Here is a 72,089-nt window from a genome sequence, read left to right as displayed (position 1 = left end):
AAATGGCCCCATTAACACTGTGGTGACATATGGAGAAATGGACAATATTGGCAACTGCAACTACACTCACATATTTTCCCTAGCAGAGAGATGGAGCATCTGGGCTCCTGGAGAAGTGGTAAAACTTCTTCCCAATTCAACTGGCATTTTCACAAATGCCTGAACAATTGTCTCATTGTGTGCAAAACCAGATACCCTTAGGAAAACACTAGATTAATCACTATTCAAATATGATTCTAAATCATAGTAGAGTTGCAGCTGCTCACTTGCACCTATAAGGAAGAACAGGATGTTGGTGGCATAAAATACCCAAGAAAAAAACAAGACACAAAGGTCTCTGCCAGAGAAATGCATTTCTCAGCCAGAGGTCCAAAATCTATACCTGCTCTCATACTGCAATTTCTGCATTATCTACTTCTGTTGAAGTTTTACAGGTTTACCAGATTATGTAGATAAGGAGACAGCTTTCTGGGGATGATTCCTTAGAAAATGGGGTTCTTTAGTTCCTCCTTGCATCTCTTATCTCAAAGCTCAACAAAGCTCTCTGCAAGCTTTCACTTTGTTGAATTTTTTTTGAGTGCTGTCTTTGCAGAGTTTGTTTAGGAATGCAGAGGGAATTGTTCTATGCAGATTTCTAAAACTGGATGTCCTGAACCAGTAAATCTTACCCCAGTTCCACGTACATTAAGTTCATTAGTTGGCTAACACAGTTTTCTAGACTTACCTCTTTCCCTCAAATATCTTAAGATTCTTTCCCTTTACCAACATCTTCAATCTTTATTCTGTCTGCACAGGGGACAATAACAAGACCAGAAGTCATGGAAGCCAAACTCATTATCACAGAGGATTCATTGTTTTCTTTCTTTATATTCTCTGTTTTTATAGTTTTATAAATAGCTCATTGTCTTTTATGTGAGTCTGTATTTAAATGCTCCCTTCAGTAGTGCCTGTTTCAATAATATGAGTTTTTAGTGAGAGCTCTGAATGCAAACTACAACAACACAGCAAAAGAAACATTTATAATAACTCCAAGGATTCAATAGCCTTGATTTCCTGGGTGTAAAAAGTAATCATAAAACACCTGTTGCCAGATACCATTATGAATAACTGCAATATTCCTTGTACTGCCATTTTATTACTAGATTGTTTCTTGGAATAGCCCTTCAGCAACTTTCTATCAGCATCAGCACAGACTTGATTAATTTCAAGGCTGCCTGTCACAGAGTAGTTGATGGTTGAGGACACAGCTGGGCAATTGTATCTTTCTAACATTTTAATAACCAGACTTGCCATTAGATTGCATTTGGCCTTCAGTAACATTCAGTGAGAAATGTCTTTGGGGTATCTGTTTTACAGACTTATTGGAAAAAAGTTACCTTTTTATGCTTACCAGGTTGTGTAGGTTGTGCAGCACTGCTTTTGAGAGACCATTAAGATGTGACAGGATGTTCTGCAAACCATGGAGAATAAATCAACTAAAAAGTGCAAATCTATGAGAGAGAAATGTTCCTGATGAGTTTTGTGTCACATACTCTCTTACATTTTATTTTTACTAATTATTGCCTATACCTGTCAGAATAAACAGCAGGGGCAGCCAAATAGGACAGGTTTAAATGATAAAAGACCACACAGAAACTGAAAGATGCATGTATCCTGGTTTTCTTAGCTTTTATCAGAAAAAAAACTGCTTTAAGATGTAGTCACAGTTCTTCAGAAAATGAACTACATGATGAAATCTTTCATTCTGCATTGAAATTCATGCAACAGAACAACATTTCTGCACAGAAAACTAGCAAAGTATGCTCTGATTGAATATTTTTTCCACATCTTGAGACAAAAACAGTTGAAGAATGAAGATGAAGTCTAATCATATCTATAGTTCTTTGTGAGGATTGATTTCACATTGATTAGAATTTTTTTAGGTGTTAAACTATATGCAGAGAACTAAAAATTCTAAAACTCTCATAATAGGGTTGAGGAGTAGATAACCAAAGAGCTGCAGTGGGAAGAAATGGCTGGAAACATAATGAAGTTTATAACAAATTAAACTTTTTCATGACAATCATTCAAGTTGTCTTCATCCAACCTTTGTAAAAGGACATTCTTTAAAAAAATTCCCAATAACTTTTAGCCTGCAGCCTTACAAGGTGTTGCTAAACAGAACAACTGGAAATTATCTTTGACAGAGCACTGTAACTGAGATTTATTGCCTTGTCTTTATTGTATTCATGACCATCCTCATTTTTTTAGGCATTGAAAGAACACCAAAAAATAAACCTATGCAATGGAAAAAGACCTTTCCCAGAAGTGCAAGATTTTTAATTGGAAGATAAGGTGTATTGGATGGATGTACCATCCCGGTGAAAGACAAAGAGATAGCAAAGCAATAATCTTTCATCACACCCATGGCTATGACTTTTTCCCCTCTCTGGTCTGCTCATGCATTGGCTACTGATGCAGATCACGACATGAGGTTTGACACAGCACTCCTCAGAGAGTTTGTCAAGAAGTTTCTGCAATGTGAGCTGTCTATTTGTCAGCCTTTCCCCCTCTTCTCCTCATCAAGTATTCATTTTTCAGAGTAGTTATGACAGATGTAAAGAGGGAGAATATATAGGGAATATCATGTTGCTGTCACTAACGCTGGGCATCATGTCATGCCTGAGAGGATTGTACTATGCTATGTTATGAGCAAAATGCGCACCCAGGTTTTTGCTTGTAAGCTTGGTTTTTTAATAAAAATCATCAATCCTGTTTAAAAAAAATAATTATGTGAAATAGGACAGTATGCAAAATTTCTGACTTACATTAGTATTCCAGATATGGATCAGATGAGGAGTATTAACTGAAATGAAATAAAAAATTATGATATACATTTTCTCATAATGCATGAAATACTAGAGTAGAAAAGGAATTTATTGACTAGGAGTTATAGAACAAGCATAGGAAAATATTTTTCATGGCATGCACGCCTTAATTGTCTAATTCATTGCTCCAGAATCTTGCAGCTCAAAAGCACTGGACTAAATTAATTGAAGAAAAAAATATGCATCAAACACACTCCTACACAGATTAAGGATAGCCAGGAGATTGAAGAGAAAAAAAAATTAAGAGGGACAGTGTCTGAGGGATGGACTTTTATTTTTGGTTTAGAATATTGTCTCCAAGTTTCTACAGAGCAAGAGCTAAGAAGACAAGCACACACTGTTCAAGCGTATAGTGATTAAATAGACGTCACACATATGTTTGCTGTCAATAATATTTCTAGTATATTAAATTGCATATGGAAGCCACAGAAATATATTTCCAAATATTATAGTTTGGTTATTTTTTATTCATTAAAGTTATTAATAGTTATCATCTTGATTCCAACAGAATAAAACAAGAACTTTAACTTCGGTTTGGGTATCAGTATATGTTGCTGTCATAATATACAGCAGTGTAAAACAAAGTATCAAGCTAAAATATTTTTAATTATTCTACAGATATCAGTGATAATTAAAATAATGATAAAAATAATGAATATTAAAATTGGAAGTGCTCTTTTGCTTTCTCAGTTGTCTTGCTGCTGCTTAGAAGCAGATTTTTTTCAAGTGTGAATGGAGGCTAACTTCTCCTGATTGCCTGGGCATCCAAGTGCTACGGATGCTCTGGGATATTTTTTCTTTCATATCAGTTGTTGTATGATGAGGACTTCACCAAGAGCTGCATTCCCCTTTTGGAGAGCTGCATAAATTTTGGAAATACTAATCTGGCTGTATCAAGTTTAAAAGATACTTGTTAAAGCATGGAGCTCTTTAAAGTTACATATATAATGGTTTTTCCATTTGTAGCTGTGGTTTAAAAGGATGAAATAATCTTGTTATTTTCTTTGTTAAACTATTGTAGATTTTAATAATCTAATTGGTTGGATTGCTAAAAGAAAGTAGGAAACATTTTAAGTATTTCCTAGTTGCAACATGAGGTTACATTATAGAGAAAGCTATAGGGAAAACTACCAAGAACAGCATAATTTCCCCATAGGAGCATCAGTCATGTGTTCAGTTCCTCTCATGGAAGTTGTCAAAAATCATAGCAATATGAAATCTGATGTGCTATCCAGAAATTTCTGGATGATTCCTTTTTGTTTGTTCATTGCTGTATTTCTGAACAGTAAAAGACTGCACAAATGTTATTTATGTAATTTTCTTCTTCTTTCATTTTATCAGAATAGTCCCTGTAACCTAAAACTGAATGCAAAGATTATCAGTGGGCTGCTAAATACTAATTAAAATATATTGCTGTTTATCTCATCCTCCAACATTTCTTCTGCCTGTTCCGTAGTTTTAGGTTAAAGCCTTCCCAATCCTTCCATAGAAGATACAACATGGACCAATCTTAGAGATTTATTCCTGGCACTTAGGAAGAGTTTGCATAAGAAGTAGCCAGCAAAAAGAAGATATTTCCACTTTTATCCACAATTTAAAGTAAGGACACTGCAGCATCAGCCACTATACAAAATTTGTTAATTAAATTATTAAAAGAAACACATTTTTATTTACAAAGAGAATCCTTATCCTGATGGTACTTCAGGTTCTGAATTTAATTTTAAACACAGGTAAAAGAGACAGAAACAGAATACTGAAACAACACTAATTCTCAGCACTACATGTGTAGATCACGAGCTATCTGCACACATGATCTGTTTTTAATCCAGCCCTGCAACACCTACTGATGTTATTCTCTGTAAGAAAGCCAGTCAAGCCAGCCACTGAAGCAGAAAATTGTATACTTTTTTGTAAGACTAATGCCTGCAAGTGTTTACTACAAACAAACAGATGCAATCATACCTCAGGTGTTAATCAGCAGTTCTGTCATCAATGCAAGAATTCTTCACATTTGTTGTATTCACTTTTCTGCACTTTTAAATGCTATTGCCTTGGATTACTGTAAATTACAGAGATTGTTAGTAACACGCTTTGCTTTTTTCTATTCCTCTACCTGACTGATCACAACCAGTAAGAATATTAATTTTTTTGTATGTCTGAAGTTATTGCCAGAAGTCATAATGAAAGCAAGTGCCAGCATTGTGCTAGTGCTTTCTGTACTGCTTGATGCAGAAAACTTGATTAAATTGGCCTTTCCATACAATTACATTTTATATAAGTACATACTCCACTTATGTATTTGAATATATACGCTTTTTTTTTTTTCATAGCTCTTTAAGCAAACTTGCCATTGAAATAAGCCATTTCCAAAGGGTATGAAGTAGACTATCTTATTTCCCAGCAATTGCTTATTTAGTTTATTTCCTAAGGCAGATTCCTGAGGCAATAAAGGCAATCATGATTTACTTTCAACCCAGATATTGGATATTTGACATATACAATATTCTAGCTACTACCAAGCTATTTATCAAAGACATAATACTTTAGTATTACTTGCTCTGGATTGCTTTTTCCCAATAAAATTCTGTTTAATTATTATAAATAGCTAATCTAAAAGTCAACAAATAACTGGAAAGGGTGCACTGACATATGCATTATTCACACAGCATAGGCAGTAAATCTGCAACAACTATGTTAACTCTAATAATTAATTGCTTTTATTCTTAGAAAGTACTATTTTTCAAATAGGAAACTTTTACACAATACTATTGTGTAAAGTTTCCTATTTGAAATATGCACTTGTAAGAATCATCTTTATGCCAGAAATTCCTTCCTTTATAGGTTTCAGCTAATAGCTAGATAGACAAATGTTCCCATGTATTTCTGTGTGGTTACAGCTGAGGATTTCTGAAATTAAATCACTAATGTGAGGCTTAAAATAGATATGTTCTCCCATAAAAGACACCAAGAATTTTTAATATTTCTGCATTTGATATTTTCTGTTTGAAATGTTTATAAAATGATGACACAGAATTGAACGCTGCGTCTAAGGGAAAAATGGCAGCAGCTCAAAAGGTATCTACAAAAAGGTATGAATAAGCTGTGTGTTTTTCACTATATATATTTGCAGATAGAATTGGCCTTATATATTTATCTTTATATCATTTGCATTAGCCTGATCTCAAGATAATTAAGATGAGAACGGGACTTTCATTCTTAGCCAGTTGTATGGAAACAGTAAAGCCTGACACTGCAGAAAATTCCTGGGAAGCACGGAAGAACCTAGATTACACACTATCTGAGAACAGGAAAGGCATCCATTGAAAGCCTGTAAACCTTGAGGAAACTAACAAACTGATGTATTTATTACAGGCCTGCAACCAGGCTGTGTGGAAAGGACAGAACAGAGATTCTGAGTTACTGTCTTAACTCTGCAATAAACAGATTCATTTTGCTCTCAGCTTGTGAGTATCATTTTCATACTCTACAGCCAGTGTGAGAAAAAAGACTAAAGCCTGGCACATTACGGTACACTGAATTTAGCCTCTTTAATTTACATCACTCCCCTCCTTCACATTAAGGAAGGTGCCAGATAAGGTTTTTGGGTAATGCTTTGCCACTGACTCTATTTGCTTATTGTGTGGCTTTAAGAACATTTGTTTTGTTTTATGAATGCTCCAACACACACAAAATTTTAAGAATTCCTGTGGGGAAAAAATCCCTGGAGCTCCCAATCATGCCATAAAGGCCAAGAAGTATGGTGTTTGAAAACCTCTTTGTTAGGTGCTTTCCATTTAATCTGTTTGTTCTGGACTCCTTCATGCCCTTGAAACTGAATCAACAGCAACTTCTCTGGCATGGGTGACTTTACTGCTGTTTTGTTCTCCTAGCACAGCTCCAGGAGACAACTGCCCTGATGCTCTTCTCCTGGGCAGATCAAAGTTTGTACACTTTCTTTGAGACAACCTTGTCCCTCTTGCCCTCACAGAATGTATTTTTAAGGGTTCAATGACACTGTACTCTAAAATACCTTCTACTCCTGGTACAGTGTCATTGAACTGTACTCTAAGTCTCCAAATCTTACTGTAACTTTTATGGAGATTTTAAATTGGAACAAAGTGTTGACATCTATGTGTCTGCAGGATTTTAGCTGTTCAAGTACTGATATATCCTTTGGTACACAGATTTTTATTTCCATTTTACAAGTCAACCACATAAGAGCCATTGACTAAATGTTGGAGTTTTTTATTTATGTTCCATATGTACTACAGCATTTGCGGATCATATGGTTGCATTATTTCTAAACACTTTATTTCTTACAGGACATAGTTCAAGTCTTTTTAGAGGAAAAGAGAGAGATACGTACTTTGAAGAATGGGATGGCAAAAGATCTTGATTTTTTAAACTGTAATTTTTCAGTTCAAATATGATGAAGATAACAAGGGAAAAACTTAATGTGGAAATTGTGCCAGCAGTCTGGGGGAGGAATTGATGAGAATTGGGACTGTTGTCTCCTGTAAAATTTGCATGAATAAAGCTTTTTTAATTCTACAACTATTTGGCTCCAGTTAGTGATGGGATGAATGCCTAACAACAGTCAAGAAAAAGATGAAAATACTTAGACTGAGTTCACTGCTATGTCTTCAGCTAAGAAGGGATATAAGTAATACCTAAAAAAATTCATTGCTTGCCATTGTGCAGGACTAGAAAAACTGAAGAACTGCCACTTAGAATTTTTTCCTAAAACATTTTTTACAATTTTTGAATCCTGCTGTTCTATGTACTTTGTTCAATTGTGGTATAGGAAAGCCTGTATAAATTAGACTGTGAATACTGAATCTAGATGCAACTACAGCCTGTGGTCCCTAGTTATTGGATAGAAGCAAAATTCCTTGCTTATGGGGAAAATATTGCATTTATGCCTATGTTTCTACATCAAAAAGATGGACACAGCTGTGCAGCTGGAGCAGAAGTGAAACTAGAGGGCTGTTCTGGAGGGTATTCTTGGATACACATTTTGCATGTTACTTCTCATTTGCTCAAATGGAGAATGATTATGTGCCAATTTGGCACATGCTTCTTCCTCTTCCCTTTTAGCTTGAGGGTTTTGGCCATTCCGGTACATAAACATAGCCAAGATATTATCCACTCTCCACCTCTGCTGGAACACTGTTTCCTTCAAATGGAATATTTACATCTACTACTCTTCATTGGCATTTTGAATAATATGCCAGTTTACCTTTGTACCTACACACATGAAAAAATATCAGAAGGCATTTTTTTTTTCTTTTTGCAAACTCAAGAAACTAAAATTTTCTAGCAGAAGTGCCTATACTGCCTTTCCTATCTTCTGAGTAAAACAAAGGCACAATAAAAGGAAAGAAGGATTATCATGTAGTGTATTGCTGGAAAATTCTGTGTGATGATAGGATGGAATGCCATGGCATTAGGATTGACATAGCCTCCTAATGACACATATTCTGATAGTTATGGTTTCCAAATTTTTTTTTAGCTTTTTAGGTGGTGATAGAAGCATTTAATAAGCTTTTTCAATTACTATAATTTAGCACAATCAGGAAGGAAATTAAAAGCACAGGTGCCCCATCCCTGGAAATGTTCAAGACCAGGCTGGATGGAGCTTTGAGCACTCTGGTCTAGTGGAAGATGTCACTGTCCATGGCAGGGGTGTTGGAATTCAATGATCTTTAAGGTCCCTTCCAACCAGGCCGTTCCAGGATTCTATAATGTGTTGGGTACTAAAGAATGACAATTATTGTTGCCCAAGATTTTCTAATTGTTATAGATAAATTGCATCATAATCTGTACTAATAACAGACATGTATAAAGAACATAGCAGTGACCAAGTCACATATTGTCACAATGTTCTTAGTGAATATTTGAGTTGTTTATTTCCATGGCACTTCAGCTATTTTTTAAAACTAATTGAATAATTTCTCTTGATGTTAAATATCCTATAGCCTCAAGCTTTAGACTTTGTTGTGCATTTATTAAAACTCTAAGACAAAAGAAGTTCACCATTAACTACAAGCTAAAGTTAAAAGTACAAGCCCCAGTTTCAACTTACAACCATGGACAGCAGAAAGTTATTGACTCCAGGATACTGAAGGTCATTGCTCTAGAACCTGGAAAAAACTAGACCAAAATTAGCATGACTTTTTATGGATTATTTCCTTGGGATTCATTTTACATCACTTCCCATTTTTTTCTGCATGATTTAAATCAGAAATGTAATCACAGTTTATATTTTGTTGCTTGACTTCTCCAGTATGTAAAAAAATATACATTTATTATATTCTTCCTTGTACCTTATATTGATATTTCAAAAAAGATGTGAAATATGGACCCTGAATAGCAGAAATTCATCCAGCCTAAGGAAAAAGAAGTTAATGAAATTTTCCTATAGACCTGCCTATAAAACCCTACCAATATCAAGTGTTTTTCCATATAGTTAACAAATATATGCTATTTGACTGAAAAACCTGGTCCAGAAGGGATGAAAGAGATAAAATACTTAGAGCTGTATTCTGTATTAATACTTATTCTTTAAACACTAAAAAATCTCTAAGAGATAGATTCATGGCTTGAAAATAGACTTACTAATGGCTTTCCAAATATTTTCCTTCACATATCCAGTCAAATGTGATAACTTGGTTACATTTCTATGATATACACCTCCATATTAATACATTTACTCTATATTATTACTGCACCTTGGAAAAGCATAAAAGCGTTACAGGAAAGCAAAAAGTACAATTTTTCTAGTAAGTAGAAAGGAACAATATTTTCAGAATGAAGATCCTGTCAAATGTCATGCTTGTTCCATGCAGCCTTTGAAGGATCTGGCCCATTAAGTTTTAAAAAATGTGGCTCAGTATGGATTTAGTAACCAAATTACCCAGGTTTAGAAATTTTCTTTCATTTCAAAACATTTTTTGTTTGAAGAAGAAAATTACTTTGCAAAATAGATCTTTGTTGGTAACTTTAAGGGAGTTTCATGTTGATAACTTTAAGGGACTGTCATGTCACTGAGCTCTGTATCACTTATATCTCTAACATCTTTGGAAGAATGATCTTGCGTACAAAAAGATTAGAAAAGCTTTATAATAAAAAAACAAAACTAAAAGAAACCCATAGCAAAGTGGCAGTGGAAGGGGACAGTAGTCAGATATTATGACATGGTAAACTCAGACTGGGCATCAGAAGAGATTTGTAATAGTGGAACTGATTGTGCAGAAGTGAGGAACCTCCATCCATGGATGCTGTCAAGGCTCACTAGACAAAGCTACTGTTGACCTAATCCAGGTTTGGATAGATCACCTCCACAGCACTCAGTCAACTTTTGTGTAACTCTACTGCTACTACATTTATAATAATTTTAGGTCTTTCCTTCATAGCTGCGTACTGCTTGTTGTATTTAATTTCCTTTTAGAGTCAATGGCAATAAATGGCTCTACAAAATAAGATCACAGAATACTCTGAGTTGGATGGGACCCACAAGGCTCATTAAGTCCAAACCTAAAGTGAAAGGCTCATTTGTGGATTGAACCCATAACCTTGGCATGATTAACACTACACTCTGACTCTCACATATAGCTAATTTCTTTCAGCTATGTAATTTAACAAGGTTTGAACTGTACACTAGACTATACTGACTGCAAATATATCTTAGAGTGAGAACTTAGGAGCTGATGGTATGTTTATGAAACTTATTCAGTGATTGCTTCAGGTAAATTCCACAAGCAGTCTGGAAGGGGATGGAGCTTTAATTCCATCCTGTTGAGAGTTCTTCATAATGAGCTTCACTCTAATTTTTGGTGTAAGGTTAATAATATCAGCAAGATAATGCAGAAATAATACATCTCTCAAAAAAAAAGAACATTTTCTTTCTTTCTCTTTTCTTTCTACTGTTTGTAGGAAACAGTTGAGTTTCCTACAGACTTTTGAGAAGTTCCAGCCTGAGAGATGAAATAAGAAATATTCCTTAGCCCATTGTCTTTGTCTCTAGTATCCAAAAATATATGCATACCTTGATGTGGGTTTCATCTCCATTTCTGTACACCCAAATTGACAAAACTAACCTGCTAGATTTGAAAAGTAAGAAATCAAAAAACCTTACTTGGTCATCTGCAGAGGGAATAGAACAACATTAGCAACTTTTATTTTTTAGCTAGTAGAAGTATTAAAGAGACTCAACAAAGAACTTGAAAATAATAAATCCCCCAACCTTTACCTGAAATTTGTTTACCTGTTCTATCATCTTACTGACATTCATTTAATTTAGCTTTGCTCCAAAGTTCTTATTCTAGGTCAGGTTGAATTGCCTTGGTTTATTGTTTAGTTTTTCAAAAGCCTGTTGTATGTGTAGAAGCTTTAAAGGCCCTTTGATGACAATGTGCAAGTTAGGCAATTGAATGAGCTAACAGCTTGCACTTCAGAGGCAGGTTTTCTAGAATAAGCATACACAACTGTGGAATTGAAAGAAACAATTATGGATACAGCTGGTTACCAGAAAGCACAGTAGGTCATTATGTCTGCAAATGAAGGGCATTCAATTGAAAATATATGACCGAAAAATAAAGAACAATTAAGAAGCTATGCTTTTCTATAACAACTTAGTTAAAGATGATGAATCTGAAGCTGATGGGACTCTGCTGCTTAAGAGGACAGATTCTGCACTGATACAGCTTAGTTGTGCCTGTCAATATTTAGTTGATTATTTTTACTATTGCTAATAGCAAAGGATTGCTGAATTCTTCATGTTCGTGTCTTCAGAACATGATAGTCATCTGCAAATACTATCACAATTGGTTGAGATACATGCTGGTGTTTTCAATTGTATTCTGCTTTACAGTGAGCTTGTTATCGTAAACTTTAATGATCAGGTTGTGCTGAATTATTTAATCAATAGTAACTTTAGTTGCCATGGTGCATTCAGTATACTACTGATATTTACTTTATTTTGCTTGGAATGCTATTCTTGTACTTCAGTCTCTCTGTGTTCACCTTCTCTTGTCTCCCTTTGCATAAAAAAGAGCTAAATAATTACAGAAATGGGTAATTTATATGTGAAAGATAACATCTCTATTGTCTTCTCATTGGGATTTGAGGCAGACTGAGTTAAGGAGACATGCACTTCAATCTTGTTTTTCTCCACCATATTAAAATGGTAGCTATTATAGACCTGTTTCCTTCCTTTTTTAGCAGTCACTGATCTTTGACATATCTTTTAAATTTCACCACTTGTCTAGAATTCTCCGAATTGCTGTCCTTTTGGAAGCTTCCTTAATTTTTAAAGTCCTATTTTAACAAGTTTTTTGTTTTTAAAATAATTCAATCTGCATGAGTAATTGATCCGTCTAAAATTCATTCCTGCATTCTCTGACATGCTTCTGTTACTGACAGGATACATTGTATAGCTGTATTTTTTTACTTCATGTTTTCTTCATCTATTTAAAACTATACCTTCTCTAGTCTTTATAGTGCTCACTCTGATCTGAGAAAATTTGATACAATTTCTTATTTTAAATGATCAGGTAAGAGACTGGTATCTCACACAGAGAAGATGAATTTCTTAGTGAACTAGTCTGGATTGAAATACATTTAGTGTCTTTCTTCACTAATCTCCATTTTCTACCAAAAATGTATTAACCAAAGAATGAGAAACAAAATCTCTAGGAACTTCATGGGAAGATTGGATTGAGTCCTGAAAAAAACCCTCTCAGAATATGAGTACATTTTATAGCTGCAGTAGGTGTTAACAAGATATCTTTCAAAACTCCTAAAATGCACATCTTTTAGATTTCTTTGTACTTGCTAACATTGATTTTAACCACCCATTGAAAGTTGCACTCCTTATGGGAAAAAAAAAAAAAAAGAAAGAACTGTCTAAATAACTGTACAGTTCCTGATTATCCAAGATTTAGGTACAACTAATTAGGATAATGGGAGTGCTATGAGGTTGGAATCCCACAAAACTGTGAAGACTCAGTCAGCAAACAGCTGGATAAAAATTAACATTTAAATTGCTGCTGGATAAAAATCACATTTAAAAAAATCAGGTTTGCTGTGACAATGGTCACAGGGGTCTTATGTTGAAGGAAGAGACGAGGATTTGAGTCCATATTTCAGAAGGCTTGATTTACTATTTTATGATATATATTACATTAAAACTACACTAAATAAAAGAAAAGGTTGAGATACATGCTGGTGTTATATACAGAATAGGAGAAAAGGTTCTCAGAAGGCTTGCTAAGCTAAGAACAGAAAGGAAAGAATGATAACAAAGGTTTGTGGCTCAGACTCTCTGTCCAAGCCAGCTGTGCTGTGATTGGCCATTAATTTCAAACATCCACATGAGACCAATCCCAGACGCACCTGTTGCATTCCACAGCAGCTGATAATCATTGTTTACACATTGTCCCTGAGGCCTCTCAGATTCTCAGGAGGAAAAAAACCCAAGGAAAGGATTTTCATTAAAATATGTCTGTGACAGTTTGCTTATTTTATTATGTTTCAGCTTTGTGCCTCTTCATAATTCCTGATGGTACCATCAACAAAAGGACTGAAGGCAAAACTGAAGGTCAGTTTGTTTTTACAAATACAACTATCTAAAATTAATGCAAAAATTCTCACAAGGAAATCTAATCCCCATTCCACTACAAAGCTAATCTCAAATGTACATACCTGCATAGATCTTTGAGCTACTTTACTCATGTCAGCTGTATTTAAACATATAGAGACAACTGTCATGAACATGGCCCATGTATAAATGATTCAAAAGGCTTGTAGAATTAGATTTTATGCACATCTTTAAGAATTTTTTCCATTGAAATCTTACAGTTTAGTACTCTTTATTTTGAGGAAATCTATTAATTCTCCTGTGTTGAAAGGCTGTGGTGGAAAACCTGTGCTCTAAACAGAATATATTGACAGTAACTAGAAGAACATTGCAACATGTACACAACAGGAAAAAAAGTCCTTTTTCTTTTCCTCTTATTTTATATGGAGCCTGTATGACTAACATTACTCAGACTACCCACGGTTACCCAAAACAGGGATCAAGAAATAAACAATTAGATCTTTTTCCACTGACAGAATCAATTTCCCATTTACTTTCTGGAAAACTAATTTTCTTCTGCAAATAGCCTTTCAACAACTACCTTGGCCAACAAGGATTTCTTCTGAGGCCTGCTATTACATGGTTTTAACTTTGTTCCCTCTGTTCTCTGCTTGGGATTTCTGGCAGACATCACAAGCTAACAGCCAAGTAGATCAGAATTTCATAAATATGGAAAGCAAATACTTTGTGCAAGCACAGATATGTGGCTTTAACACACTGAGATATTTTTTAATCTCTTTTTGCTAGAGATTACTCCACTGGTCTTCTGGGAAGTCTGGCAGCTCATTTGAGAATGCTCACATGTGCTGTAGTTAAAAGAGGTTTCTGGAGGCTGAAGTACCAAGATCCATTTCACTGCACAATTAAAACACTCCAAAGGTGAGGATTTCAGGAGACAATTGTTCTGATACAGAACTAAGGACTGACAAGACAATTATGAATGACTACCCTCATTTTCTGCAGTCTGCCGGATGTTGGGTTTCATCCATGCTGTAAGAAGTTTGTGCTAGGTTGTAGGAGTGTTTTATGCCTTGATCTGAGGATATCAGGATATCAAACATATATAGGCATTTCCCATGGTTAACTGGTTAATGTCTTCAAGCCTCTGGATTTTTTTTGGTTTGGTTGCTTGCTTTGTTTTGGTTTGATTTCCTTCTAATAATTAAATGTGTCTCACTTTAACTTCTGAAAAATGACTCAATGTTTTTACTCTGGAAGATATTTTGGTACTTAGAACATGTCACTTTTTAATCCTTTTTAAGTTTTTTTTTTTTGTTCCAAGCAAGTTGAAAACTGTCTAGAGATTTTTTTCAGCTTTCAAATAACTAGTGTAGTTTTTCTTTTCACATCCATCAGGATTTCTTCTCTCTTCAAATTTAGAGACACAAATTCTACACATTTTGTTAATATCTCAGGCAAATACCTTAATGAAGTAACCTGATTGGTCTTGTCTAGTTAATTTCACTCTTCTGTTGTATATACAAGTGCAGTTAAAAAAACTTTATGGCAACATCACAATAAGAACTTATATAATTTAAATCATTCTTTTCAGAAGTAATTTTTAGAAATATTCATTTCTATAATGTTCTCTTATTTTATAAGGATAGTCCTCATATGTTTACAGTGTATTAACTTTCATTTCATGTAAAATCCTACATAATCTGATTATATTTTCACATTGAAAATTGTTTTATGAAAGCTGTCACTTATTAGTACTTGATTTAGTAAATATGACTTCTACTTACTGACACTCTTTTTTTAACACATCAGCTCAGGAATATTTATCAATCAGGGAATGTGATTCTTTGATTCTTTCCAACTAGGCAAATAGATCATTACTAATGCCTAAAATGCAAGGAATCGCTGGAACAGCATTCTGGTTTGATAGCCCATTAGAATTCATCACTATGACATATTCCAGGTGTCTGATTATTTTAAAAAACAGCTCCTACTTTAGTAAGCTATGCTTTTTAAGAGATTTTAGATTCCTAATGGTGAAAACATGAATTTACTTGTTTTTTCAAGGATCTTTGGCATATTTAGTTCCTCATGTTTTAATGTTTTACCAATCTAAATTTGAGTAACATAAGCTTGCTTAAATGCTATCTATTCACACAGTTTAACAGGGATCTCTTTATCTTCACTTGGCTTGAGTCCATCATTCTGATTTCTATATTTCTAATAACTCAGTGGATAGTATGGAAACACCCCCTCAGAAGGAAATGTCATCTTCCTATCATTCTAATTTTGGATGTGCTTTCATATATACAACTTTATGTGAAAAAATAACAAAACTATTTGGAAAATTTACACACTATAACATCTAAAATTGACAATATTTTTCAGCACTCTTTAATCTGCAAAAAATACAGAAAAAAATATTGCTCGTCTTGAGACAAGTGAGGTGTTAATATCCTGCTGTGAACTGTTGTGAATCTCTGTGATGCCTCTGTGCATAGACTGCTAAAATATGTGAAATTATTGTTTTTTCAAGGTTTTAAGTGCTTCTATCAAACTTTGTGATTGCAGTTACTCAAAAACTCAGAAGCCCTCCTACTTGCATATCATAAAGCATCTATTCTACATCTTGTCTGATGTGCTTTTTGTGTTATACAGGGAGCATGAAGATACATTTGCTCAAGGCCTGTGGAGTTATCCCAGTTGTAATAGTCTATATTGCTACCCTAGTATTTTGCCATCGTTTTCAAACTTTGTAACAATATTTGGAAAGAAAGAAGAGTACATTTTCCATGACAAGTTTGTTGGAGAAATCATCTACCATGTTTTTGAATCTTATTAAGTCAAAAAAGTTTTGAAAAGTGAGATGTTGCTGATAAAATTTATACCTTTGTTTCCTGGTGCTGCCATGGGTAACCAATAACCAGTCATGGGTTGGAGGATGAGGGCAGTGAGCCCCTGGCACCTGGGCTGTCCCAGATTCTGGCTCCCACCTTGGAGCAGACCCCACCTCTCCTCTTCCCTGCTAGTTTGTGTTCAGTGACATGCTTCTGCTGTCACCTGTATTAATGAAGCTGAACACAAAAACAAGTGCAAAATGCTTTGTGCTTCAATCAAATGTATTTCAGTGCACAGAATAGGATTTCTTCATCTATTAAAATAAAAGTACCTAAAAATACAGAGAATATTCTATCATTTTGCAATCATAAACATTTTGAAACAAACTGAACAAGGTCAAACACAATATTTTACATTCTTTTTAGTTAATATTTTTCTTTGAAATGATCAGTTTTCTCATTAAATTAATTGAAAAATATAATATTTCTTTTGTAGAAAAGTGCATACTTCTAAAAGGCTGTGCATTAGACCTTACTTAACTAAAAATAATTTTAATGCCCACAGCATTAGAACCCACTGCAGTGAAGAGCAGTGATTTTCTGAGGTAGTAAAGACAGTCAAAAGAACAGTCAAAGCAATCAGAGAAAATGATACATATTGTAGACTGATAGCAACCAAGAACAATGTGGATCGTCTTCATTACAAAACAATGTAGGGAGACTTAATTCTGAATAGTTTTATTTGTTGAGATTTGCAAGAGAATGAGTAGGTTGCAAGGTTTTTTCTCACTCATCTACAACTATCACCTTTTGAAAACAAATAATGATAAATATGTCTTGTTTAAATGGTTCTACTATCTCTGTTTAAATTGAAAACATATATGGGAAATAACCCAATGTTCCCTAAATTCTGTTTTAAAAGACGGCTTGCTTGCTAGTTCAAGATGGTGCTTTTCTTGTAACACTTCTGAAAAACAGATTTAGTAACTCTTTTAATCTGCTATTTCTATGTTCTCTCTTCCATATGGTCTCATGCATCCATTGCTTTTGTCCTGCTCAGAACTCCCATGCATTTCACTTCTGATCTCAGGCTCAAAAACATTTTTAAATATCATACCCAGAACAATACTGTCCCTACAGAGTGTCTTCCTCTACAGCTAGCAAATAACAGTATATCATTTTTATCTCCGAATAAATCAGATTTATACTCTGCATTCTGGAATTTAAATTCAAAACAGGGAGAGTTATTTTTGGCGAGCTGGAAAAAAATAGAAGCACTCTGGAGGGATCCAGTTTACATTAGCCACTGAACTATTTTGGAAATACTCCAGATTTAGGGGAGCTCTAAGATACAGAAATGAATCTTCATCTCCATTGCTTGTGTTCTCTCAAGAAAAGCAGCAAAAAAATCCCTCAGTCAAGAGCACACATCTTCTCTGAACAGAATAGAAAGTGCTATGGATAAAAAACATGTTTGTGACAGAGATGGACTTGAAGCCTAAAGCATGGAAGGAATATTTGATCCATACATTTTATAACACAAAAGCAAGGACTGAAATCCTGCCCTACTGATAGCAATGTCAAAACTCTCATTTTCCTTTAATATCCAGGTTTTTACATGAAAGGCTTTTAAGAAGGAAAAATATATGTGTTTAGGTTCTCTTTTGGGGGCACTGGAACAACATTGCCAGTAATTTCCCAGCAACATTTTTAACTTAAGTCCTTGCTGCAAGGTTAACATTTGAATCCGAGAAGGTAGGGGTTTGTTCAGTTTGCATTTGAATTTGTCTATTTTGCATTTTGTCTTTTAAAGACAGATCTGCATGCTGCAGAGCTTTACACACACTTAGCATTTTGAGAAAAAAACTGTGGTTCTGACTCATTTCTCACAACGGAGTGGCCCTCTCCCTTCAGCATCAAGCTCTTCTGGGGTCCTTGCCTTCAGCTTCATTCCATGCCTTCTGCATTCATGGAAGAAGCTGGTGAGCATTTCAATGAGTCATTTTCAGTTTTAGGAACAGGATAGAGGCAGAAGCAGCTCTTGAAATATTTTCCTTTCCTAAGCTCTCACAGCTCCATGGTGGGCATTACCTGTTGCTGTCACAGATGCACAAGAACATGAATGTCAAGGTGCTGGGAGCAGGACACCTGTAGAAAAAACATAATTGATCAAAAAGTTATCTCAGTTATCCAGCCACATTAGACCATGAAGCCATTTTCTCTAATCTCTTTTCTTATTCTTAGTACACAAACTGAAGAATAAAGCCAAGACATTTATTAGTATGTGTGCTAACATGCTAATAACATTCTCTGAACAGAGAGAGAGACATAATTCTTTCTCCAAGGATTTTCCTGGGGAAGGCAGTAAGAAGCTCAGAGAAGAAGAGAAAACAATTCTTATCTCTACTTGCTGCTCCTGTTGTTTGGCACATGTAGAATGTGTTATGGAGATTGTTTACCAAAAGTGATTTGGTTATTGGACACCAGTGAAGGTTGTTTTGTTTCCTTAGCCAATTGGGACAAAGCTGCGTCATGGCTGTCTCCAGACAGTCACAGGTTTTTCTTTAGTATTCTTTAGTATAGTATCTCTTTAGTAAGTAATTTAGTACAGTATTAGTGTAATATAATATAACTTAATAAAGCAATTGTTCAGCCTCCTGAATCATGGAGTCAGAGCACATTATTCCCTACGCTGGGGTTGCCTGTTTCTACTATAAGCATGCTGTCATTTTATACTCTATATTCTTAAATCCATTCAAATTGAAATATTATAAGAAGAGTAATATAACTACGCTGGAATTCTGTCCTATGAAAGAGACATCAGGCAATGGCTTCACTCAATGAGGCACACCAGCACACATTGAGTGGGATGCATGAGAACTGGCATCCTCTATAAACAACATTTCTCCCTTTATGTTTCAAAAGAATTTTCTCCAAGTCTACAACATGCACAGAGACTGTTTTCACCCCTTTATCATGTGGTTTTATTTCTCATTATGTTCTCTATGTAGAACTTAATCTTCTATACCTCATGCATTGTCTTTTTAATACTTTTCTTTGAATGATGTAAGACTCTGACAGATTTCCTTCAAAATGTTTGTTTATATGCTTGGTTGAACCTTGTCATCTACTTACCAGCCAGTAAAAGTTTTCTTTTGTTTCTTCTGTTGTTCATTTTATGAACAGAGATGACAAACATAATTTTAAATTGCTGTGCTGTTCATTGTATCTTGAGAAGTACAAAATTAAGACTTGAGCATAAGAGAAAAGCTTGACAAAAGAATAAACAATCCATGATTTTGCCATTTTTGCTATAATTATTCAAATGATTTGACTTGGTCTTTCAATTGAATTAATTCAGGGCTGTTATTTTCCTTTCACAGAGAACAAATTCCATGGTTATTTACTAATGCAATACACTATACATACACAAAGGGGAAAATGCCATTGAAATAGCACTGTGTACTACTTTATAAGCAAAATACATGTGAATTAGACACCTTTGAAAGTTCTGTTGTTAACACTTGTGTATCATAATTTCCCCAGGAAGCAACTGAGAAGTTAACATAAAAATGTTCCAAGTTATATAAATGCACGACACAAAACCAAACTTAAGTAAAGGAGACACATGAAATCTATAGTAAACTGCTCTTTTTTGTGAAATCACTAAGCTGCTCCAATTACATTCTTTCCCATTGTGCTGATATGTGTTGACTATTGTTCTAAATTTTCTTCATATTAAGCAGAACTCCAGAAAAAAAAGAGTAGAAGTTTGCTTCAACAGCCTGTTGTTGCACCCTGAAGCCAAGGTTAAAAAGAATAATACTCCCATTTTAAATTTTCAGGAATAACCTGTTGTAGTGTAGAGGTTTTGGTTCACCAATTTAAGATTTCTCTAATTTTAGATTTTCTCAACCAATGTGTTGGTGAATGTGGTGGGTTTTCAGAGTTGGCCAATCACTCGTGTACTCACTTCCTGCTGTGAGGTAGGAAGATAGGATTAGGAGAAAGGCAAAGCAGGCTCAAAACTTTAAAAGTGTAAAAAAAAATTTTATTAACAGTAACTAAAAGGGAAAAAAAGTAATAGGAATCAAAACAAACCTTTCAGAACACTTCTCCTCACCTTGCAATTTTTTTTTTTTCTGACAATGTAAAGAATCAAAACCTAAAATTTCTAGTCAGTTTTCTACTTCTAAAATAATCTTTCTTCAGTTAGGGAGAGAAATCCCTCTTGGTAATGTTATGGAAACTTCTCCACATAGAGGAAAAAAACCAATTCTCTCATGGTTTTCAATTTTTATGACTAGTAGCCACCAAAGGAAATTATGAAGTCCTTCTCATTTTCTAGAAACTTTCTCACAGCTTGTCCATGGGCTATGTTGACTTATGGGGTATTGTTTTAAAGATGAGCTGTTCAAAGGTAAAAGTTCTCATTACTTATTTCTAAAATTATTTTCATCTTTCAGAACAGAGATTGTTTCCTCCTGGGGGCACAGGACTACTCTTTTCTCATTCTCTGTTTAAACTTCTCATGGACCACAGCTACTTTAACATCTTCTTACTTGGAGGCATGGAGGCCTTTTCTTGATATCAGTTTGAACCCTTCATCTCTCCATAGTTTCATGCTTTATAGGGAAAAAGAATCTTTTTTTCTCCACAGCTTACAAGAGGATTTCAGCTCCAGGATCAAGGCATCTCCTCATCCTTCTTATCTGAGACTTCCTTCACTGACATTGGTATCCTCATGTTGCTCCTTTACATGCTGGCATCTTGTCCCTTTCTCTCTCTCAAAGGAGGATTGAAGCCCTGAAAGAGTTACCATCTCACCTAGGGCCTGCAGATGGCCACCCGGTGCCAGAGGTGGGAACTTTGGCTGGGGCTGTGTCAGGATCAGCCTCATGGCTGGTCTTTAATTTTCTCCACATTCAATTCCAGCTGCAGGGCCACTCTGCACAGGCTGCAGGGCTGTCCCTGCTCTCAGCCACTTCATCTCGTGTGGTGGCCGTGCTGGGGGAAGGGGACCTGGTGGCAAGATCTCCACAGCCATGGCCCGGTCCTGCTCCAGCCAGGGCTCCACAGCCTTCCCCGCCTTCCTGCCTGGCAGCTGCTGGGGCCTGGCCCGGGCAGGACAGGGCTTGGTGCCCCTGGGCCCCCAGAGAGGGGCCTGGCCCCATGGCAGAGCCTGCCTGGCCTGGCCCATGGCACGCCCTCCCCTGCCTGGCAGCTGCTGGGGCCTGGCCCGGGCAGGACAGGGCTTGGTGCCCCTGGGCCCCCAGAGAGGGGCCTGGCTCTTGCCCTGACAGGGCCGCCTGGTTCGGCCTGGCTGAGCCGGGGGCTGGTGAGCCTGTAATCTATCTCCAGGCCAGAAGCAAAAGAGGAACTTCTTGGATTTGATTTCTTTCATCTTTAACATATGTGTTTCACAGAGGCGTGTCCAGCTTCCTAGTGGCTGGAAGCTTTGCATCGCTTCTCAAAATGTCTCTCATGCCAAATCATGACACCTGTGAAAAATGCCAATCATTTGCACTTAACATTTTAAAAGTATAATAATAATAAAATGGCTATAAAATAATAATATAATTCAGAGTAATAATAATATGGACAATTGAGATTAGGACAATATGAGACAATAGCAACAAAGAGTTATGGATGGTCCAGGTACCTTTTTCTGGGCAAAATAAGCCTGGAAAGGACACATGTTAACAGAGGATTAACTCTTAGAAAGAATAACCTGTTGCATATTCATGTACTTCATACATGATGCGTAAATTCCATTCTGTCTGGTCAGTGTCAGCTTGTTCTTATTAATCCTAACGGCATCTTCAGGGCTGAGTGAGGTGGGAAGAAGTTCATTTCTTCTGATAATGGAAGTAATAAATTCTCTTTCTCTGAAAGATTTAGGTTTCCTGTGGCTGCTATCTCAGTGTGAGTCCTTTCTTTAAAAAAGGTATCTTACATAGCAGAGTTTCTATTTTAATATTTTGTTATGACCTAAAACTACATTTAACCGGCTACTTAAGAAAACTAATACAGCATAACTTTCGAACATAATACATATGATATTAATTTTAATATTTGAGACAAGCCAATCACAAAATTTGTATTTTTCACAACACCTGTTTTCTTTGTGGAAAGCTTGTTTGAGAAGGGTAAGTCTGCACTGTGTGCTACACAGAGTACTTTTTAGAGAAGAAAGCCAAAAGCTGATATTTAGATATTTCATTTTCAGATCCTGAGAACTTAATTGTAAAATCACATAAAACATGTAGTATATGTGTCACTAAGGAGGTAATTCAGTGAAAGGAAGCACTAAGTGAAATCCATTTCGCTACAAATAAACTATCAAAATTGGCTGCTGTCACCATCATATTTTCTGGAAAAATGCCTTCGCCCAGGATTCTTCTCCTGGGAAACTGAGAAGCCTCAAAGAAAAAGGAAAACAATAATGATCTGATTTGCTTCTCCTGTGTTTTGTTTCTTTGTTTGGAGATGAGTTTGCAGATTGTTTATCCAACAGGTGCTTGTTTCATTGGTTTCATGTGAATTGTTTGACTTATTGACCAATCAGGGTCAAACTGTGTCAAGACTCTGGAAAGAGTCAGAAATTTTCATTATTATCTTTTTAGCCTTCTGTAAGTAGCCATTCTGTATTCTTTAGTATAGTTTAGTTTAGTATTCTTTAATATAATATCAGAAAATAATAAATTAGCCTTATAAGAACATATAGTCAGATTCATCACTCCTTCCTTCCATTGGGCACCCTGCAAATACAATAGGCCACTATTTTGGTTTTATGTACAAATGAAAAGTGACAGAGAGAGGGACACACCTGCATGGAGATAAGATGCATCTCTTAGTGTATCAGTGATTCTGCCCTCCTGCCCATCCACATTTTTTGTCCTTTCCTGTGGAAAGCAAGGGAATAGAAGGATGGGAAAAAAACTTCATATTTAGCTGGCTTTTCTCCCATGGTTAGTGCAATATGCTTGGGAATTTGAGGCTTTGAACTGCTCTAAGATGCCCTTTTTCACTCTGGTTACAAGCAACCTGAGGCAAGCCAATGAGTTCTGCATCAATCCTGAATTATTATTGTGGATACAACAGTTAAGATCCCTGTGCCTCAACCAACTTCAATACAAAAGCAAATATCCATATGTATTTCATATTTACAGGAAAGATATGAAATGCATACACATTGAAAATATTTGAATTTATATTAAATTTATATTAAATATATACATATTAATGTCTTTCATATGTATAGGCAAATATGTGGTTCTCAGGGGATGTGTGTATTGGAGTGCAAACATTCACCTTTGTGAAATGTTGCCACTTAAGACAATTTCATTTAGTTTATCTCTGCACAGGTAAAGCATTGGTAATAATATTCATGATAATTAGCTTTATCTTCCTTGAATATTGCTGTTGCTCTGTAGGGAAGAACATTCTTAAAAGCTGACATTCAAAGGCTTCCTTTCTGTTTTTCATTACCTTTTTAATTAACTATTATTTAAGTGTCTAAATATTTTATTAGGAAAAAATGAAAATTAAAAATCTCCATAATTTATTTTTAAAACTACTTCCAAATCAAAAGAGATGATCAGATATGGCTCTTTAGCTCTGAGGTTACCTCCAGGCTATCAATACAAAAGAGCATCTTTCAGTGATTTGAGTCCAAATTCATCTCCCCTGAATTAGTTAGCCAACAGACAGATAGATGGTTCCCCAAATTAACCAGATGCCTTTAAATAGCAAAGAAACACCCTGAGGCCAGGTACATAAATTCCCCATTTTGTCCCATACAGCAGTATGTGGGATATTAGACATTCATCCTGAATGATCCAGCTCCCTTTTATCTTTACTTGGGCAGGTAGAGAACACAAATATTGCAAGTTGCTCTCATGCAGGCCCACAAGATGCTCTTTTCCTGCCCATCTGTGCTTTTTTACAGCAATTCAAAACTTTTTCCCAACTATTACAGTGTTCTTTGCAAGGGCAATTTTTGTTTTCTAATCGAAGGAATGGAAAAGGATTGGTCGTTCAGGTGCAGACAGCAAGGAATGACATGTACTGAGTTAATTCCCAGACCTAGGAGATCATGTTCCTAAACACACTCCTTTTACAGTTATCCTTTTCACTCCTGATTTTGCATTAAGAGGCAATAGTCCCAAATTTGGGTATTAAACGTTTATCTTGTGTGTTTGCTACAAGAAAACTCTAATGAAGGGATGGTTCTCCAGAAAGGATAAAGCTATTGGGAAGTTACAAGATCAGCGGCACCCTGTAGGTTCCTGGGTTTTGAGGCAGCAGCCACATGCTGCTCTCCATACTCCTCAGATCCACCACTTCAACCTGAGACAGGAAAGATCACAAGTCTTGTGTACTCTCTCAGCAATATAACAGTTGATGTTATGAATGTTCCATCCTTCCATTTATGAGGAATTCCATAATTCATGCCTTGGTACCATTCAAGTGCTCTCAAGCACCTAGACAAATTCAGCTGTGGTAACAGACAACAACTTATCCCTGGAAAAGGTCTCAAATCCCATGACCGAGAACATCAATCTGAACATCAAATAAGAAAAACTCTATTCCAGCAAAACTGAGCAAAACTTTCAAATATGTACTGATGCAGAACGTCTTTAGGTAGGATAATGCCCACTTTGCTACTTCTGGGAAGGCTTGTGTCCCTTATCCCTTTTGCCAACACAGTCTGCCTGACATTCATATCTCATATGCAATGGAGGAGATATCTGGGAATTCCAACCCGAGAAGGCCAAGTGCAGCTATTGATTCACTCCACTTTGGGATGGATAAAGCACAGTTCTGAAATAAGAGTGAGCATTTTTATCTCCTTATCCTTGCTTGTCCGGTCTCTATACAGTTGGACATCCCTCCAATGAGGCAAAAACTTAACCCCCAATATTTCTATCCAAACTTGCTCCTCTTTGCCTGTCATCACCTGCATGCTCTGTCTAAACCAGACCTCTACATAAATTTATTAGAAGAAAATTATTTTAGTTTTTTTTCTTTCCTCCACCCACATATATTTTGAAAATTTCTAAACCACATCAACTCTTCAAACCATTGGTATAAAATCACTGCTTAAAGAAATCTTTGAGAAAAGATTCTTTCCTTAAGATTTTTCTGATTTTTTTCTATCACTCCCCAATTTACAACCTGAACTCAGGTAATCTGAGAAGTTTACTTATTAGTAGAAAAAATATAAAACCTGTGGAAATTTAGGTTCTGAACCTTCTCTATGTCTATGGAGAGATTGATATGTGGGATGGTTCTTCCAATGGCTTCAATAAGTGTACATCTGACTTCAAGTCCTGTAGCCACCATATATCATAGGGGTAGTTGGGGTCAAATGCTTTGCATGGAGTTTTAAAAATTCTAACAAAATTTTTGTGTGAACTGAAAGAAAACAAGAACTTTGCAAGAGAACAGCAGTGCTTACGCCCAGAAAGTACAACTAAAATGTGTCTAACCTTTCAAAAGGTCTCTTGGGGGTAGAAGACAAAAATTAATGACCTTCAAAGTGGATGTAAAAAGACTTGTTTTTCTGGAAAAACTTTGTGGAAGCTGCCTAGTTAAAAAAACAAACAAACAACCCCCTTCCCCCCCAAAAAAATACCCAAACAAACAAAAGAGAACCAAAGCAAAAAAAACCCAAAAACAAATGAACCAAACCAAAAAACCCAAACCAAACAAAACAAAAAAACCAAACCAAATGAAAAGCAAAAACCCAAAAAACAAAAACCAATTAAATTCTTTTTTTCTGTGAAACAACTGTACTTCAAAGTGAGTATCTCCATGGGCATTCCTTATAATTATGGACATTTTCTGGTTGCTGCTGGGTTGGTCGCTGCAAGCAATATGGATTCTTCACAAGCTTTCACATAAAACAGTGTTAGGTAGGTTAGAAAGTATTTTTGGAATGAATACAAACTCTCTGTATACCCACAAAGATTAAGAAAATATTAAAATCAAAATTAGCTCAGGAGTAGGTTAATCAGCTACAACAAATGTGATGAGTATTTACTTTTGCTTTCTTTGAATGTTGCTCAGTTTCGAACCAGAATTAATTTACAATAGGTACAAAACCCAGGAAAAAGTAGAAAAATAAATGCCAGCATAATTTTAAAATGAAGCTTTGCGAGCCTTGAGAATTGAAAAGAGTTGTATTTCTAGAAATACATCCTGTTTTCCTAAATTTTTACATGAATTATCCAAAAAACTTCATTTCCACCTTTCTTTACATACTTCATTCAGACTAGGCTAGGAGCTGGGTAGGCCACTTTGTAGAAGTTTTGGTCCTGCGCCAAGAAAAAAAACCGTTTCTGGATGATGTTGAGGAAGGGGGAACTTGGTAGTCTTGAGAGAAGAGGATGTGTACTAAAGAATGATGTGCATGCGCACTGCTCAAAAATCCCAAAAGACTGAGGGTGCCAACCAAGCACATGCTGTTTCTCCTGGTATTTTAAAGTCTGGACTTGCCAAAACTCAATGCACTCTTCATAATCACATGGCATGCATGTGATAGCCAAAGGACACCTGCCTCCTGAAAAAGAAAGGGATGATTTCTATCATAAGTGATTGCCCACAGCAATATGAGTTTGTTCTGCCTTTCATGTTTTTTTATTGTCATCAAATGGAACCAGAGAATGTCAATCTCCTGAAGGATAAAATGGGATTAAGGTACTGCTCTTCTCCATCAGCTAAAGGATTTGGGATTGCAGTGAAAGTTAAATGAGTCCAAAGTACAGCTATTATCTGTATCATATACCCGGAAATTAATTGAGGAAAAATGACATTGAAATTCATTTAAAAATTACAAAAAAATATGATAAGGCCTTCTTATGATGAGATTGGTGAAAGTGACAGAGAGAAAATAACACCTGTTAGAACTGCAAATCTTGCATCACCAGTCATATTACTCTGGCCAAAATAGTATTTTTGTAGTCCTGAATTCTGAACAGCAAAATATCACCATCACAATGCCTGACTGGGGAGACTATATAAAAATAAAATAAAATTTCAGGCAAAATTATAGCAATACAAATTAAAATGTATTGTCCTCTTTCATGGCCAAAGGCAATAAAGCATCACTTTAAGGGGCATTTAGGAGAACAAACAGTTAGGTAATGTAATTTCAAATGAATAGGAGCAAGAAGAATTACTGCAACTCATTCTAATCTCCATTTTTAAAAATAAAAGTGTGGCATTAATTCTTATATTTTTATTTACTAATTATTTTAAAACTGCAGAACCAGTGTACCCATGTTTCTGTCATAGTACAAAAACATCAATATTATTATAACTTCTCTGAGTGACATGCTTAGAATGGAGTATGTGTTAATAAGCTTTTTATTAAGCGTATGGTAATTAGCATATGATTTTTACATGGAACTCCATCAGTCTTGCAGCCATTTTCCCTGTGAAAAAATATTCTTTAGGACATGGCTGGGAGAGGAATTTGGAAAAGACAGTCTGTAGATTTTTTAAAAACCTGTTATTACTCCATTATATTTTTAAGAGTACTTTTTCTGGGTTGGTTTATTATTTTCTTCTCTTTTCTGTACACATATGAAGCAGTATTTGCAGAAAACCAAATGATGCAAGACAAGCTACTTTCCAGTTTTATGGTACATTGCTCCTCTCCAGATTTTCTGCCCACAGTGTTTCCTATTAAAAACCTCCCTCTCTAGAGGAAAATGTAGAAGGCAAATGCCCATTAAAATTTTGCTGCCTGCTCTATCAAGTAGAGTAATTTAATTGCATCAAGTGACTATCTAACTGATGCACTAAAATTATAAAGCTCCAGTACACCCTCCATTTTACAAACATCTATGTTGTTAATCACACACCCTGAATAAGATGGCCTCTATATGTCTTTGCAAGATTTCTACACTTTTTGCCATTTTGCATTACATGAGATTGCACCAAAGTTTGGACATTGTTCAATTTTTCAGAATTTGAATAATTTTTTGTTTTTGCATTGTTTTATCGATAGAAGTCCACTGTTTTCTTTTATTACTTAACAGTTAATATCAAAGAAATATTCAATAAATGCTCTTTTGTGAGGGAACTGAAATGAACAGAAAAGATAACATTTGCTGTGTGACACTGAATATTGTCACATTTCTTATGTGTACAATATTCAGCATGAGATCAAGAACTGCCCACATTAGGTATAACTAATCTAATACTTCTGCACTTTTAACTGTTAGTTCACTATGTGCTGCAGGTCTTGGTTGACTTTAATTTTACACCAATACTGCATCAGGAGGGTCTATAGCCTGTTTGCTCTAGCAGAGCAATCTCCAGTGCTGAAGGTGTAGCTCACTCCCATTCTTTTGAACACCAGGTGCCTGAATCCCGCCTTACAGACAGAGCAATGGCAAAGCTAGGAACCCATAGGACATTTTCTACATAGAAGATATGTCACTCCTAAAGATCTAGTCAGTGAATGACAGCATCACTCTCATGGTTAAAATTCAAGCAAGATCTTAAAATCTGCACTTTATTGGTAGTTATGATCAAGTCTATGTAGTACTACAATTAACATAACAAGCCTCAGAAATTTAAAAACACTGAGATGAGAAAAACATACAGAGTAAAATTTGTCTTGTACCAATATTTAATCAAAATCAATACACCCACACCAATTTTTACCGGTCTAGATTTAACCCTCTGTTAACATTGAGATGCTACAGCTTAACCAGTGCTAAGTAGGACCCTGCCTTTCCCACTTATAAAGAGATTATCTCTCTCCAGGTTGTACCATCATAAGAATGGACCTCTGTAAACATTGACACATAACTAATTGGAAGTCATGATTTTAGCCTTCTAACAGTCTTCTATAAAGCCAAGCAAAATAATGTCAGCCAGTGAAGTGCAACTTTTCTTTCATTTTCAAACCAAAGCAATTGTTTGTAAAACAAAATTTGTATGCATCACAGCAGTGGAGAGAAGTGTTTTTGAAAGGGTGAATTTTATCTGCTGGGAAAATATTTTTCCATGGAAAGCATTTTCTAGGTTATTTACAGTGCTTTTGCTTCAAAGCAGAACAAAATAAAAATGCTGAAGAGCTCATTATATTTCCAAAATAGACTTCTTGAAGATGGGAGAAGTAGGGGGAAGGAATATAATGTGATTCTATAAAAAAATTACAGGGAGATGTTAAAAAATTTAGAGCAAAATTCTCAGTAGCAATAACAAAATTCACTCTCATCTCCAGCATAAGATTTGGGAGCAGGAGGAAGAAGGGTAATTATTATGCCCAGCTACAAAGAAGGCTGTCATGGTCTAAAATATTCAGATCTCATAGAAGTACTTAGCTCTTAGTCACTCCTCATCACAAAACATCTGTTATTCATGATTCTGCCTCATGATTTAGAAGCCAAATGGTTAGTAGGAGATTTAAGTACAGCCACTTGGATCTGGCTGACTAAATTTGAAAATTACTTCTGAAATTATACATGTTTATTCTGAGACCATTCTTGTTATAACTCATTAATATACACAGTTGTCTGTTCTTCAGAAAATCTGAGTGATGTATAAAGAGTTTTGCAGAAGGTGGAAAACCCTTTTTCCTTAAGGTTTTATTTAAAGGAGTAGTAGAATTCTGGTTCCTAAAAAGACAAATTTCAAGTATTGGAAAATGCACAATGTAAAGGATGACCAGCACCATGGATGCTCCAGCAGGCTGTGATTGTTCTCAACCACCCTCTTCAACCCTCCTTCACAACCTCTCCTTCTCCCCATCTCTTTCTCCCCCCTGGGCTTCCCTGGCCACAGGAGCACACCTGATCATTAATTTTATGCTTCTCTGCAAGCAGTGGTGGAGAACTTTCTCTGGAGTTTGGCAGGGAGGGAAGTGATACTGGGAGCATAATCTCAACAGAGCCACGCTAAGCACAACATTCCCAAATCGTGGCCCTACACTTACCACTGCACTGCCACTTTGAGTACTCCCTGCAGCCCCAGGAAATTCCTCTGGACTGCACGGAGCTCCCTTCAGCAGCACTCCCTTCAGAGGCATGCTGTGACTCTGCCAGCACCTTGGAGAAGAGGCGGAAGGAAATCCAAAGACCACTGCACCAACTAGCTCTCAGGAAAAGAGTTAATTGGTGACTTGTTGCACCCCAAATTAGCAGCCTATGAGAGGCTTCTCAGGGAGCATTCAGCACTGTGCCCATTTACCACTCCTTCTCTTTTGCATGTCCTTTGTACTTTTCATAAAAATTAAGAATTGGGAGAGAGGGTTTTCCAGAGGAATATTACACAGAAAGACAGTTACAGGATGGTCAGACTGTCCAGAGACTGCTGGTACACACATCCTGGCAAGAACATTGTATAAAATGACCCTTAATTTAAAATTAACACCATGGACATCCACATGTTTTTCTCCACCAGAACATCTCTGCACAAGTGATAAGGTTGCAAGGGACATTGACAGACTGGAGAGTGGGTCTGTGTGGACGTCAAGAATTTCAACAAGGCTAAATGCAAGGTTCTACTCCTTGTAGAAGGTCAGGGCAATCCATGTCCTGACCACAGATGTCCACAGATTGGGTAGACATGTCCACAGATTGGGTAGAAAGCGATTGGGAGCACTGAGGAGGAGGACATGGGGGTGTTGGTTGATGAAAAACTCAACATGAACCAGCAGTGCGTGCTCATAGCCCAGAAAGCCAAACAAATCTTGGGCTGCATCCAAGCCCTGTAGCCAGCAGGTCAAAGGAGGAGATTCTACCCCTCTGCTCTGCTGAGAGAACCTACATGCTGTGCTGCATCTGGGGCTGAGGTCCCAGAATCTGAAGGACATGAAACTACTGGAGCAATTCCAAAGAAAGGCATGAATTTGATAAGGAGATTGGAGCACCTTCCAGGCTGAAATTTGGGGCAATTCAGCCTGGAGAGGAGAAGGTTTTGTAGAGACCTCAAAGAACAATCCAGTATCTGAAGGGACCTACAGGGAAGCTGGAGATGGACTCAGTAACTGTAGGGAATAATGGCTTCAGACTGAAAGAAGGGAAATTTAAGTTAGATATTAGGAAAAAAGTCTTTATTTTGTGTGTGGTAAAGTACTGGAATAGGCTGTCCAGAGAAGATGTAGCTGCCGCATCCCTGGAAGTGTTCAAGGCCACTTTACATGGATGTCTAAGCAACCTAGTAGAGAGTGTCCCTGCCCATTTCAGGGGTTTGAAACTAGATGGTCTTTGAGGTTTCTTCCAACTTAAAGCATCCCATGATTTTATGATTCTGTTGTCTAACTGTAGATTTTTTACTTCATGGTCTCTCACCACAAGACAGATGGAAAGAAAAATTATCTTATTATGTGCAAAATATACTGTCATTGCTATTTATCTCCACACTGCAAGAGGAAATACCACAGAATGAGTTTTTGTAGTGAGGAGAGATTTAAATAAATATAAATGGCAGGGAGTGTGCCCAGTTATTTGGACCAAAAGGTGAGCTGCATGCTCAGGGGATGTAAATCAACATTTCAGGTTAAATATTCACTTCTCAGATCCACCAATCTGATCCAGAGAGGGGATAAGTTTCCGAACTGGTTATTATTTATTTAAAGTAAATCACTGGTTATCAATTCATGTGTATCTAACAGAGGACTGCATAATTTATTTTAATCTCATCTGCATAATAAATCTTGATCTCTCTGTATCTGAATTTCTTTGTTGTAATGGTTTTCTTTTCTGTTGAAGCTGTAAAATATTTGGAACAAGGATGTTTTTATAAGCTGGATATGCACATATCTACAAGTACTTTGGCATTTTACATATTTTTAAATCAAAAACTCTGATGTGAAAAATAAAAATGTATTAGAATATATTAAAAGAGGTTCTGTTTTCCAGATGCAAGCTCAGTGTAAGAAATATCTTCTGAATACTGAGTTTATCCCAACCATGCATAACATCACTTTTTTAGGACTTGGGAATACAGAGAAAATTAAATAGGTCATCAAATGCTGTTATTTTCAGCATTCACCCTGAAACTCCAAAATACATTTTCCTCAAAAGAATTTTTCAAAATAAGAAAATATGAAATCAAAGAAAATAGCCTCCTGAGACTACAAAATGAATTAATAATGCTCATATTGCATCAGTTGTCTGAGATGGCCTGATTTTATACCAGCACTTCTTAAGACTGCTTTAACTAAGTAAACACCAGCGAAGATTAATTTACAAGATAGAATAAAATTATTCATCAAAAACATACGGTGAAGCGTTACTTATGAACTCTCCTAAAGTCAACAGTGATTACGAGCATCTGACATAAATTATGAATGCAACATCATGTTGCCAATCTGAAAGTTTAGTATGTAAAAGTGCATCTAGAAATAGCTTGAGAGCTATCTCTCTGTGTGAATAAACTTTATATATCAGTATGCCTTCTGGCTAGGAGCCAAAAGTCATAGGTTGGAAGAATCATTCAATTTCATTGTCTAAGAACTGATGTTACTTAGTCATCTTCCCATGATTAGGTGAAAGAGAAAACCCAGCAGAATACCGCAGCAACAGTGGGTAATAATGAATAGAAATTTAAACTCAGTGAAGTGTTTAGCAGTTAAACTGCAGTACAACCGTGGAGTAGAATAACTTTCTGGAGTAAAGGAACTAGTACATAAGAAGATAAAAACCTTTGGGTTGTTTCTATTTCTTTCAGGTTTTGGGGTTTTTGGGGTTTTTTGCTATTCTTGCAGTTTATTTTGGTTTTTTGTTTTGATTTGTTTCCCTTTCACTCACACATTATTAAGGAAAGAGCAGATTATCTTCAATTAATGTTCAGAAAATCTGGCACAGTGAATACTTTTACCAGAAGCACAAAATCCTACACAACTGACCACTGCAAGCTGTTGCAGAAGATCAGAGCTCAGTGTAATAAAAAGAGTGTGCAGCAATGAGACCAGGATATTCTCTGTTCACTTCCTGTGCTATAATAAGCACTGGATATCTCTCTCAGTCAGACATAATAATTTTTACTTTTATAAAAATAGTGTTTTCAGAATGGCTTTTTCACCTTTTTTCATGAAGGATATTCATCTTTCTGGACAGGAAAGAGATATGAAACTCATTCAATACTAAATATCAGAAGATATTAAGCGTTAAGATAAGATATTGGGGGAAAAAAGATGTCTTTTCTGAAATTGTTGCTGGGCATTGGAACAATTCTACCTGGGAAACGGTGGAATCATCATCCCTGGAAGTGCCCAAAAAGAGTGTGGATAGGGACATGGTTTATCAACGAACTTGGTGGCACTAAATTAATAGTTGGTCTTGATCTTTGTGGCCTTTTCCAACCTAACAGAATTCAGGTTCCTTAGTTCTGCTTTCTTCCTGTCCCCACTCACCTCTTATCTACATCCAAAGCAATTCAAATTTAAGAGGTCACTGCTGAATATATCCCAGACACTTGAATTTCTGTCTGTGTACTCTGAGCAGGACCCTTCCTGTCAATGGCCTTCAGAAAATAGTTTATAATACAAGCTAAAAGCTAATTTTCTGTCAACTGTGTTGGAGTAAAATTCTTGTGACTGGCAAAGAGAAGTCAAGAATTAGTTGGTGGACTAAGTAAAATAATAGTCTGCTGAATGCACAAGTTACTATAAATCCAATTATGATTTCATTAACATTCACATGCCAAATTAATCCAGGAAAGTCTCATTAATTATACCTTCAAAGTTGTTTCACAAAAAGTCTTGTTGACAATTACCTGTTTCCTCTCACAACCAGCTCCTACTGAAGGTGGCAAAGTATTGCTACACACAGCAGATTTAGGTCCCCTCAGAGCTATAGTAACACCTCTGATTTCAGTTTAGACGTCACTAAGAATGGCACAATTTAAGCTCCTATGTAATATTTTATATGGAACACTGAGGCTGCTGCTTAGCACTTCTGAAATCCTTCTGCCCCCAGTTCTTGAGTAGAAACTGTAATATTTTCAGTAGCAAACCTCTCAACAGCATGTTGTTGTGTTCCACTGTAATCCCCAGCTTTAGCCTCACACTCTCTAAGACTGAGTGCTCATACAACATTTCTGTTATCTCAGGAATGAACCTTCTCTCACCAACATGATAGATTTCATAGCTCATTTTCTGCCCCTGTGGTAGTGTACACTGGGGAGATAAGAAATATGTTCAAATTCAATTATTTGATTATGATCTGATTAAACAGACATCAAAATACAAACAAGATCTAAATATAATTTTCCAGAACAATCATAATACAGTTGGTTTGTTCCCATGTGCATCAACTAAAAAAATTAAATCCACTAAATCCACAAGGTTTTTGCTGTTTATTTTTATGGTATTTTGTATTTTACAAAGAAAAATAATCCATCTCCTACACATACTGCACTGATAAGACTCAATTAAATTTCATGACTAGCTCTTTAATTTGCAGAGCAAATGTAACTAAGTTAGTTCAGGAAAAATACACACCTTATGAATCTTTGTGGACCTCAGGAATTCTACCAGAGCAGAAGTTAAAAAAAAAAAAAAAAAAAAAAAAAACAAAAAACATAAAAGCTGATTTTTCATTTCAGTAAAGACAGGGATGAACACAGCTTGCTAATACATTATAAATCTCTGACTCAATGTCCTGATAGAGAATGTCTGATTTTGTCCCTTACTGGCTGCTCAAGAGCCATATTATAAATCTTGCAAATATCCCTGGGTTAATTTTGGCTATGTACTTGCTCCCCCTCCCTTCTAAACTGTACCTGTGTAAAGCACAAAGGGAGAAGAAATAGATTATGTGCTCTCTAAAGTGTAATCTTAACTTATTCAGAAAGGTCTGTGCAAAGTCAAACAGCTTTATAGATATCTTTTGTTAGGCAAAAGAGTAGTGCTGCCCATCTCACAGATCCCCAAGCAATTAGGTATCCTACGGGGAATAAAATTTCATCACTGTGGAAGGTATGAGTTGTCTCAAAGTTTGTTGTGGCTTAGGCCCAGCTGGGAATTAAGCATCAAAGAGCTGTTTGCTCAACCCCCCTCCCAATTAACAAAAACCCAAAACATCACTGTGCTATCAACACCATACTCATTCCTAATCCAAAAGACAGCACTGCAACAGCTACTGAGAAGAAATTCACCCTAGATTAAGCCAGGTATTATTTTCACATGTCCCTAGATGTGTTTCTAGGAAGCAGGTATGATTTTTCCATATATGTCTAGACTTCTCAATTTTTTCAGAAAACTTCTAAAATATATTTTTGATTAGGCCACTGTTTTTGCAAATGAGTAAAAATTCAGTATTAAAATAGGTCTTGAGCCTCTCACTGCTTTGTTACTTGCACGCTGATCTTATGCAATGAGATGGAATGATTAACTCAGCATCACATACTATTTCACAGAGGTACGTGATTTATTGCTAATACATTTTGTTATCCACATGATATCAGATACAATGCTCAATAAATTCATTGCAAACTGAAAGGCATAATCTTAGACCCTGAGCAGTCGTTTCATCTGTAAGTGGGTACAAGTAGGATCAAGTGAGAGTTTGGGAATTACGTTTTTCTATTTTTTTTCTATTATACATATTAAAATACACTGTGAAGATCTACAAAATGGTTCGTCTTTCTCCTTGCCATCTTTCAAATTTGCCTTTTGTAGATTATGGAAAAAATGCACAAGCAAGACAACCATTAACAGTTTAAGAAGTATCTTACACCAATAATTGCAGCAACAGGAAGGGGTTGCTGGTCTGCTTACTTCAGCTAAAAAACAACTTCACAGGCACTTTGTAGACAGAGCACCTATGACTTGTAGCTAAAACACGGGCTGTTTCCAGGCCACTGTCGCACCAAATGGAAATATTTCACAGGCATAGAGGATTGCCCGCTCTGAGTGTTAAACTTGCCAGTGTTTCTAGCATTTTTACTCACTGAACTGGTTAAGGCTATGAAAGTAGTTTGGAAACAGAATAAGCAGTAAAAGTCCTCTATCAGGGTCAACATCATTCATGAGAAAAACCCATTGTTTGCCTCTACCAGTAACATTGGAAAGGCCTGTTGCTACTTTCCTTGTCAGAACAGTAATTAATAATCCTTGTCATTAACCACATCAGTCTTAGCAATTGCCACATAAGAGACCAACTCTGGGACCCAGAACTTGGGTCCAGCTCTTGTATTGGTGGAGAGTGTGATAGATGAGTAATGCGATGATTGACTCTCACAATTAACAGACAAATATCACGTATATAGATTAAGAACAGTTTTATAGATTTATAGTTACATTTTACCCCCTAGCGTGGTTATCAAGGGACAGCCGGGTTGGGACATCTGTGAGGGCTGGCTTGTCACCATGGTGACATCTGACCTCCAATCAGGGTCTGAGGAAGTGAACTCCACCACTGGACAGCAAAGAAGGGGTCAATGGACAGAACTTTGGGAGAGGTTAAAGGGTTAAAAAGGGAAAAATCTCCATTGTAAAGGGGCTGAGCACATGGCGGGGAAAATCTTTTGCTCCCAGCACTGTAGCCTTTTTTCTTTTTTTAGTCTTCTGTTGTATTTTTGGTAAGGTTTAATAAACCCTGCTAAATTACGAAAAGTGAGTAGCCATTTCTCACAGAGAGCTATGGCCATAGGAATAAGAGATCCCAGAACTGCAAAGCCCAAAACGTTTGGAACTTTCACTCTTTTGCTTTTAGAGTCATTATCTATCACATTGTAATTCAGTATACAGGTTCATTTGCTTTTGAAATGGAGTCATAAGGAGTTTTTTATATCTTGAATTCAAAGGAGTTCCATCCAATTTAAGAAGCACCTCAGACTTGCAAAAACTGATACTGAGTTCCTGCTGGAAGACATGGGACTGAGTGAAAAGATGGCACCATTCTAAAATCAATTTGTCCAATTAAGACTTAAGAGGAAGTGCAAAACAAAAATTGATAGAGTTGAGTAAAAGTAAAGTCGGGTAACTGCTTTTCAAAGACCAACATATAATAATAGTGATATTTTAGTTAAAAATATTAATCTGAGTTCTCTGTACTTGTTCGTTTCCATATAACACCTTCATCTACAATCTCTCAGTACTCTCCCTTTGTCAGACTGAATTCAGAACAGATGACTCACATCCTGCATTAGGAACAGCCTTTATTGTAAAAGAGGATATTTTCACTAGTGAGGGGTAAAGATTTTTATCCTTAATCTTTGTGTAAGATTGAGTCAAACAATACTTACTAGCTTTAACAATACGAATCCCACCTGAAACCTCATCCTAGACCAGCATGAAGTTCTGGTGATTTAATCCTACACACATAGCTCGTTAATATTTGGTTTGACCATCATGTTGTTTTATTGTTGCTATCTTATTGTATTTCATATTTCTAGAGTCCCATACTCTTGTTATGATATTCTTAAAGTCCATACCTTCTAGCTAGTTTTCTACCATGCAGCTCCTCTCTGCTGTGCAGTTCCTCATAGCTTCACAAGGGCTCATCCTGGGCTCTCAACCCACCCCTTTTATCCCAGTAATCTTTGCAAGCCACAGCTGCTGCCCAACTAAGGACTTCACAGCTGTGGCTCATTTAGAGCAACTAGGACCCACTTATCCAATACATAGATTTTGTAGGGACTCTCACTACATTGTTTTATTGATGATGCAGTAATTTTAAGCTCAATAGCATGTTCTTTTTTATTTCTTAAAAATATTTATTCTTTAAATAAAGCACATAAACAAATATAAATTTCTAATGTGTGAGAAATGTGTGAGAATAAAGCACATAAACAAATATAAATTCTCTAATATTTGAGCTCTGAGGACTAGGGTGAGTTAAGTGGGTTATATGATTGCTATTTAGCTTTCTTCCTAAATTAAGTCACCGTTCTTCATAGCTGGGTTTTAGATGATTGGACATTCAGACTGCTACAGGCTGAGTTCTAAATATCTCAAGGGAATGAATGCCCTGTGCTTCCCCTTCTCATCTCTTATGTTGCAAAACAAAGAAATATAAATTCTGTTTAATAAGGGAAAAAAAAAAGCTTGAAGAAAATTTGCTTATATTTGGGAAGGAATAGGAAGAGAAAGAAAAAGAAATTGTATCCCAGCCTAACTGGTACACAAAGAAGAGCACGCTGACAATGAGTTGAAGACCTATGTTCAGAAACCTTACCTGTGTCAAGCAGACTTCTCCCTCAGATTCTTGTGATAAATAAATTAATGGAAGGTGGAGGTGTGGAAGACATTTTAAGATTTATACTTGTCATTTTAAATGATGATCTAGCTATAATTGTCAGTAATAACCATAGAAACTTAAAGAAGGTAAGCTAAGTTAGTTTAAATTAATAAATAAATAAATCTTAACAGGATTTCAATATTCCATGCTCTTCATTGCCTCTGAAATGTCAAGAAGATTCAAAAATCACTACAGAAGATTAATAAAGAATTGTGTAATCAATAAACTTAGATCCATAATTGTCACTAAACATTCTTCCACTTCTCAAAAGTAATGCTAGGTTCTGGAATGAACATTTTTTTTTCTTGAAGAATATATGGCTTAATATAGCCCTTTTCATAGCTTAAAAAGTAATTTTCTCTGTTTTTCCCATTGTCTATGTAATATTTTTTCCTCTGATCAGATTGTAAAGGTAGTCCACATTAGCTAAATGACCAAGAAGGGGGCATATTTGTAACTTGCTTATTTGCATTCTGATCAATAGCAAAAAAAAAAAAAATAGGGAGAATATATAAAGGGAGGTATGAGGACATGGCAACAGAGCCAAGTTGTTTGCAGTTTTAAAAAGATTCAGGGACAAAAAGAAGGGACTTTTAACAAAGTGTTCTATAAAATAAAGAAATATTTATGAATTTTCTCATTTAAAATCATAATGACATGTTGGATGGAGTGAGTACTTTAGACATATCCCAGGATCTACAGAAATCAGATAATTAACTTTTCTGACAAACAGGATATATTATTATGGTGTTTTGGGGACAAAATTCTAGCTTCAAAGACTACTTTTATGTGATCCAATGCAGCCTGTCCAGAGCAATAAAACTACATGTGAACAGCAATGTAGAAATGTCCAAAGGAAAAGAAGGACCAAGGCACTTACGGTATAAGTTTATGTTGTTACCTCGTGTAACAACATAAAAAAAACCCATTAAAAAGCATTAAAAGAAAACATTAAAAAAAGCAAACAACAAAATCCAACTCAAAATTTAAAAAAACACCCTAGGAACAAACAAACAAAAAAACCCCACCGACATGATAAATTTGATGCTTCCAGAAATACATATTAAGCAGAATAGAAGATCAAAAAATGGGCGGAAAAATTATTAAAGAGATGAGGAAACCTTTGGGAGGGAACTAGGGAAATATTTAGCTGCTGGAAGAGTTGAGGACCAGGGGAGGAGCTGGAAGATGAAATCAGGGTGCCTGGTAAAGTGAGGTTAAATCCACTAGCAACAATAAAAAATCAAAAGACAAAAAATAAATTAAATGGCAGAGCAAGTTAATGAAATAGCAGCAGTGAATTAAAAACAGGCCAAAATCCAAAAGGCAGCAATGGAAAAGTTAATCAAATGGCAACAGTCAGGTGAAAAGTGGCAGAGTTAATTAATGGCAGCACAACTCAGACAAATAGTCAAATGGCAGGGAAAGATTAAAAACTGGCAATGCTCATCAGCAGCAGATGACATTTGATGACAGAGACTGTGTGGAGAATCTAGAAGGTGGATTTTGTTCAAGCGCTGCAAGGTCCTTTTGGAGGAGGTTAGGAAGGGCCTTCCCTGGAGCCCAGCACAGGTTGGAGGAGGCAGATTTAGCCTGCTCAAGAGATAAGGCACAAACAGCTCTCTTGTGGGGATTTGGTGCTTATTTCCTCAGGGAACAGGTGGAGTGAGATTTGGAACTCCCTCTCCTGGAAAATGCTTTAGGAGGAAATGCACTTGAGAGTATCTCCTTCTGAATGCTGGCTCTACCTGACTTTTTGCTAAAATATCCAGACCACTCGTTAGAGGAATAAAAATAACACCAAACAGCATTGCCAATTTTGGAAAAAACAGTTCTGAGAAACAAGCACATTCCTAAATTTCTCCTTATTTTTTTACCTGGCTACTAATGTATAACCTTCCCAATCACCTGTGAGACCACAATTTCCACAAGTGTGATAGGTAAAAAATTTTGGAAGCCTTTTTGAAGGCTGAATACTCTAAACCTACTGTATCATTCCTATCAGCATGTTTCTAACTTCAGCATAAACCATTAAGCAGCTTGTGAGCAATTACTTACTTAAAAAAACACATTTGTTTTTTCTCAGGCTGTTGTATTACATTTCCATTCATTGTTTTTCATGTTTTCCACCAACCTGCTTGAAACCATAAGCTGCAAAAGCAAAGCCAACAGAGCTGGTTATTACACTAACACTGGGTTGCAGTCAAGCAGAATATTATTGCTCATCTCATGTTTTTTCAGCTTTCTACTAGAATGTGAGACAAAATATAAGATGATGTTTTAAAAAAGGATACTCACAGTAATATACTGGCAAAATACATTAACTTCCATTCTCTGTGACTAATTTTGGGTTTCCCACACACCAAGAATTGCAGAAAACCAAAGAGAAAAGGGAACATGGGAAAAAGGTATCTGAATTTTCTATCTAGTGACATCCCACGGTGAATCTTTTATAACACTGTTTATGAAAATTGGTAGCTTCTCCTATAGGAAAACAAACCTTCCAAAAAAGAAACAAAATTAGATATAGAACAAAAAATATAGGACAGGCAGTGGGAGCTGGGGCTGTTAAGCCTTGAGAAGAGACAAGTGAGATGGGACCTCATCAGTGCGTGCACGGAGGGGTCAGAGCAGGGACCAGGCTCTGCTAGGTGGTGCCCAGCAATGGGACAAGAAGCAAGGAGCAGAAACAGATTCACAGGAAGTTCCACCAGAACATGAGGAAGAAATTCTTCACTGTGCAATGGCCAAGAACTGGAACAGATCACACAGAGAGGATGTGGAGTCTCCCTCACAGGACATAGCCTAGAATCATCTCGATGCCATCCTGTACCATGTGCTCTGGGATGATCCTGCTTGAGCAGAGAGATGGGACCAGATGACCCACTGTGGTCCCTTCCAGCCCGACCCATTCTGTGCTGGGATTCTGGGATTCTCTGATAGTGTACAGCTAAAATAAAGGTCAGCATCCTTAGTAGAGTGAAGCACCATGACCACCATTTCCATCACAGATTGTGTCCTCCAGTATTTCCTACTCAGGGGGTCAATCTCACCCATAAACCCATCAGTCAATCAATACCTTCACAGGCTCACTGCAGTGGTCTTCTATTTCTAGAAGAAGAACATACTCATCTACCACATGCAGATTAATAAAATCTGGTCTAGGTATAACGAATATTGTTGTAAACTATCCTCATTCAAGGTGACATGTTTGAAAAATATAAGATAAGAGGAGACGGGTGGTTGAGGGTTGGGATTGGCTTCAGAACAGCCAGTAAAGACACACTTGTTAAGAGCACACCAGAAAAACTTTAGAAAACATTAGCAAAGCTTATTAAGTTATCAGAATAGTGGAGATAAAACAGTTTAAAAGGTGCATCATAATCACATGCCTAATATGCCTTTTCCAAGGTTCAGGATAACATTGAACACCGCTCTGTCAGCAGGAATCTTTACATTAAATCTTGTCCAGAGATTAAGAGGAGACTGAAGGAATTTTAAAGTTACACGTTCATATCAGATAATGATATTTGTGCAAAAGCACAGCTTGAGCTACCCATCCTTTAACTTTAAAGGAAAAAAGTTTTAAAGGGTTACAGTGTAGGCATGCTGGAAAATTAAAAGAAGCAAAAATTATTAGCTTCATGTCATTATGACTAACAAATGCTACAGCTACCACAAAGACAAAAAGTATGTCTTAGGTACTCTAAAATGTGTCTAACATTAAAAAGAAAACCATAAAAATTAAGATATGGAAATATTGCTTTCTTTAGCATAAAAATATCAGCCATGTTTTTTTACTTAAAAAATAAGTCAGAGCTATTCTTCTCAAACAGTTGTTTACACACAAGCAAAAAGTGGCAATTTGTTTAGGTAAAATACCTGTGTAAATTATCTGTATAATTGAATTATCTATTATTTTCTTAAAACCAGCATGTATTTGCTGCAATACTAACTACCTCTCATTAAACAGAGAGAAAATGCTTTAGACATTCCTGGGAAGAGTGTTCAAAATACTATGCTAATAAAAAGAAGACCTACACCTACAAGAGGTGAATACATCACCTCTAGTTTTGTGCCAGTAAAAATGAACTTGAAGCTAATGTTTCAACATTCAGAAGCTTCAAGGAAGGGAGGAAGGAACACTTACTCACCTGGATGCAGATGCTCCAGTGGAGCAAACTGTCCTAGCTACTCAATGGCATGAGAACAATGTGTACAGCTGAAGAGCTTTGGAGGTAAATACTGGGGGGAGAAAGAAAAAAGCACTGCTGAAGACACAGATTTCCCATGACCTTGCAGCATATTTACATAAAGACAACACTTAAAAGCTTAAAGATGCTGTTTTTCAAAATAACTAATGTATGAAATAGTCACATATAAAGGAAAAAACCTTTAATGCTTGGCCATGGGCTGGAATCTACCACCTCTAGTGGAAAATGGGAATGAAAAGATGTTCTGAGTAAAATTAACCCTTGCATATCATCCAAAGCCCTACTGTTTAATGCAGTGTTCACAGTGTTTTTTCATCAACTTAGGCTGACTCATAGATTACATCTGAATCTCTGGGTATTCTTTACCCATTGTCTGTGCCAGAGAAATGGCTGCATGGAATATGGTTGCGAAACTGGAAATGCCTTCATGGCGAATTTTGAGGGTTCCCTTAAGTAAGTAGGGAGACAGAAAAGCATAAAGCCATAAAGCTCAGCCAAGATGTACTCTTTATAAAGACCAATGTAAATGTAATGAGAAAGTTCAGAAATTATCACAGGAGCCTCTCCATGTGCAGGTCTGAGAGCAGCAGGCAGTAAAGCTCATAATGGACTTTCCATCCAGCAGGAAAGTCACAAGAAAAAACCTACAACACAAGGCTGAAAAAGGCACAGAAGATGGATGTTTGGCCTTTATTTCATTTTCTCAGTCCCAAAGTCACTATTTTTAGTGTACCAGTAAAGTCTTGCCTTATCTACACATATTTACTATGAAATTGGTTGTATATGCTGATGTTCATGAGTGTAATATAAAGTATTCAAAAGCTCCACAAAAAAGGCTATTTTAATTCTGTTTGCTTTATACTACTCCAAGTAATAAAAGTACTATTATTGATAATACTAGATGTGATAGTAGCAGGGGGATTTTTAAAAACAATTTCTGGATTTTTTTTGTATGCCACATATGTCCCTGAACAATAAACTACTAAATGCTTTGGTCGAGCTAAAAACCTGATTGACTTTAAAGGAAAATAATGAGATATATCCTGAAAGTCAAAAATTAGAACCTCTTAATTAGAAGTCTAATATACTAACTACACTAAGGAGAAAATAAAGTCAGTCTAGGAATTTTGTCAAAGGATGAATGGTCTCTAAACTGTGCCTGTAACTTTTAGTACTGCTTCTTATTACAATAAAGTAGTTTTAGACATAGATTTTATTATTCTTGCTTGTTTCACCTTTCAAACTCATGAAGTGAAAAGTGCCGTGAAACCAGTTCTCAGTAAGATGATGGCACTTTCACTCCAGTCTTAAACAGTGAAACTTGCTGCATAAACTCAGAAGCCTGAAATTGTAATACACATATTTTCATCTTTACCCACAACTTGGTTCCATTTGTGCCAATATGAGCTGGACACATCCTGGAAGTGATTACTTGCATTTTCCTCTCTGTTAAAATGAGAGGATGTCCACTTATTTTACATGCTTACTTAGAGAATGAAGTAATGGAAAAGGTACATTTGAAATACATTTATCCTATAAGGTATTTTTCATATGCAAGAGGAGAAAGTCTAGAGCGCAATAGGAATATATAATAAAACTCTTATTTTCCTCATTTTAGTTACCTCTTCTGAAATTCTTCGGGAAAGAGCAAAGTGCCGAAAGGAAAAGGAAAATGTATGTAACAGTACATTGAAAGAAAATTGCGTTTATTGTCAGTTAACAAAAAATATGTAATCTCTTCATGGTTGCCTTATCTAACTCTAACTAAGCTGGAACCCTTAGTGCCTTCTCATTTTAGAAGAATAATCCAATTTTTCCATCAATATTTTTTACTACTTATTCCTTTGCTCCTTTAGAGCCAACCTTCAATCATTCAAGTACAAATTGTTAAAAAACAAATGTGACAAGAGAATAGGTCTACAAGAAATTGGCAGCTGAAAGTTTCTTTCCTGACTTGCCACAAAGAAACTTAGAATTTCTAGAATGTGGGACTTCCATCTGATTACAGAAAAATCATGTAGGAGCAGCAGATACAGAGTATTTTGGTCAGAGAAACCTGTGTTTGGTTCTCAGGTGGCAGCCTGAAGCTGAGGCAGCTCCATCCCTCTCCACTCTCCTACTGCAGATAAATTATCATTGCAGCAGTCACATACCCTTAACTCTAGTTAAAAGTCTATGTTTTTTGGTTCAGTGAGTATTCAGTTATACATAATACATGAGTAGAGCTGTAGGAGAGAAGAACACAGGCACATGTGTAATGAGGAAATACTCAAGCATGCAGAATTGGCTGAAGGACTGCTGTGAGCACCCACACCTTCTCTGCAGTCCGATGGAGAGGAGTGCAGCTACCAAAGGCAGACCACAGCAGCCGGTATGTGTGCTGTAGTCTCTGAGCCCCTTCTCTACACCTCCTGGGAACAAATTCTGGGCTTTTCAAAGGGGTATCATAGTTCTTAAAGACCTCCAAGTTCTTAAAGACCTTCAGATGGGCCTCATTTGGGAGAGCTGTGACAGAGGCCATGACTGCTGGTGAGCTCCAGCAGCAGCCAGGACTGCTGAGGACTGTCTGTGTGCACTGTAATTTTGGAACAGCAACTTCCCCTGCCACTCCAGCGACCCAGCCACCAGAGACCTTGGCTCAGCTGAGCTCCCAAGGGAGAATGCAGCTCTGCAGGTGTAGAACTGCAGAAGTGCATGAGCATAGAGCTGGAGAGAATCCTGCAAAGAGCAACTAGGATGATAAAGGGTGTTGAAGCGTCTGATATATGAAGGGACACTGTGACTTTTGGGACTGATTAGTCTGGAGAAGAATAGTCCTCAAGGAGAATTTTATCCATGCGAGGACAGTCAAACACTAGAATACATTACCCAGAGACATTGTGGAGTCTCCAAGGATGAACACAGTTCTGGGCAAGGTACTCTGCCTGCCTCTGCTCTGAGCAGGATGTTGGACCAGCTGATATCCTGATGTGCATTCTTCCTTCATCTACTCCATGACTGCAAGAGACTCAGAGAGCTTCCATTACTTCAAACTTTGGTCTGCTCTAGCACTCATGTAGAACTCCTGTCAGCATCACAGTGATTGTTTGCAGGTTTTCTCTTCAGCCAAAAAAGTAGAAAATTATAATATTTGTTATGAAAAAAAGGAGAAAGCTATGTGACAGCCAGCCAAATTTCTATGGAATTACAGTAATCTTCTTTGCATGAGGTGTTGGATAAGGATTTTTGAAAGTGCATGGCCTGCTGAGCTAGAGTTGGTGCAGCGATGACTGGCCGGAGACCCTGTGACCTGGCTAGCTGAGAAGGTGGCCAACAGTCCCACTGCAGCAGGGGGTGTCAGCCCCGGTGGCAAGGCCCCAGGGCTGGCAGCTTCAAGCACCCCTCGGCAGTAATAGCCTTGGGCTGTGCCTGCAGGACGAGGTCTCGGGGTAGAGCTGCTGAATAGGGCGGAGCAGAAAAGAGCCGGACACTCTCTGGGGTCAAACGAGTTTAATGTCCCGGGGGGCGACCAGCAGGGAGTGACCGCGCCAGAAAAAAAAGTTGGGCATGGGATTATAAAGGGAGGTGGTAACTGGAGGTGGGATTTACAAAAAACCAATCAGGGGAAGTCAGGGGACGTGCTTAACATAATAGACTGTAAGGGAGAACTAATCGATACATTATAAAGGAGGGGCCCCGGGACCTCAGCCAATCACTACTCCCACTGAGAGGAACATTCTGGAAGACTGGGAGTGGTGGGGAGTGATTGACTGGGCCCAGGGAGGAGGGAAAATAATACATATTAGGAGATACAGGGTGGGGAAATTACATGACATGGGGGCAACCATAGCAACTAAGTAATAGACAGAAACTAGGGTGGGGAAAACTGGGAGGACAGAACCATCGTAACAAAGGGGGGGAAGAAACAGAACATACCAACACACCACAACATCTCCCCGTTTTTTGTTAAATAAAATTGAAAAGAACGGAAAAATCTGTACTAAAAGGTTCAAAAGGCTGGATTCCGGGGCTGATCAGTCCAGGCGTCTTCTTCTTCGAAACACAGCTCCTGGTGGTATAAGGGAGGCGCAGCGAGCTCTTCTTCATCTGCGGTTTCCTCTGCCTCCGAAGGATAGGTGTCTCCCTCTGCAGATTCTCCCGCTACCACCTGGTTGACACTTGGAGCTGTGATCTTATTAACAAGTCTTTGGACCAGCCCACGGACCAGCGAAAAGCAAATCAAAAGTAAAAATAAAACTAAAACAACTTTCATAACCGATTCTAGAACAGAACTGGCCCAACTGCCCAAGCCCCAGCCCTTAAAAATGTCCCTCAGCCAATCTGATGTTTCTTGCTCCATCCGATGGACTTGGTCTTTCATCTTCAGGATGGTGTGTCTGACGTTCTCAGCTCTTGATGACAAATTCATGCAGCAGAGGCCCTCAAACTCCTCACATTGATGATGATGGAGCAGCAATAGGAAATCTATTGCTGCCCTGTTCTGGAGTGTCGCCTTCCTTGTTATTTCCTCGTCTGTGAGGAGGTCGTATATAGCAGCCGAAGTCAAATTGGCTTGCTTAACCACCCAACACTCTAGGCGGCCCAATTCACCTAGAGACTTCGCCACTGATACCCACGGCAACAGAATGGTAAAAGCGACGGTTTTGGAATGGGACCAATGTGTAATTTCATCATCACAGCCTTCTGGGAGATCTTTAAGATCTCTTTTGGACCTGGCCAATTCTGCTGTGATGTTAGTCTTCTTCCAATTCACAATTTGAGTCATGTTGGGGGTAAACAGCGTCAGCTTGCCTAATGTGCACGGCCCTCCGATCAGACCAGAGGGGATGCCTGCCCACGCTCGGTCGCCACAAATTAAGAATGCTCCCCTGGGAAGGGCGTATGGGGTGCGGCCCGTGGTGGTGGGGCCGCTGATCTTTAAAATGGCCTTGCACCACTGGTAGGCTTGATATTCAGCTTTATTCTGTTGCACCACCTCACTGCCCTTCTCAATAGAGGAAAAGGTATACTCAAATTGAAAACAAATAGAGGAATTGGCGGAACCGAGCAGGTGGAGTTCAGTGGGCTCGGAGGGCAAAGGATCCAGCTTTACCACTCCGTCTCTCCAAGCGTTGCTGGAATCAAAACTAGGAAGGATAGTAAGACTCCGTGCCAAAATCGGGGAAAGGGCTGACTGAAAAGCGGAGGGGAATTCACCTGGAGAGAAAGGGATCCCCACAAGGCACGACGACATCGGGTCCTCTGCTGATGCTGCGTCAAGGCAGATATGATCTTGCCCTAACGCCTGAGCCAAGGTACGCCAGACATTCACCTTTGGCTGAGGGACGATCCACGCTGCCCAGGGTGGAAGGAGGAGGCAGAAAATCAGGAGATGTAAAGGAGCGCTTGGGCGCTGCCACAGTTGAGGGCTGAGCTGGGCCATTCTGGCGTGGTGTGGGCCAGGCAAAGGGAGACAAACTGAAAAAACAAAACAAGCATGGTTATAACTTAAATATTTTCTTAAAGAGATGGTTCTGTCTCAAAAAGTAAATTAAGTTCGGGGGAAGAATCTGAGACAGGGGAGGAAGGTCGGGAATCAAGAACGACTCGAAAAGGGGCGCGAATCAATGGTGGAGAGGAAAGGGACCCGGTCGGAGGGAACCTGTGGAGAAAATAAAGGTGAGAGAAAGTGAGAGGTTTCCTCCTCCGCCGCCAACATGCCTCCTGCACCTGTGGCACAGTCTCGGATGTTTTTGCCTGCTTGGGGAGGAAGGGCTTGACCCATTTTGATGGTATCCATTTCGGCCCTGAGGGAGTGGACACGCAAGCGTATCCCCTCCCCCAGGTAACCAGGTCATATGGCCCTTCCATCCGCCAGGTCTCCGGATCCCTTATCAGAACCGGAGGCCTGGCCTTCGGCTGCAGCTGTTGGTGACTGCCGAAGTGCCGGACAACTGGAGGATTCAGGTTGTCAAAAGAACAGTTTAGGAAGTTTAAGGTGTACAAAGCTCTCGACAACCGGACGTGGGGGGTCTCCACCTTCACTGCCGCACGTTGTTTCTCCAAGATCCTTTTCAGGCTCTGGTGGGCCCTCTCCACCATGGCTTGGCCTGTCGGGGAATAGGGGATGCCGGTCTTATGCTCTATTCCCCATTGTTGCAGGAAGCTCCGCAGCTCCTTGGAGGTATACGCTGGGCCGTTGTCAGTTTTTAAAGCCCTAGGGATGCCCAGGACAGCGAATGCCAGAAGCAAGTGCTTCTGGACATCCGCCGCCCTCTCACCTGTGTGGGCAGAGGCAAAGATAGCTCCTGAGAAGGTATCGATGGAGACATGGACGTAACACAACCTCCCAAAGGATGGGATGTGTGTCACGTCCATCTGCCACACTTCACAGCTCGCCAAGCCCCTGGGGTTTGCCCCAGCTGCGATGGTAGGCATTTGATGGGCTTGGCATTGGGGACATGTGGCCACAATCGCCTTGGCCTGATCCTGCGTGAGATGGAATTGCCTGACCAGGCCTGGTGCATTTTGGTGAAAGAGCTGATGGCTGATCTTAGCCTGGCCAAACACATCTGGGAGCGGGCCCACCGTGACAGCAGCCGCAGCCAAAGAATCAGCCCGACGGTTGCCCTCAGCGATGAACCCTGGCAGATCAGTGTGTGATCTTACATGCATTATAAAAAACGGATGCTCTCGGTGGGAGACTAATTCTACGAGTTTTGAGAGCAAATTAAACAATTTTTGGTTAGAGACCTCCTGCAGAACTGCTGATTCCGCTCTAGATACTACACCAGCCACATATGCGGAATCTGTGACCAAATTGAAGGGACCAGGAAACCTCTCAAATGCTCGGACGACTGCGTCTAATTCAGCTACTTGTGGAGAGGCCTCCACAATGGCAACATCAGCCTTCCACCGCTGAGTCTGAGGATCCCTCCAAGTCATTACAGACTTGTGGGATGCCCCGGACGCGTCGGTAAATATTGTCAGAGCATCTAGAGGCTTCTTACTCTGAATTCCCTTGATTGATAATTTAAACTCCGAATTAAAAAGTTTATGGGCCGGCCGATCGACCGCAACGCGGCCAGTGTAGCTGTCTAATGCGAATTGAAGCATTTCATTGGTTTCCAGCAGTTCATTAAAGGTCTTTAATTTGAGTTGGCCCGAAACCAATTGAATTGGAAGGTGAATGCATGCAAAATCACAGCCTGCCAGCTCCCTGATCCGAGATCTTGCCTTTCGGATCAGTTCGGCCATCAGCTCTTGTGGCCTTGTCATCCTTTTGGACCTGTGGTGGCTGAGGAACACCCACTCTATGATTAAGAGGGGGTCGCCCAGACCCTGGTCCTTTAAACTCTTGTCCCACTGATGGATCAAGCCGTGAAGATGTGGCAGCTTCCCCAGAATAATGAATTTAAATGGCAGGCCCGGATGGTAGCGGTGGGCCTGCCTGGCCGAAATGATTTTCTGAACCTTCTCCAGGGCTACCTGAACCTCTGGGGTGAGTTCCCTAGGAGAACTCAGCTCCTCTCCCCCTTTCAATAAATTGAAAAGGGGGGCTAGGTCTTCTGTTGGTATACCTAACCAGGGTCTCACCCAATTTAAAGACCCACACAGTTGGTGAACATCCGCTAGGGTCTGGACTTTCGTCCGGATGGCCAATTTCTGCGGAACAATGGTCCGCTTGGTGATTTCAAGGCCCAGGTACCTCCAAGGTGGCATCCTTTGAATTTTTTCTGCTTGGAGCTCGAACCCTGCAGCAACCAACGCACTGGTTGTCAGGTCAAGCGCATGGGCAAGTAGATCATCTGTTGGGGCACAGATGAGGATGTCATCCATATAGTGATGTAACAGGACGACATCCCCGAGGGCTGTACGGACAGGAGACAGCAGCGAAGCAACATACCACTGGCAGATCACAGGACTATTCTTTAATCCTTGCGGAAGAACTCTCCAGTGATAGCGCTTGGCCGGGGACTCACGGTTGATGGAGGGAACCGTGAACGCAAAACGCGGGGCATCATCAGGATGCAGAGGAATTTGGAAAAAACAATCTTTTATGTCGATTATAGCCAAATTCCAATTTTGGGGGAGCATTGTAGGGGATGGCATCCCTGGTTGGAGGGGACCCATGTCAATTATTTGTTCATTAATTTGGCGGAGATCGGTCAGGAGCCGCCACTTGTCTTTATTAGGTTTTTTGATAACAAACACTGGGGAGTTCCAAGGTGACATGGTCTCCACCAGGTTGCCTTTGAGCAGCTGCTCCTGAACGAGCTCATTGAGCGCCTTCAATTTTTGTTTATTAAGTGGCCACTGCACTACCTGTACTGGCTCATCTGATCGCCAGTCCAGCTTCCAGGTAGGGCGCGCCTCAGTGGCCACTGCCCGAAAAACCTGGGGAGCCTTTGGGAGGTCAATTCTGGCTCCCCATTGGGCTAGCAGGTCCCTTCCCCACAGGGGCTCGGTGTAATCTAAAACAAATGGGCGTACAGAAGCCAATTGCCCATCTGGCCCCGTAATTTGTACAATGCTCTTTGACTGCTTCGCCAATTTTAGACCCCCTACACCTTGTATGTGTCCGGCTGCGTTTTGCAAATCCCAATGTGACGGCCAATCCCTAGAGGGAATGATCGTCACATCTGCCCCTGTGTCCAGTAACCCCCGCACGATTTTACGGTCTGAGCCCAGGGACAGTTGACATGTCAGCCTGGGCTTTTCTCTTCCCACAACTTGGGCCCAAGCAACCGTTGGAGGTGAGGACCCCTTAGATGACTGGGAATCCTGTACCTCCTCCGGCACTGGAATGGCTTGGGCGATGATTTGGCCCTTGGGGAGAGAAAGCGGGGGCTGGACGCAGTACAGCCCTAATGCAAATCTGTCCCGGTCAGTTGTTACTAACCCCGGGACTATGTGAAGATTGAATGGTGTGTGTTTGGTGTCCCCAACAATGATCCACCTGCTACGTCCAAGTCTCCTCCAGCTGCCGGGATGTTGAATGTCGGCAGTCACCAGGTGGAAATCAGTGTCCAGGAGATGTATTTCGCGGGTCAGCTGCAGCCTAAAGGGAGAAAACGAAGAGGTGGTGGTTAAAGCAGGTTGAGGCTGAAGCCAACAGGTACAGTAAGTCAAGTCCGGTAAGGAAAAGTCAAGTCCAGTAGAGGCATGTGGCGGGCTTCTCCCTGTTCCCTCCTCCCTGCCTGGTGCAACCTTGCCCGCCTTATTTGTATCATGGCGCAGGGAGGGGCTGCGCTCGCTTTCTAGTTTTTTTGTTGTTTTACTTCCTGCTTCCCAGCAGGACACTCCTTCCTTTTAAATGTTAAAAATTCTTGCCGCAGTGGGCAGTCAGGCATCCAGTGCCCCGTTTTTCCACATAGATGACACGGGTGGGTCTCTGGATGTCTCCTTGCAGCTCCTGGGGTAGACGTTCCAGCTGCTGCCGCGCTGTAATCCTCCTCATCGGCGCTGGAGGTCGACGCGAACGCCACTGAGTTCCTCTTGTTCTTCAGCTTGGAGTCAGGCGCTCCTGGCAGTGGGACTTCTCGTGCCACGACCTCCATCATTTGCTCGATGGTAGGTCGTGGACTACGGGGGAGGGTTCGGATGGCTCTCCGGCATTCAGAGTTTGCGTTCTTGAACGCCATCCGCCGCAACAGGTTTTCTCTTTCTCCCTCCTCGGAAGCTTGAGTCTCCACGTATCTGTAAAGTCTTTCTAAAAAACGTAAATAGGACTCGTGTGGCCCCTGCTGGGGCTCTTCCTCGTCTTGCTGAGAGAAGACCGCTGGGAGCTTGAAAAAGGCCCTCTCTGCAGCCCGACAGGACTCGGTGATCTGCGTCGGGAAGAGCACCCGCGCCTGAATCGCCCCACTGGCCCATGCCCCTGTACCCACCAGATGATTCGTGGATATCAGTTGGCCATCTGCGTCATGTGCAGTCGCTTGGTTCTCCCAGAGAGCTGGGAGAACTTCCGCGACTTCCCTCCCCCACTCTACCGCCCAGGCCCTAAACTCCATAGGTCCTAAAAGGCTGGAAAAGAGAGCTCTCAGGTCAGCAGGGATCAGATCTCCCGGTGCAAGGGCCGAACAGAGAAGTCCCCGGAAATACTCCGATTCCCGGGAGTACTCTCTCTGGGCCTTGCACAGATCTTTGATCCGATCTTGTGCAATTGGCACCCACTGAGCCTGGGAGCTCCCCTCCCCGCTCAGGCGGTAGGTAACCGGGGCGGCTTCAAAAACAGGGGCTCGCCCTGGCTTCCAGTTACCCACACCCCCCCCCCCCGGAACACAAAGCGTGGGAACCGGAAGGGAAGGCGTGGGAACCGGAAAGGAGGGAGGCAGAGGCGGGGCCTGGCATCTGGGAGGGGCCAGCTGATGGGCATGGTGGAACTGGAGGTGGCAGCTGGGTTTTCTCCGCCTCCAAAGTGGAGTCCGGAGGCGGGGCGGAGACAGGAGGCAGGGTGAAGTAGGAGCTATTGAGGGGTGGAGCGCAGGGAGGAACAGAGGGTGGAGGCAGGGGAGGAAAGGGTGGATCTTGGGATAGGAAAGGATTTGACTGAGGGGTGAAGGGATTATGGGAAGGAGAAGAAAAATCGGCGGGAAAATGCACGTGGCCGCCCCCATCTTGGGCTCCATAGGAGCCATCTTGTGGAGGCGGTGGGACATTAACCGGGGGGACATTAAACAGAACACTCTTGGGAACGTCAACCGGGTACTGGGGAGGTTGGAAAAAGGGGTAGGAAAACCTGCTCCGAGGAGTCTGGCCAGGATCTCCTCGGAGTCCTCCTTTTGGAGGGCCAGGTCGGACCGATCGAGAGGGGGCAGAGGGAAGATGGAGCCTCTGCTGTGGGTTGGCCTTGAGGACCCCCCTCAAGGGCTCCGACCGAGGGACACGGGGTGAGGTAGACGGGGTAGGGACAACAGAACCGGGGGAACTGGGATTCAACCGCGACACTGATGAATTTTTTCGCAGTTCCCTCTGCTGAGACAACAATTGCAAAACTTTACCCGCCCAGTAAGCGGCCGGGTAAAGCTTTGCCTCCCCAGAGCTGACCTCTTGATCTAATTTTGCTAAAACAGCTTTCCAATAGAGAGGGTCTCTAATTTGCTCTGGGGTAGTGTTGGGGAACTGAGAAAAAATCCACTTTACTAAACTCTTTAAAGCAACCTTCGGGGGATCTAAACCTCCCCCAAGCAACAAACTTCTAACCTGGTGAAAGGCTCTTTTTAGAGGGGAGCTCTGACGCGCACCCATCGCGTAAATTAAAAGAAAACGACAGAGAAAGTAAAGAAAAGAGCACTCCTCTGATGACACTGACTGCCTAAACCGAAGTAAAAAAAAACAACTAAAACAAGAACTGCCCGTCCGCCCGCTCCCACGCTGCCGCTTGCCTAGAAGACTGGTCCCAGAGCAGGCATGAGCCCCCAACAGCAAGACAGCAGGAAAGTGAAGGAAAAGAGGGGTTGGGAGCTGTCCCCAAAGCAGGGCTCAGGTCCCGGGAAGATTAAAAAGGTGGGAGGGAAGACCCCCAAGGCAGGGGCTTACCAATCAGACGAACGGCGAAAAGAAGATCCGGTAGAGGCAGAACTCCGCCCTCGGAGCTCTCCTTGGGTGAGAGGAGTTGTAGCTCCGGGTCCACCGGGAGCGCTGCTCCTATAATGGAGCCTGCTGCGACCGGTGGTAGATTAGTGTCCAGAGGTCCGATGACCTCGTCCACGGGGTCCGAGCAAGGGCCACGCGGTGGGCGCCAATCTGCAGCGATGACTGGCCGGAGACCCTGTGACCTGGCTAGCTGAGAAGGTGGCCAACAGTCCCACTGCAGCAGGGGGTGTCAGCCCCGGTGGCAAGGCCCCAGGGCTGGCAGCTTCAAGCACCCCTCGGCAGTAATAGCCTTGGGCTGTGCCTGCAGGACGAGGTCTCGGGGTAGAGCTGCTGAATAGGGCGGAGCAGAAAAGAGCCGGACACTCTCTGGGGTCAAACGAGTTTAATGTCCCGGGGGGCGACCAGCAGGGAGTGACCGCGCCAGAAAAAAAAGTTGGGCATGGGATTATAAAGGGAGGTGGTAACTGGAGGTGGGATTTACAAAAAACCAATCAGGGGAAGTCAGGGGACGTGCTTAACATAATAGACTGTAAGGGAGAACTAATCGATACATTATAAAGGAGGGGCCCCGGGACCTCAGCCAATCACTACTCCCACTGAGAGGAACATTCTGGAAGACTGGGAGTGGTGGGGAGTGATTGACTGGGCCCAGGGAGGAGGGAAAATAATACATATTAGGAGATACAGGGTGGGGAAATTACATGACATGGGGGCAACCATAGCAACTAAGTAATAGACAGAAACTAGGGTGGGGAAAACTGGGAGGACAGAACCATCGTAACAAAGGGGGGGAAGAAACAGAACATACCAACACACCACAACAAGTTGGGCCTGAGCTTACTTCTGTGAGCATCCATCCTGTCAGTCTGAGGTAGGTCCTGGTGCAAATGACCTGTTAACACTGCCAAGATATTCTCTGGGAGGGAAGGATTTTTTTGCAGAAGGAATTCTTATAGTAAACAAGTGTGAATGAAGCAGAGAGGACGCAAAGGAGAGAGCTTTAACAGAAATACAGAGCAAAGAAAATTAACAGTATGGACACACTCTGTCATAGAAAAGAGATTGCTGAAATGGATGCACAGAGACAGCTAAGCCACTTTCAGTTCCCGTGGGCCATAAAGGTTTACACAAACCAGTGTGATTTCAGACAGGTCAAGCTATCATGACAAAGATTCAGGGAATGAAGCTCTTTCCATCACTTGTAGTTAACCTTATAGCTGAAAATCCCCATGGCCACTCCCTGTAACCACCTAAATGCAGATCAGGAAGAAACACCCTTGGAACCCAAGATGCTCTGCCAGGGAAAACACCAAAGTACAGTTCGCACAGTGAGCTCTAAAACACAGATTTTATGGCAAGAAGTAAATGGTGTGACCAGTTGGAGGCCTAGAAGCAGAACACATCATAGATCAGCTTGTGCCTTTGGGGAGAGCTGGTTACCCAAGACATCAAGAAGGTAAAACGTTTAGGATAGTGAAGGCATGATTGAATGTGCAAAAATAAAAGGGTGCTGTTACTACTATTTGATAGTCATGGATCTAAATCTTACAACATGTTAATGTAGCCTCATGTATCATTTTCAGTATTGCATAAATATCTCCATTACCATATTTTGAAAACTCTATTCACTTTTTTTTTTTTTTTTTTTTTTTTTTTTTTTTTTGTGTGAATCAGGTAACACAAATCACAATATAAGTTCTTTAAAATTTATTCTAGTCTTGGGGTAGTATATTCAGGAACTCATTCCCATTGCTACAGCATGGTTTGACCTATGAATTCCTACACTGTGCTTTTTCACATCTCTTCAGAAGTGTTCCTTCACTCACTCTGTCACATTGAAAATCCATCAATTCCTTAGCCCTCCACTCAGCTGCCTTCCTGAGAGTTCATAGGTTTGCTACAGAAAATATTTCTTTCCCCTCATTTCTTTGTGTTTGTAATTTTATATTTCTCTGCTGAAATTGATGATTTTATGACATTTAATCTATTTAGTTTTATTTTCACCTTCCCTGTCTATCATTAACCCAACTCCACAGATTGCTTTTTGTCTTTCTAAATCATCTCCCTTGTTATTATACAGTATTTTTGGATTTCTTTTGCAATCTTTTATCTTCCTTTATTTCTCCAGCTCTTTCTTTTGCACCCAAATTACATTTTTTATTTTAAAATAGTTTAAAAAGAGAAAAGTTTTAATTCTGAGTTGCCTATTTCCAATGAAACTTTCCTTTTAGCCTATTGTAATGTATTTAATTCTTTACTACTTGAAGGCTGCTTTTTGTCCCCCATAATAACCTGTTTACCCAAGAACAACAATCAGTTAAATATCACAATATCTAGAGTGGAATATTGTGTTGCAGAGAAATAAACTGTCAAGTATGCTGATCACGTCGGTACTGAAATGCCAAGTCTTTCATAAACACTTCCAGTGAAAACCTGCACAATCTGGACTTTAAAATACAATTTAACAATACACAAGGGATTTATATTAGAAACTTAGCTTGTGCTCAAGTGGAAATCAAAAATATTTTTTTCCTTTTCAAAATATGTTATTTTTGATATAGAATTTAGAACATAAGAGAACTGCATTATAAAATAACCACTTAACAATAAATTGGTTTTGAGAGTCTGTAAAAACATAGTTACAAATGAACTACATACATTTTTAAAACATTTTTTCAAGTAAAATGAAAATAGGTTTTCACAGGTAGAACTAACACAATATATAATACATATATTAACATTTGTCATTACTGATGGATATCAGCAAGACCATTTGATAAGTGGTGGGATAAATTGAACTAGAGTTCAAATAAAACTCTTTAAAGTTAAAAAAAAAAAAAAAACAACAAAAAACCCTTATTTTACTTGTGACATGAATGCAGTGATGCTTGTATGTATGGAAAAAACCTTACTCTTGATTCTGGAGCTGTGCTAAAACACTCATTAGAATACAGTGGTTAGCAGGAGATTATTTCCTATAGTGAAATATATTCCTATATTCCTTTCAGTGATCATTTACCTCTGCATTTTTAAGAACAGTGATAGTGTCTATTCTAATTAACCATCTTTTTTCATATTTAATTTATAATACAGATGTTTGTGATCTGGCTTCCCCAGCAGGTATTAAGGTCCATTCCTAAAATTTAGGTGTGAGCATATAATATATATAAAATATATTGTATGCTCATTGGAAATATACTGGAAACTTCATTAAGAACTTCAGGTTTAAAACAGGATGTATCTGCCTCATATACTATTAATGTCACCTCAAAAATCAATCTTAATTAATGCCAAGCTATATTCCTGAATATTTTTTTATTCTTATGTGTGCCAAGTTACCCAGGTCCTTCACAGCAGACTGTGAGTCATTAAGAGGACAACACTGAGATAATCATACCATACCATAGCGTCAGTGCTTTTTTATTAACATTTTGTCAAACACATTATCATGCTTATCTTTTCAAAACTTTGTGCCAATTTTTGCTCTTATTATTTGTAAATCATGCTCAGATTGTTATTCAGCCTTTGACATTTTTGAACTATGGAATTAGATAACCATCACATTGTTTCAGATGTGTCCGTACTTCCTTTCTGAAATTTCTGTATCATGGTTGCATTAACAATGTGATTAAATAACACGTCGACACGTTGGACCTTTTGCATTATTAATCATTTGTTGAGCTATGATCTGTCACCATTGCCTAGTGGGAGCTTCCAAACCACCTCATTTGATCAGCTTTATCAATTTGCTGCTGCAGGTTAACATTGCTGTGCTGGTGAAAAGTAGACAATTGCAAAGTATATAGTTTTACCCCAAATCCTCTGTTGTAAATTTGCATACAGACTCAAGCACATACGCATGCATATATGTATAAATATCTGCATATCCACAGCAGGAATGGAATAGGCCTCTTGAAAATTTAGCATACTTGTACAGCAGAACAAGTATGTTCTGATTTCCTACCAATCTCCCTTTGCTAAACATGGCAGGATTGCTTTCTGCAGTGTTGCTGTGTTTTTCCACCCTATTCTGGTCTATTTTGGCTGTCAGTGGTGGGCAATGCTCATGTACCACCATATACAACACCCATATCATTGTTAGTTGGTGCAGGCAAGATGAAGATTCAGTGCTGTTGTAAGAACAGCATATTGACATACCTATATTGTTAGTCTTAAAAAAAAAAAAAAAGGTAAAGTATCTCTGTAGCAATCTAATGTTGACAGTATGCAATTGCCAGTTGTATGAGTTCCCTCTATTTAATCTGGTACCATAAAGTTCTCTTAAAGAGAAAAACTTGAGATATCCATCTTGAATTACTTTTTCACACCTTGTCTTTGGCACTTTAGCTGTTGTCCTCCGTGTAGACTTATTACTTTGCACAGAGTTCCATCTTTTGTTTCCATTTTTTGGGTGTGACCTGTTTAAAGCTTACAGAATGATGTAACCAGCCTCAAAGATAAGCATTTGATACAGTTTATTAGGGTCTCTAGAACTCAGATTTGCTCAAGGCTGAAGCTTTACCCTCACTAAACATTTGTTCTGAACAGAGGTCATCCTGATCTCCTCAAAATCAGAATAAAAATAATTAAGAAGTTATATTTTAAAGGGAAATGAAAATCACTTCTAGGAGATTATGTAATCATATATACAGCAATAGAAATAAACTTCTATTTTCCCTTCCTAATCCTGCATATAGAGTGCTACTTGGGTAAAGGCAGGTTAAACAGGTACTTTTCTGTACTTATTGGTATAAAACCAGGGCTCTTCCCTGATATGAAAAAATTGAAAATAGCTATCTCTTTGTAATTACTCTTTGAAAAGCTACTTCAGTAGTTTTCTGATGAGATGAGCAGAAGGTTTCCAGAAAAAAACAAAACCAAAACCTTCTCCCATGGCATCCCCTATAGCATCCTTGTGTGTGCCTGTGTGAGCGAGTGAACATGAGAACTCTCTCATGTAAAAATTGTTTTAGAGCACTCCAAAGGCTGTTGGCAAGCTGCAGCGAAGAGAGATGACCAACAAATATCTCCAGAGAACTGGAAATTCTAAACTGTGAACAGTGCAAGGTGCCTCATGTTAAGAGAACACAAATGAAGAGTAAGATTAGCTACCTAGTGTGAGCCAGATGTCTAAGAGTAAAACTAATTGCATCTTTATTTTTTTTTAACAGATGATTATAGCCAGAGAAAATTCCTCCTTTGTACCTAAGAGGAGAACTCAAAATCCTCTGGATGTTCATGTGCATAATTTAAAGAGAGTCTGTAGACAGTGTTTATGCTACTTGTGAAAAACAGACAGTACACCTGCTGGCAGATTTTTGGTTAATTAAATTACTAAGTGATTCTTGCAATACTTTATTATCAATTATTGTCCATTTTGATCAAAAACTGCTATCAAGAACTATTAAGACTTTAGCTCTACAAAGAGACAAGAAAAAAAGGAGGAAATTTAATAGCTCTGTAAAATTCTCTTGAACCATATTTTAAATGGAACTAAAGATATGTTCTCTAAAAGTACACTACATAAGCACTCAGATCAGCAGGTACCAATTAGTGAAGAAACTCAGCAATTGTGTCTGATCTTTGGCTGAGTTCTGCTTGCCCTTGTGCTCCCTTTTATGCTCATACACCAGTTTTCACTAATTGTTCAATCTCTCCCTACCATTCATTTGCAACTCTTCTAGTTGTTGGTAGAGCAATCAAGGTATTGCAAAAAGCTGTAAGCTCATTTTTTTGACAGAAATGTACATGAGGAGAAAAAGGCAAGTGCTTAAAAACAGTTTGTCATAGAAGACAGCTAAGGTTACACTTCTTCCTGTCTCTAAATTGTGCAATGGAAGGGTTTGAGATACAGTTATCTAAATTACCTTAATTCTAAATTCTACAGTTTTCCACCTTTGAAGTGTGTAAAATTCCTATTTAGTTTATAAAATATATATACATATATAAATGTGCACAAACTCGTGCATATATACATATATATGTAAGAATTCACATGAGAATGTTTCACAAGATATTCAAACATACTAATTTGCCCTCCTCTTTAGATTTGAAATAATTAGATATTTCCTGTACTGATCACTGTGAGCTGCTAATGACTTTTTAAAAGAGCAGTTGTAACCAGCAGAGTTAATCACATAGCATATTCTGGTTTTATAATATTAGGGTAAGATGTTGAACAAACCTATATACTTAATACTATATTCCCTCAAAGCTCAAAAAATTAGAGAAAATAAAATGTTCAGGTGAAAACCGAAAAAGTTAGAAAAGCAGAAATGTAACTAGATGCTCATAAAGAGCATTTATGGGTTTATTGTGTGACCTCATTTAATCTCTCCAACTAAGTTTGTTCTATGCATTCAGCATTAGCAATTCCATGTTTATTTTCCTTCCTAATTGTAAACTTTTAAAAGTTTTATCTTTTCACCTCTACTAGTATTTAATATTTTTCATCATGTTGCTACCACAAAGAGATTTTAAAGTCATTGGGGAGAGATCACAAACATGATTTTTCTGTGTAAATGTCTTCTGTCCACTGTAAACTAGTGGTTCTCTAAGCACATTTGTTCCACAAAATAAACACCTGTTAGTTCTTCACACACTGTAAAAAACAAATTTCAAAATTTATCATCAATCCCTCAAAAATATGTTTCATAAAAATTTCTGGTAGCTGAATACAATTTTCTCCAAATATTCTTAAAAAAAACAAATTTCAGGAAGCCTCAGGATATTTCGGTGTCACTGACTCATAACACATATGAAGAGGAGTAGCAGAATAATTACTGGAAAGCCAAGGAATTCAACAGTTTATGCAAGAGTCCAAGGTTACCATTACATCTAGGTGGAGCTTCATGCTGGATGTCCTTATTTCTCTTAACCCTTCAATAATTTTCCTCTAATTTTAACCTTCTCAGACCCTTGCTAACCTCCTTTGTTTGATAGTTTCTGAAATATCAGAAACCATATTCCCTTTCCAAATTCTACATTTCACATCAAAGCTGTATTCTGAATAATATCTCCTCTGTTGTACTAACAAACCCTCTCTTTAATTTATATTATGAACTCTTTGAACTAGAAATAAACTCAGTGGTCTGAGTTTTGTGGTGACTTGCAGCCACAGCTGTAAAAATGCAGGGACAATTTTGGGCACAGGACACAGAGGTGCAGGGAGGTGCAGCAAGATGCCCTGCAGTCCCTGAGTTCATCTCTATCAGCTGAGCCATCACTGCACAGAACCAACCCTTTGGCCATGGAAAAATAAGAAACTACTCTCCCTACAGCCACATACACACACAGAGCTATCTTAAGGGCATGATACATAAATCAGCATCTCAGGAGCATTTTTTACCAAAGTAATAACACTTATTAACTGGAAATTGTGCATTTTTGCAGTTTCTGTATTTATCAAAATCACTCCATTCAACTGGGATATTTCCACCTATGTTATCTAAACCAACACTTCAGATTTAAGCAGTATCTATGACAATTAAACTAAAAAAACTCAAACAACTATTTCCAACCTACCAGACTGCCCAGTAAAGGATACAGAATTAATATTAGTTAACCTTTTCTTTTAGCACATTATTTCAGACATTAAAAATATTTGAGACATTAATAATTCAATAGTAAAACAGAACTGAATAACAGTTAAAAATAAGTACACAAATGAAACCTTGCATATCTCATTTGGCCTATTTATAATTTCTGCAGATTTTAAATAGCAGTCAATACAGCAATTAAAGGAAAGGAGAGGGTTTCACAAAGAGATAATATTTAGCAACAGCCAAGGCTGAAAAATCCCTGCTTCATTTCTCCAGTTAGACCAGTAATAAATCTTTTCTGTAAATCCTGCATATTTTGATTTACATTTTCAGAAAATTAAAACATTGAACTCTAGCAAGAGTTTTCTTAAGGAAAATACATAGTGTATATTTTATGTATGTTAGCAGATTAATATTTGCTATTTTCTTAACTGTTCTCTTTACGTGTGGTTTGCATTATGACATTTGTTTACATGTATGTAATTATTGTGAGCATGCAGTAAAATATTGTGTAAAGAAACAGTGGCTCTCAGTGCTTTGGTACTAAAAACCAAACAAACAAACAAACAAACAAACAAAAAAACCCAATTAAATATCTTTTAATGAGGAAACCCAAACTGCATCTTTTAATGAAAAATATGTACTTAAATAACATTCAAGGTGAAATGACCCACAATTTCCCTGTAGGCAGGGAAGATTACAAAGCAGAGCCTCCCTCCAGCAGCTGCACACCCCCTTTGCAGTGGGGAGTCCAGCACTGCAGCCAGCCCTCAGATGACTTTAATGACTTCTGGGCAGAGGGGAAGGATCACCTCCCTGGATCTGCTTGCAACGCTCATGATGCAGCCCAGAGTAGTCTTTGTATCAGATAATGTTGACCATTGTCTTGAAAAAATTAGTCATTAGCAACAAGCACTGTTGTTAATGACTAATTAACACTATAAATAGCATTATGCATTTACAAGTAAAGGCTGACATATTAAAATAATAAAAAATTCTATCTTAAAAACTAATATCTATCTTAAAAACAAAAGTTTTCACGCACTTTTTTATTTCGATATTATATTGAATGAATATTGAGGATTTTGACAGATCAGTGAATGAAGAAAGATTTGAAATTGAGGATAAATATACTTTTTTATTTTTGATCTAAAAATTATATAATTTATTGGTTTACTTCCTCAGAGCCACCTTTCACAAGGAAGATATTAACATAGTGCTGAAATTGTCTGTGTGTAGTACAAACTATTCCTGGTTCCCAGAATCCAAAAAAAATAAAAGTAGTCTTCTATTTTATGCTTCTCTCATTATTGTGCTGGTTTTTTAAACTTATTTTCCATGAAATTAAACATCTCTAAAGAAACATAATATTGACCTCACTGTCAGGACAATCTTTAAGTGTGGACTTTCCTACAAGTCACAGATGTCCCTAAAGCTCTCTCAGTGCCTTGCCTTTGCTGCCTCTCAGTGTGATCCTTCCCACATCTGTTCCTTGGCTTCCCAGTTACCCTGGCACAGATTTTGCCCAGAAACTATGGAAATTAAGAGAAGGTTCTGTGTCACAAAGAGGACAGCTGAGAAATCTGAGAATGTGCCAAACAAAGCACTAATGACAAGTACAGTGAATTTGTATCAGTGTGAAGTTAATTATCTCAACTGGGACATGCAACTAATCAGCAGGACTACCTGCCCATTCAACTGTAGTTGCATGGCTTTTCCAAATTAACCCATGGAGCCTTTCCAGAACTTACTTGGATCTTTGTGGGAGGACCACAGAGAATCATGCTGGACTGCCAAGGTGTGCCTCAGCGTCCCTCAATGGAATGCTGTGAAAAAATCAGAAGGAAGGTGCTTCACACCCATAATGAATTATTACAATTTATTTTGATTTTAAGAAGAAGCTTTTCACAGCACATTCTTGCACTGTTGCTGGTCTGAATTTCCTGTTCAATCAGCTTCTATTATATCTTCATTTACAAAGTATCTGATGCAGCATGCCCTGATTAAGTACTTATGCTTTAGAAATCAGATTTTTCCATATTTTATAAAAGTCAACTACTACTATGCATATGTCTGAGCTTCAAAAAACTAGACTGAAATTTCACTGGAACAATTGCCTTGAAATTTGGGAAAAAATCCTCTACAGATTTCGCCTATATAAGTCTGTGCCAAGGCTTAGATTTTATGAAGCCAAACAAATGGCTGGGCAGTGGATGTTGGAATCAAAGCAAGTCCTCTGTGACCTTCAAACTTTTGAGCATAAGGTTTTGACAAAAAATTCACTGCCACAAAATACATGCAAAAAAGCCAGGCATATGTGCACATGCACAAACTGAAACTCTAAATATTATTAAACTCCTAGCTACTATTTCTTTCCTTAAAATTGAAAAAAAAGAAGAATTAATTTGAGAAGTATAATTATTATATGCCAGCTACTCAACACTTCTCACATTTCTTCAACTCTGTTGTGGGCTTTTTTTGGTTTTGGGGTTTTTTTTGGTAGGTATATACCTGGCCAATTGTCTTTCCTGGTTGTGCTAATTGGTGTCATTCTGCTGCTCTGTTCTAATTCCTAAATCATCCATGTTTGAATCCAATCTGTTTTCTCTGTGCTGTTTCCTATCAGCTGTAACATGCAGAACCAGAAAAACAATCATGTAAAGAGTTTAACCTATTTGTAAGTAAAACACCTAGTTTGAATTACCAGTTCCATTTTTATCTAAACTCTGTGACCTGGAGCAGCTGTTATGGCAACAACACACACCCATTAGGTTGGGTTGTTTGGTTTTTTTTCAGAGACAGCTTATTTTAAAATAAAATATGCACTGGGTGTTTTATTTGTAGTGACTGCTATGATTTGTGCTTTAATGGAGGTAACTCCAGCTGCAGCAGACATATTGTGCGATTGATAGTGAATGATGCCATCTTATTACCAACAGCAGAAATGTTATCTGGCTTCATGCTACATGAAATAGTTGCTTGGGAGAATCAGATTTTTCACCCTTAACAATTTGCATCTATGATACTATTTATTCCATGTATGTGTTACGAATTCACAACATTTACAGAGGATATTGAAAAAGAAAAATAGCAATCACATAAGAGAATAATTGACAATCTGGCATTTTCAAAAAATATAATTTTAAGATACTTATGGACAGGGTAGTAATATTTCAGTATAACTGGCCTAATAATTTTTAAATAAAATATTTTTACAACATTTCAGGTACATATCAGGGCACATAACAAGAACTCAGAAAGAAAATAAATATATTTACAATAGAAAACCTTTTGAAAGGTTTTTAAAGTCCTTTTATCTTAAGTGCAAACTACTCTTATTATCATATTCACTGCTGTTATTTGCCAGATTTTTATCAGCAATCACATCCATCTGAGACACTTCAGCCTTCCAGACAAATAACTTTTTCTGTTTCTCACATGCTCAAAAAATATTTATAAAAAAATCACCACAAGTTCTACCACTTCTCATAATCTACCAAATGCTGCAACATCCTAATCCCAGCAATGTCTTGTTTACAAATGGAGGGAACTCATCTAAACTGAACCAGCTGCTAGGCTCTAGATCTGTTTGTTTCATTTACTGTAAATGAGTCTTCCTTTTATAAGGTATTAGACTGCCTTCCCTTCTTTAGTGTTTATTTCCCAAAGAAAAATGAACTGGAGGCTCAGCAGTTTAATATGTGAAGAGAACCTGGGGCTCTTTCTACCTAGATTTAATGAAACAAGTAGGAGCCATAAGATATTACATTTTATTGCTTAGTTGCCTGACTGATTAATTGACCATTATTTTCCTAATGATTATTTTCCATATCTCCCATTAACAGCATAATTGCTGAACTGCCTTATGGCTTCTATTTTCCTCATCTACTGCCCTTTCACTGAAACCTGTACACTTGTACCTCTCTAATGAATTTTTTGTCGCCTTCATAAACAGAAATCCTTTATTTTACTATTTCATTATTCTTTTTTTTTGTCTCCAAACTGCTTCTGCTTTTCTCATCCTGTTTCTGTTTTCTATTTCCATTCAGTAGAAGTTAATTCAATGATGACTCCTTCTACACAGTTTTTAATTTCACCTACATGTTGCTTCTGTGTGGATCAACAGGCTATCCTAAGTAAAAAAAGTTATACTAAAAAAGGTGTAAAAAACAGCTGTAAAAGTCCTTAGCTAGCTAATGTAAGTAAGCTGATATCAACTGCATAATTAATAAAAAATTAGGAAAAGGAGGATTTATGGCTCGAATTAATGCAATGATTAGCAAGACAAGAAGCTGGGAGATTCTGTGTATGAGGTCACTAAAAGTTCACTCCAGCTGTGCTTTGATGGCGTTTTCTGTTCTTAGTTCCAGACATCCATGTACAGACTGGCAGAGCCAAGAACTTGTTTTAATGGGTGTAAGGCAGCCTGCTGTATTTTCTATCCTTCACAAATCCTGCCAATTTGAAAAAGGCACTAAAATAAAATAAAATACTCCTATCATGTTCGAGGAGGAGAACATGAGTTTCTAGACAGCTTGTGCATGAGGAACTGTCTACAGATTGTCAGAAAATCTACCATGAAACAGTTAAACTGGCATCCTAGAGGCAGCAAATGCTCACTTTAAGCAAGCATTGAATCCCATGCATATTAAACCTCAGAGTTTAATACACTTTCCACTGCTTCTCTTTTAGGTGCTATGTATGACTAATTTCATCATGTTTTTCTCTCTATAGGCAGGTAGACAAACATAACTCAGTCTAACATGAAGTCTGTTCTCTAACATTCAGTCCTGTTCTGTGATTTTTATTTTTATTGAAGTCTTTTTGCAGAAATTATTGCAGATCAGAAGTCCTGAGGATTGAAAAAGTCATAGCAAGTTACACAGCTGGAATATAGCCACTCCAATTTTTTTGTTTACAAAGTCCTATTACCCATAATTTTATCCCTTAGATCTCTTATTGCATAAACAGGTGTCTGACAGCCAACTTAGATGGTTTATGAGATCTTTGTACTCCCATAACACCATGATAAATCTCATCAGAGCAAAATACCTGTTTACCAACTTGAACTGAGCAAACATTCTAAATTTTCCTTCTGAGCCTGCATGTGCTAGTTCCAGATATGGTTTTAAAGGAACAAAAAAAGAGAGCATAACTTTTATTGTCCTCACAAACCTGCCCACCAACCACAAGGGAAATTAATTCACCTGCAGAAAATACTTATTTTGTTCCACTCTGCCTACCTGAGATTGTTGAGTGAATTGAGAGAGACAGGCTTTGCTGAGAATTGCAATATGCCACTAGGAAGCTTATTTGCAGAGAGCAGGCATTTTATGCATCCAACAATGTTTTTGAATTTAAAAACACAAGCAGTTTTAGTCTGTAACAAATTGAGCATGGTTCAGATCTGAAAGAGTTTTGGTTGAAAAGCCTACGCACATTTTGTCACTTATAATAATAAAATGGAGCAGTTACTCATATATTGTGGATGCTTACATCATAGAAAGAAAATTTTATCAGCATCTTGACCATCATGTAGTAGCCAGGTGGAAGATTTTTATTCCTACACTTCATAAATTATTTCAAAATATGATTCACAAGTAAAATGTGGATGCTACCAATTGTGGCTGCATTTCCACTCCCATTGCATCCTCTGTAACACCATGGAGTCAAAATCCTCACCACGCTGTGCTATCCTACAGAAACTTCCAGTCCCCAGCCTGATGGGAGTATCCATATTAAGACATATTAAGACACTCTCCAGTGATTTTCTGGCTGTGAGACCCCAAAGGCTGGTGCAGCCTGCTAGCTACACACCTGTTGCTTCTTATCACAACTTCTTCTGCACGGTGAGCTTTTTTGAGAACAAAAAAAAAGCAGAGTATGTAGCCCACACATGCACTGTGCTGGCCTGGTTATCACAGCCATTAGGTTGCTCTCCCATTCTGGGGAAACCACTGCAAGACACCCTTTCAGTGCTGCCCTCCATGAGTGGCCACCTTGAAGCTATCATACCCATGTGATCTCTGAGCAGTCTCAGATTAGCCACAAAGTGAACACCAAGAGATCACTTCAGCCCCAACAGAACATCGGTGGGACACTTCTGAGGCAGCCTCTAAGATCAGGCACAGTGCTGCCAGGCTCAGGAAACCTTGCCTGCCTGCATAAGAAACCAGGCAGGTTTGCTGGACAAAGTGCCAGTCCAGCAGAACATGTCCATGAGATCAATAAGGAAATCCCCAAAGAGATTGACCAGGTAAAACAGAAGACCTGTCTGATGAGTTCATGAATCAGAAACTGTTTTGAAGAAAGCTCACATGGAGGAGGAGGAGAATGGGGCAGAGAGTAGGTCTGCACCATGCAGCTCTCCTTTTGGACTGATGCTGTTCCAGAGACATTTTCAAAAGTCTTCAGCAAGTGACTGAGGAGGGGGAAGACCACTATGTGCCCTGTGCAGCCTCCAAGCCCAAATCCTGATCCATGGCTCCCTAGAGAAGCTTTAGCTCTTGACATTTGCTCTTATGCATGGAGATGGACAAACCCCCAGCCCAGCCCATGGGGAGACAAGCATGTGCAGCACTAGAGATCTCTTTCATCTGTGCAGGGACAACATCTTGGCTGAGGGCTTGTACAGCTCTCTGAAGGCACCTGCCTTTAGCAGCAGGACATAACAATCCTTTGAGTTAGAATCACAGAATCAAGAATGCTGAGGTGGAAGGGACTCACAAGAATCACATCCACCTCTTAAGCTGCCATCACCTCGCAGTCCCTCTCCACCTCCTTTTGGCTCCCTGCTGGCTGGCATTCTTCCAGGATTCAGGGATGTGAGAGGTGCACAAGGGTCACACAGAGTAATCCAAGGCACATTTCAGCTGTACTTTACCTTTGTGTGAACCACTCTGTCTGGGACCAGATGTCTTGCCAGGGCAGCTACAGAAGACAACAGCCAGAGCCAATACAGAGCCCTGAAGAGGCTGGATTTGACCTGTCTTTTGAGTCTCCATTCCTACACTTTTACCAACAGATTTTTTATCATTATTCTAGTGGTTCTGAAACAACTTTCCAAATAGACTTAATGATTTAAGCAGAAAGTATTTGAACAGTTTATTTGTGTTACTATTTTTTTTCCTCCAGCTCTTACTACCAGAATGTGAGTGGTAATACAAACGTCCTGGTTTTTTTCATTTTTTTAACGTGTGTACCAATGTTTAACATTGCTAGAAAAAATGTTCTATAATGGAATAATACCACAAATAATTTTCCTTTTACTAAGATGAGCTGACTCAAAATTTCAGCCTAATTCTAACACAATTTTTCTACAACTATCCCTGTGCTCTCACAACAGAGGATTTTGGAAATGAACTACACAGTATCTATGTGGCATTGACAGCTTTGCTGCTAAACTCTGGAGAGACCCAGCTGCTGTTCACAGGCAAAATTGCTGCACAGCAGAGCCTGGATAAATATCTCTACCGGATGTGATCTGCCATTTTGCTTATAACCAGTAAAGTTCAAATTAGACAGAGAGGTAGCCCTTAATTATTTAACAATTAAGGCCCTTTATTAATAATAATAAATATTCAGCAGGAAGGTCAGTGAAAGTATGATCACAATACACAGCAAGAATGTATCTGTCCTAGCAATGACATGTGACTCTTCTGTTTCTTTTCAAATTCTTTTTCCAGTTTGTCTGGAATAAAAATGGATAATGTAAGATGAATAATAGAGAAGGCAAGAGGGAAGGCACATCATAAAGCTCATCAGAATCCAATAAAACCGACAGCATATGAAGAGTGCATTAGGTTAGAATTTAAAGATAAAAATGATTGCAAGGAAAGAAGAAAATGGTAATCTTCATTTGCAATTCCAGACTTGGAAAGTGGAAATTTTAAGACAATATATTGCTGAAATACTCCAGATGCTTTGGAGACTTCTGACAAGAAAACTTATGAATATCATAAAAGGTAGATGTCAGGTTTTACCAGTACACACTGAACTGCCTATGATATATAAGAAAATAGAAACCCAGGAATCTTCTAGGACTTTGCAAAATTCTAATAAAAATCTTCATATTGATGTGCATGGAGAAGGGCTATAAAAACGGTATGTGTTGCTGATGTGCACAAATCTAACTGCAAATTCTCAAGACAGCCAGGTCTAAAAAAGAGATAGTAATTAAATCCTTGTAACAGAGATGGAACAAGATAAAGAGATTAACCACTGTCATCTCGTGACTGGTACCAACCAGACACATCCAAAATGAGCACATTCATAAGTAGAATTCAAGGAGTGTTGGGAAGGGCTGGAAAAATGATGCTATTGCATCCCCATCCTCTCTGAGCAGACTGCCCATAAGGGCAATTTTGTGCCTGATAACTTGGCAGATGTACATACCTCCAGGTACTGGTCGTTTTGAGAATGAGTGTAAGACTGAAGTCATTTACAGCAGTAAAAAAATGCAGAGAATTCATCAAATTCTAGCTGTACATATATACTCATACATATATCTATATATGCATGTGGTATGCATAATTTATTAAACAATTCAGTATTTATTCATTCAGTTATAACTTGTAGGATGAAATGATTCATTAAACTAAAGGGCCAATCCCAGTATTAAAGCATTGAAGAAAGCCAAAGTTTATAGGCTGGGTTAATCCTATCCTGAAAGGCAGTTCTAAAATAGTCAAAAGCAATTTCAGCTGTTCCAGCACACAACTGAATACCTCATTATATCTTTTAGTACCACAATGCAGGCATCTAAATTTAGACATCTAAATGTAGCAAAACAATTCAAATGCATAAAGACATCTATGTAGAGCCATTCTTGATCATAGAATACCTGAAAACACTTGCTCAGAGCTACCTTATGTGAAAAAATATCTATGGGAGGTATCAAGAGGGCATCTTAGGGTTGAAGGGTACCTTAGGATCTCTAAGATGCTGCTAGATGCCCAATTTTAAGTATTTGAGTTATTATGTATGGACAACATTTATCTCTGAATAGGTAAATAACTAATGTCATTTGGGAGTTTGTGGAGGGGTTGGAGACATCCAGGCAGAGTAGACTGATGACTAACACATTTTTTTTGATTCTGGTCTTCATCAGTTGGGCTCCTCACAATAAAAAAGCAGATTTTCAGGTACTTGAATCCTGCTTTGTTCATCTGGATTTATACTGAGTGTATGCAGACAGAGTCAATGCGCTTCTGGAAATCACAACAAGAATTTTTTTCCTTTTTTTCTTCTTTCATTGTGCATATGCTGCTACCTGGCTGATACAAGAGGGCAAGCATTTCTGAAGGACCTAGGTGTTATCTGACAGTTTCTTGTATGTTCATAAATTTCTAGGAAATAAGACATAAAAGGTCTCAAGCAAACACACAAAGCTTCTCACCCATGCTTAGACACCTGGATTTATTTACCTTCACCCTCAGACTGGCCTGTGCCTGAGTAGGGTAAGGACAGCCTGATGAAAGAGAAGTGGCAGATGCCTCCCTTTGATAACTTTTGAGGTCCTGCTTGGGAGAGTTCAGGAGTTCACATTGTTAGATGCCAAAAAGCAAACAGCTGCAGAACAGGGATAAAGCACAGTGGGCAATACATGGATTTATCGAGGCCAAGATAGAGAACCCAGGCCTTCTGTCCATGGAAAAATTTCCTTCTGTCCAAGGAAATTCTGTGTAAAAGCATGCAAGTATATTTGAAGCCTTTAAATTTATGTTTGGGAGATGCTAAGAGTTAGTAGGGAATGTGTACAGGTTTAATGTAAAAATTGCTATTCCATGGGTTGTAACAATGTCTGTGGTACATGAAGTTTTTATTTTGCCTGTGCCAAGACCCTATAAAATGAAGTATTTTCCTGAGTTAGTATTGTCTATCATAAAACTAGTATTTTGGCCTAATATTTTTCATCAATTATACTAACAAATATTTTTTAAAACAAATATTACTTTGAAAACTGTTAAATTGCCATACCCCCCATAGTTAGGAGCATAGCTGTGGGAAGACAACATGACTTCAGACATTTCCAGTACCTGTATGCTCCTTTTTACATTTGGTCAGTTGACCACAGAGTAAAATGAAGAAATGAAGCCAATTTACCAATTTATTCCCAAAGCATGAACTTCTATGGACTGGAGCAAGATGGTAAAAGAAACATAGTAAATATTATTTTTACACTTTGACTCCATAAACTCCTATTTAGATGCAGAAGAGAGATTTTGAAAAGTAACCTCTGCCAAG

The 72,089-nt window shown here is 38.5% G+C and overlaps 1 long non-coding RNA gene across 1 annotated transcript; it reads right to left on the bottom strand.

Moving 5' to 3' along the window:
• Nucleotides 1-21,645: 21,645 nt before the first annotated feature.
• On the bottom strand, nt 21,646-37,768 carry LOC132087309 (uncharacterized). The gene is made up of 3 exons (XR_009420497.1): nt 37,707-37,768; nt 23,131-23,206; nt 21,646-21,802 (listed from the first exon to the last, which is right to left on the bottom strand). It is a non-coding gene; the product is annotated as an uncharacterized LOC132087309 (long non-coding RNA).
• Between the last annotated feature and the right edge of the window lie 34,321 nt (nt 37,769-72,089).

The sequence above is a fragment of the Ammospiza nelsoni genome, chromosome 2 (assembly GCF_027579445.1).
Source record: "Ammospiza nelsoni isolate bAmmNel1 chromosome 2, bAmmNel1.pri, whole genome shotgun sequence".
Classification (NCBI taxonomy): Eukaryota; Metazoa; Chordata; class Aves; order Passeriformes; family Passerellidae; genus Ammospiza; species Ammospiza nelsoni.
This window is presented reverse-complemented; position numbering and strand designations above follow the sequence as displayed.